The sequence below is a fragment of the Pagrus major genome, chromosome 11, assembly GCF_040436345.1.
Source record: "Pagrus major chromosome 11, Pma_NU_1.0".
Lineage (NCBI taxonomy): Eukaryota > Metazoa > Chordata > Actinopteri > Spariformes > Sparidae > Pagrus > Pagrus major.
In genome coordinates, this window is record NC_133225.1 from 8464057 (window position 1) to 8536145 (window position 72089).

Here is a 72089-nt window from a genome sequence, read left to right on the forward strand (position 1 = left end):
TATCTGTCTGTCTACCTACGTACCTGCCTGCCTGCCCGAACGCTCCACTTTTGCTGAGCATGACCAGAGTCTTCCACAAGGCAAGGTGTATATATTGCTAACGCTATTAGCGGGCTAGTGGCACAAAAATGTCAGAGAAAGAGCAGCCAAAATCTTTTCTGTACAAACATTCTAGCTTGGCAGCGGTGAGTACTAATAACAGCCATGTAAATTGTTTGCATTATTATAATATCAAGTGATTTCTTACATGTGAGTGAGACATGATATGTATGGATATGGTGAGCGATGGCAATGATGTGCTGCACTCACAGTACACAGCCCCTGAGCCTGCTCTTAAGCAACCACCTAACTGAGCTGCTAACCGAGTAGCACAAAGCACTCAACCTCTGAGCTAAAGAACAGATCTGCAGCTGCAGCAACAGCCCCTTTCAACGGCTAACATTATTGCAAAGCACACGGCCCCTAAGTCAAGCTACAGTTTGTTAGTAGAAAAGCCCGTACCTACGGCAGTAATGTACTGTTGGGTAGCCTTTCCGGACTGAGGTATGTTTATGACAGCTATTTTGCTTTTGTTTACATGATTGTGGCATTCATCATTTGACAGAGTTATTATTTATTAGACGAAAAAAGCTACGACAGCTCATTGAATGTAGCAAACATATTAAAGGAACAAATATTAAAGAGCATTAGATTTTTTCATAGATCAGAGAATCATTTTGCTGCTCCACTGTGGTATCGGGAAGAGATGGTTTTCGACGCTATAAATAGGTAATGACAATGATAGATATATTTTTAATTTCGCACAGTTTCTTTCATCCTGACAAAATCCCTGATGTAGTCGATGCTTTCACACTCTTACTCCATCAGTGCAGCTCAGAATAATATAAGGTGACTTTGTGATGATAATTGGAAATAAAAGGCATCGACTACTTTTCTTCTCCTCCCCACTTTGGCAGCAGAAAGAGTTCTGACAATACTTTTAACTATTTTATGTGCATCACATATTCATCATAGATTACTCATCATCAGACAAAAGAACAAAATTGTTCACTCTTTACCAAAGACATATATAATAATTCCCACATTTGTTCAAAGCTTTAGCCTTACTTTTAATACAATTATTTGTCAGGTTTCTACAGCTTCTTAGTCTGTTCAATTATGTGATTAGATTGTATAAATTTTACCTCGTCCAATATCACTTTTTCCTTTTGCTTTAACCAAATTGTCTCATGTGCTTCACTGCTTCATCTCTTTTCCAATTAAGTACTTCATTCATGTTTCTGATTCTGCTGCTTGCATCTTTCACATGAACGTGCTCATAGCTGGATCACTGAACTTGTGTTTGTGCTACATCTGTCACTGCAGGTGTGTGGATCTTGTTTGGGGCACTAACATAAAGATTTAGCTTAAGTCAAATCTTTGATAAACAATACCATCTTCTTTACATACCATTTGGCTTCAGATGCAAACGTAGAGAGATGTAAACAAGGCGATGCTGAAATTTTCTAAGTGGGTTTGCATTTGACACATAGCACCATAGGGTGTGTTAATGTGACCAAATAAGGTCACATTAGTAAAATCTACATATTAATTGGCTCTAACATGTAAATGTCAAGCATGATTATCACAGAATAGATCAGTACATAGAAACAGGAGAGAAGAGAGATGAGGGAGAGACATTAAAGCCAAATGAGGTTGCATTAATGGAACACTACAGTATTTAACTTTCTGCAGAAAGTTTGTTGTTTCTGCAGAAAGTTTCTCTCTTCTCACCCTCCTCTACAGTGGCCACTTAAATGCAAAGGCTGGCTCGAGAGCCAGTGTTTGGTTTGTCCATTTCCGGTGATTATGAAAACATCACTATGAATACTTAATCCATTTCTGCCAACATTATCATTCAATTTCTGTCCCTAAATCCCCCTAAAACCTACACACTGGACCTTTAATTGTGTCAGTCACAAGTTTCATATCCGCAGTGTGGCTCACTTAATCATCTGCGCTTCTCAGTGAAATTACTGCAGGGATTGAGTGGATAAAATTACATGGCAGCAGGCTCAGGCATCTTATGAAATCTGTGCTACTGCCCGCCCAGACAGGCCTGGGCACTAGTAATGAATAAAATCATGAAATGTGAAAACAAATCCTGAGGCTTCTAAGCTATAATTTACTCTTTCTAACACAGTCTCTTTGGGATCTGTTTGACTGTGTTCTTGGTGTTATGTGAGGTGGTAGTTTCTGTGTTAAAGCTAATGGCTCTGAGCAAGAACAAATGTGGGCCTTGGGTCCTAATCCCCACTGCTAACAGAAGAGCTGTCTCCAAATATTGAATATATTTAGCTTTTTACTTGCAACATCTCTGCCCCTAAAGGCTCTCTGTTTCTCCCTCTCTTCTGTGTTGAGTGAGTGAATGGTAATAATTACTCTGGCCATGTGTGAGCTGTTTGCTTTTGCAGTGCAGTATCTGTACTTCTCTTTTTCGAGCAGGATGATAGTACTATAGTGGCTGAGAGAAATGCCTTCAGTGTTATGATTCTTAAAGGTCAAGTTGATTATTCTGAAACTAGAAACTGCAAGCTATGCCAATGTATCTGGTGTTAAGGTGGCGGAGAGTGAGGCATTTTTAAATGTATGCATACACCACAAATTCCCTTTAAGCAGACTGTAAGGTTTTCTCTTTAATCTCACAAACAATCCGCAGTATCATCTGTATTCAGTGTATTCTGTAATCCCCATTAGGTAGAAGCAGGCAGAATGCAGCTGACGATGCCTTCTTCACTGAGTTTCTTGTCTTATATACTCACTGTGCAAACGTTTACATGGCTGATTAACTAAAACATAATCAAGTCTAGTGGCGGAAACGTGCAATTATGTTATAGTGGATCTCATTTCAGCCAATCAGCCTCTGATTTCTAGAGACGCCCTCTGAGGGTCACGCTGTAATATACTGCATCCTTCAAATGAGGCAGCTACTGACAGGGGACAATATGCCAGTGGTTCCCAAACATGTTTTAATGATGGTACCTCTTCATAGTGATTTTCATGGCACTCTCCGATGCCACTTAGAAGAAGGAAGAGTGAATAAAAATTAAATGAGCTAATAGGTCTCTTGATCATACTTGATCAAGAGATGTCGTTTGATCATACTTTTATTATGCATTTGACAGTGTTTCCCTGCAGATGAGGCATTTGAGTGCGGGCCAGCTAGCTTCCTCACTCAGTGGAAAGTTGTGAGCCAACATAGCTTTTGCTGTGAGACATTTACACTGACAGATATTTAAAATGCATGCTCTGACAGTCACTTTTTCTGACCGCTGTGCAGCTGAAAACCTGTGCCAAATGAGCATATTGTTGGTTACTATGACAACTGATCTTTTGTCACCAGTCTTATTTTACTGCTTACTTTATGTGGTAAAACATTATTATTAATTTACAATAAAATGTTTGGAATTAATCTTGGGGTGCTCTTGGACACCCCATAGTTCAGCAGCTCCCACTTTGTGAATCACTGCACAATAGATCGAATCACTGAACAGTCACTTCTGGGTAGACAGCTGGCTGTTGATTTTCATTGTGGTGATATGTCAAATCGGCAAACTTCCTTATTTTTGTTGTCACTTTCAGCCCTATCTGTAAGGTTTAAAGATAGTTAAACACGGTCGTCCAACATATCTGACGTTTCTCTTGTGCTTATTTTATGTACTGTGTTGCTTTGCTTGAGTCTTTGTTGAACCAAATCTACCCAACAGTGACATCTCGCCGCCAGTTGGACAAACTGCTATTTTTGGGTAAACTCAAGCTGTCATTTTCTTAGTCTGTTGCCCAACAAGAACATTAGGTCTCCAACTTAATGTTAGTGAAAGTGTTATACGTTATTATAGAAAAACATCAAACACGTATTTTAGATTAATGGGATGCATATATATGATAAAATAAAACTGAATTGTATGTAAGTTATGTTCTATAGTCTTTAGTTGAAAACTCATAGTGTATATTCCAATCATCATTTGACATCGGTTATTAGTTTCTTCTCTATGATTAAATGTGTAGGTGTAGCTGAATCAGCATATATCCACTGTCACTGTGCCCTTTGCATGAATATGTTTTAGCATGTGAGTTTCCAGAGGTCATAGGAGAAGAGAGAAGTTGTAAAGTAATGATCAGTCCTGTGGTCTCGCAGGACTGCAAGTCCTACAGTGAAAAATAGACTTTTTCAGTTTTGAGGATACTGCAGCAAGGCTGCTTGGCTTTAATGTAAAGGGCATGCTTTGGCACTAGTGTTTGGCTCTTTGTTACTCCAAGTCTTGGCCAGAGGGGAAGCTGTAAGGGCTCAGGCAGGCAAGCAGCAGGCACTGTGGTTAAGGTTTTGGTCCCTTGAGTTCTGACTTATCTCTGTCCCAGTTGAGAAGAGGGAGAAAGGCCACCAGTCTCATTCCTGTGGGCCATAAGCTCTTTTTCCCTTTGTATTATTTCCAAGAGAAGAAGACTCAAGTCTCATCAATAGTCAATTGGAAAAAATACACTGCATACTTGTATGGTATTTTTCAGTAGGGAGAAGCACATGAGGCCCAGGGACACCACAGAGCGAGGGCACAAACACCCAACCTTTGTAAGATTCAATGGAAGAGAAGAAGAATGGCAAGGAGAGAGGAGACACAGAGACAAAAGAGGAGAGCCAAAATCCTCATGCAGGTCTAACAGTGACACACACTCACACACATACACATACACATTCTCCTAATGAAAAAAGAATGAAAGATGACAGATTTCTAACGTGATTGTCATCTATGTCCTCAACAGCAGCAGGAGTAAGAGTAATGGTGGTGAGGACAGAGACAGTCAGAGTAGACACAAAAACAAAAAGGCCAAAAGGAACAGGAAGGACAAGGGGACCAGCAAGGTGTCCTCTGCTGAGCAGGAGAGGAAATTAAAATGTGACTAACTTTCAGTCTGACAGTCTATTTAATGAGAAGAACTGCCCTGTGGCATCTTACTGTACTTGAAATGTGAATTTAATTAATATTTTACTAGAGACAGATAATTTGATGTATATATTGCATACAAAATGTTTATGTTGCATAAGCTTTTAGTGTTGTTGAGGCTTTTAAGTATGAGTTTTCTCACAGCTCTCTTTTTCAAATGACTTTATTGATCATTTAACCAAATGTACCATCAGATATACTACACAGGCCGAAGCGTGACAGACAGAACCACAGCAGACGGTCCCCAGACCGTCCACTGATACACAGAAACCAAGTCAGTTTTTTTCTTAAAAGTAAGAAAATTAGTAAGGCCTCCACAATGTCACCTAATTAAATATTTTTTAACATGTTATGAACACACTGATCCTTTTTTTTTCATATATTTTTATTGCCAGTGGTTTGATAATTTAGCCATAGCTTTTGAAATAAAAAGAAAACAAAACCTCAACACAGACTACTACTTGGCAACGTGTCCTCAGGTCAACGGATGAAGATGACAACCACTGTCAGTACAAACAGAATGAAGCCTATATTTGAAGGCCATACCACAAACGAACAAAAGAAACGTATTACAAGTGCTTGGATCAGTACTTTTTTAGACACCCAACATTTACAGTAAAGAAATGTGAGTCCAACTTAACGCATACCCTAATATATAACTACTGGAATTGGCAACGTGTTGTGTCTCCTCTCGATCCACCCACCCCACTCACTGGGTGCTGTGCCGGAGAATGACCATGTCCTCTAAACCAATGAAGCCCACCATTCTAGTTAGAAGTGGCTCAGTCCTGCGTCCTCCCAGTTCAGCATTCTTAGAGGGGCAAGTCAACCCTCTGGTAACACTCCAGTCTCATGTTTGTCCTTCTCCAAACTCCTGGCAAAGTCTCAGCTGTCCATCAGAAGTGAGATATCCATAACAGCTACAGCACTATACTAAGCTTCTCCCACACAGCAAGCTTAGGGTGGTCAGCCAGTCTAAAGCTCTGCCTTCCACATTCCTTGGTCAGTGCTGCTGAAGCAGCGCTGGATGGCTTGGAGCACTGCTACAGCAGGCTGCCCGGCCAGGAGACGATGGTCAGGGTGATTCTGCCTCGGAGCTCCTTCAGAAGGCGCACCAAGGCTGTGTGGGTCATCCCCCATGTGCTCTTCCCGTTCACCTCGAGCAAGATGTCCCCACACCTGCACAGAACGAGAAGGCAATCAAAAAAACGTTCGATCGATATCAATAAAACATTTTGTTCACGGGCAGTATTAAGTGATGTGCTGAATACCTTATCCTGCCATCGTTGTAGGCCGGCGTCCCCTCCACGATGGAGCGGATAAAAAAGGATTGATTGCAGTTGACCTCCTCCTGACCTCCCACGATACTGAAGCCCAGGCTGCCCGAAGTGCTCCGCCGCAGGACAATGTCTTTGCAGCAGTAGAGATGCCTACATGAGCCAAGAGAGAGATTAAAAACACTAATCTCTCAACTGCATCTTTTAATTATATATACTGTATATCCATTCTTAGCTGGATTGCTGAAACCAGCCACGTGCTGAAGACAAAGGCTCTTTGAAAGACGATGTGATTTATTTCTCCCAGGAGATGTGAAAGAATAAAAATAGTTGGACCTCTATATCAGTCTCATAAAGATAGCCCAGGGCTGAGTGAAAATGATATTAAAATCTTTTTGGATGCACCACTGGTGTAGACATTTCCATGGTGACTCAGAACTGCTTTCTGACTCCTAATCAATTCACTGTTTGTGGAGAAACGAATTTTTATTTCACTTTTAAGTAGCAGCGGCAGCAGTTGTTTATTGCTGTCAGCGCACCGTTGTCTCCCTGGCAGTGCATTGTAGTAAGATAAATTCACATGTTACGCTCTGAGGAAAAGTTTTCCATTCTCACAAGTTCAGCTGATATAATAGCGGTGAATATTAAAGCTGAAAAGTTAGTTTGAAAGTATAATGAGCTCTTTCTCTCCAGCTGGCTCTGTCAAAATTGCAGTTGGCACCAGCTGGCAGAGGTCACAAGGCCCAGTGTGGTGGGGGATGTGAATTATACTGGAGTGGAGAAAGTATAAAAATGTATATATAGTGAAAACCGAGACATCAACGGGTGCTCACCTGGGTAGCTGCAGCCATGACACCCACAGTGGGGAGTAGTCGTCATTGGGCAGTGGGCTCTTGGTGCTGTCTGTGGGTGAGGGTGTGAGACAGGGCGGCAACGCGCACTCCTGCATGCTTTCCTCCGGGGGACGCATCTCCAAGACCTTTAGCACGACGGGAGAGGAGGTGTTCTTCAAGTTGGCAACAGCTTCGCCTCGTGTCACCCCCGTCAAGTCCACCCCGTTCACGTTTAGCAAGATGTCACCTGCAGGGAAGGAAGTGGACAGCACAGCTCATCCTCTGCCCACGGTTGTTGCCCTGTTGAACGCTTTTCAAAAGACCTCGCAGAACAGGGACTTATCATCTGCCTGTTTAATATTCAGCAACCTTCCCGCTACAACACAAAAGCAGGAAACCAAGTGCCACCTGTGCTCTAAAAGGCTTCCTAGTGATGAAAGTGGTACAAAGAAAAACAGACGGCACGGTCTAGCTTGCTAGTAAGCTCTGCGTGGATATGCAAATGCACAAGAATGGTCTATTCCAATACACAAACATGTCTCATAACTGCACAAACATAGACAGCTGCTGCTGCTATGTCCCATATGAGTACAGTAATGTGCATCTTGAGCCATGCACAGGACAAACACACTCAATTTACTTGGGTTTTTATGAACTTTCTATGCTCCATCGCGGCATTTCTCCAATTCCTCTCACAAACAGATCCTCAGGCAGGAAGGAATGAACATAATGACAGACTTAATATGTTCATGTTGTAAGATACTGGAATCAGCACTTGCAAAAAACTCTCCCTCCCCTGACTTCAACTGCATTTTAGGCTACAACCTGCTGCTGTTACATCCAGCTATTTGTGTGCAGCTCCATGTTTTGCTCTATTTCAGAGCTGACTGACTTCATATAACGAAATAATTACGTACTCCACAAATTCTTCTCTGGAACACAAAAAGTCCTTAGTGCTGCTATGCTAATGTTTGTTTGTGTTTTTGTCTAAGTGTGTCAAAGCCAATTTGCGGAGCGCTGAACCACAGCAGAGCTTTTCTGCTGGATGAATGAACTTCATAATGAAACATGAGTCTTAAGTGTTCATCAATCACTCAGTCTGTTATATACAAAGTATTCATCATCAAAGCCAAATCCATGACAGTCTACGTGACACAATGTGAGCTCCAGCAGGCGACAACCTCGCCAAACAAACACTCCATCCACTAAATGAAAAATTATTTGCACAGAAGCACTGAACATGACATTCCTTGTAATAAAACTTGGGAGTAATAGTCTGATAATTATAAGATTGAGCATGCAGGTGTGTAATGAAATGAGACATCAAAGAGTTCATTAGTATTTCATTATTACCTTTGCGAATGGAGCCCTCCTGTCCCACCACTCCGTCAGAGTCCACGTTTGTGACATAAATGGGGAGGTCCCACCCTCGGCTGGACATGCCGCCCGCCACCGTCATACCCAGGGAGTCGTATGGCTCCTTCGTCAGAGTGACCGTCTTCTCGTAGCATGCAGGCTTCTGACAAGAGTCCTTCACAGGCGATAAAAGACAGAGAGAAAGAAGTTTCAGTGGAGTGTAGATTAATAATGGAAAAGCAACAGGGCTGTTTTTAGCCCCAACACCATGTTCTAATTTATGTTTATGGGAAAAACATGCAGGATATTCATAATTGAAGTTGTCACTGGGTGTCTTTGTGTATCCACATTCTTATAAACACAATAACTCAAAAAACGAACATGATATGAACTTAATTGTTGCACCAAGGGCACCTTCTATAGACTACATAATCTAATTGGGTTTTGAAGCTGCACATTTGCATATTAATAAGGACTGTTGTCTCTGGGAGCAGCGATAGACTCTTAATGATGGGAGAGTTCATATGAATACCATCCATGTTGTGCTATGGGAACAAGAGCCAAGTGACATAGACATAGTTGCTAATTAATGAATGACCTCATTAGCATAACTGGTCATGTATAATATATGGCGGTTATTAATATAGGACATCAAGCAGCTCGAACGCCTCTTCATTTCGCGTGCATGCTGGACACAGAGAGACTGATTTATTCATAGACGTCGTGATGCGCAATTTGGTTTTTGGTGAGCTGTGAGGCTGTGTGTGGGATGAAGTGCGTGAGGTTTTATTTATGGCGAGTGTGTCTGTGTGTCAGATGGGGGAGAGCGAGGGAGAGTGGAGTAGTAATGAATAACACATGGACACATTGAGGTTGATGGGATGGAGCCTGTGCTGCTTCACTAATGTGCTGCATTCACACATTTCTGCTGCGCTCACAGGAGGAGATCACTCGTGGTCACATGTCTGACCCCGGGGCACGGCACTGACTATGGCTGTGTGAGCACACTCACTCCCTACATACACAACACACTGTAGGTTGAGTAAATTGTTTACTGTACACTGCTGTGTGATGTACTGCGTTTGTAAACATACATGCATAATACACCTTCATGAAGAAGAATGAGTGTACAGAGAAGACAGCTTGTCCCTGAGCTGCCCGGCTAACTGAGCTAACTAGCTATGGTCAGCTGCAGCTAGCAGCAGTCCCCACCATTTGTTTTGAGTGTAAATTTGAAAGGTGGCCAGTTGTTACATATTGCACCTTTAACACATTATATCTTTCTAGTGTATACTGTATAAAACTAGAGTGTGAAGGACAAGTTGTGTTTTTTTCTGGGCTTATTTGTTGCCTGTGCACAGTGACTTTAGTTATTTAGTCAGACTTAGAGGTGCTGGTAGGATTTCTTGCCTTCAGACAGAGAGAGAGAAGGACACAGTTTTCCCTGGCCCCTAGTCTCTATGCTGAGCTAAACTAATTGGCTGCTGCCTGTACCGTCGATATTTACTTTACAGTAGAGTTATCAATCTACTAATCTAACTTTCTGCAAGAAAGTGAATAATTAATATTCCCAAAGTGTCGACCTATTTTTTTAAAAGGTTATTTAGCCCAAATCATGTGTGGTTTAAAAGGTGGTACGATGCATTTTTTAAGGAAAATAATCTACAGAGGCCTGCTTCGCTGACTGCTTTCAAACCCAATTTGAAATCCTACATTTTCCGCTTCAAACTGTGACACTAAAAAAAAATTACTCTGTTAATCAAAAAATAAGTACAAACTGTCAAATGGATCATTGTTAGAATAATAGATATCACAAGGTTCATTAAGGATCTGGGAGAACTCTTTTAGGGAAGGATGGGGGAAGATATCCTGAGGGGTGAGCTGCTGTTTTTTGTAAAGTGCAAAAAAAAGGCTGATGTGGATGCAGCAGCACTTCTCTGAGTGGTGAAGAGAGCCTGATGTACTTCTGAAATGACATGCTCAGCTTTGATGGGAGAATAATACCTCCACGGATCATTTGCACCTGAAAGGGAATATTTATCATGGGAAGGGGAGACGGGGGAACAAAGATCCTCTCCGTGTATTGGTACTGTTCTTGTCTCGTGTGTGTGTGTGTGTGTGTGTGTGCTGCTCACCAGGAGTGTTTGCTCTATATCCACAGGGGAATATGGTGGGGGGCCGTCCATGCCCCACGGGGCTTCTTGTAAGATGTCTGGGGTCGGTAGGCAGATCTGACGGGACACTATGAAGTGGACACCCTCCTCGCTTGCCTGGAGAACATTCAGAGTAAACACGTAGTTCAGACACGAGTTGCAAATGATACTAAGGCAACAGGCATTTGTAACGAGAGATTGACTCGACTGATATTACTTTCATGCTGGTTAGATTTAAGCTATAGCCAACAGCAAGCTAGCTTAGCTTAGCGGGAGAACAGCAAGCCTGGATTCATTAAATGGTGTCAAAATCTGCCCACCAGCATGTCTAATTATCATTTTATATCTTGTTTGTTTAATCCCTGCAAAATTTATGGAAAAAACAACAATAAGATATCATGCAGCCAGCGAAGACTCTGTAAGTCGGTAAAAAAAAGTTGGGCACATAATCACCTGCAAAAAGGTGAATTGTTTGTACGCTGTGGGTTTTGTGCAGATTAAAAACACAAGATTTAACATGGTAATTAGTGAGCTTTAGATGAGCTGGTAGGTAGATTTTGTTACCTTACCCTAGATAGAGCCTGGCTAGCTGTTTCCAGTCTTTAGGCTAAGGTAAGCTAACCTGCTGCTGGCTAGAGCCCTATGTTCAGTTGATAGATAGCACTCTTTAAGAAGAAAGTAGTAGGAAAACCAGTTAGTCATCGTTTAAAATTCACTGCCACCCAGTAATAATCCATTTAAGTCTCCTCTCTGTGACTCAAACTTCTACTGCTGAATGCGAGTCCAGCTACACTCATTCACACATTTACATGTAAGTGGGTCCAAGGGACACGCAGACTGTCTGGCTGCTTCCCTCTCCCTCCACTCTGTCATTCCTCTGAGAGTTCAAGTGGTCTCTGCAGCACAGAGCTGACTCCTGAATTACCCAGTCCAGCCCATTATTGCCTTAATTGGACTAATTTAATTTCTTCCCTGCCAGTTCTTGATCTCTGACAGAAAGTGCCTGCTCTGAGAGGCCATGTTGTGCTCCACAGAGACCCAGAAGAGCCAGTCAGACTGTGCAGACAGGAACTCCGGGCCCGGAGACCCTGCAGAGTCAGCCGCAAACACACTGCAATTAACCATGATTAACCACAAACACACCACCATTGACTGGCATCAACCAGGAACCAGAGACAGCCGCATGGCTCGGTCCATCAGGGACTAACCACAATTAAATACTATTAACTGCAGTGAGTGCAGACACAACAGCACAGCACAACACAATTAGCCTGAATTACCACAATTATCTTTAATACCTCGGGGACTTGGAGTCAGAACAGAACACTGTTGTTTATGGTGTGTAACAACATGTGGACTCATTTTACCGTCACAACTATGCTAAACCCGCCGTCTTAGTTAAATCAATACTTTAATAGAAAGACCTGCTGACTGACCTGGATAAGCAGAGCTGCGTGTTCCGGTGCTCCATAACGTAGATCGTGCCCGTTGATGGCCAGCACGCGGTCACCAACACACAGCTGTCCATCGCGTGCTGCCAGGCCGCCCTCCAGCAGGTGAAAGATGAAGACTCCATGCTCCTCTGGCCGCCTCACTAGCTTAATGCCCAGCTGTTCCTCTGGAGTGGTTTTATTCAGGACAACATGGATGCTGTCATCCCTCAGGGGATGGTGGGGTAGGCCGTGAGACGGGTGGCCCCCTGCGATGTCGTGGCCGTGCCCATGGGCGTGTGGGTGGCTGTGCGAATGTGAGCGGTAGCGATGGCGCTGTTCTCTGAGCACGGTTAGTCGGAGGAGTTGGCAGGGCTGTTTCAGGGTCGCCACGGCGTAGCAGTGGGGTACGTTGCTGATGTCAATGCCGTTTACCTGAAGGGGCAGAGATGCAGTTTAAAGATAGGACTTCTGCATCATGGTCATGGTCATACGAAGGACACTCAAGCAAGAAGTCAAGAAACTCAAGTCCAGTCTCCTCTGTATAGCACTTAGATATACAACTTTGTTTGCTTTTAACTGATTTGTGAAACTAATTCCGACTGTGATACCTTCAGGATCATGTCTCCAGGCAGCAAGCGTCCATCCCGAGCAATGACGCCCTCTCTGTAGATATCCTGGATGAGGATGCGAACCAGGGGGGTCTCATTGCCGCCGACAATGCTGATGGCCAGCGGTTCTGAGGGATCCGCCCGTGTGATCTTAATACTGGTAAGTTCACCATCAGGGATCAGGTGATGCAGCTGAGGAAGAGCCAGCACTAAGGGAGAAGGTACAGAAGAGAAAAGGGCTGAGCTTAGCTCTGAATTTTATTGTACAACAAGAAAAATTGACAAAAAGCCAAAAAAAACAGAATAGGAAGTGGGAGGAAGAGAGACGCATGGAGGGAGAAAGAGTGGAGGACCGTGGTGGAGAGGTTCAGCAGTGGAACCAGCTGTCTCTACTCCCTCAGGTTACTAAAACAAACTTGTACAAGCCAAGAGGGAAAATTGACTTGGCTGATCATCCTGCTCGATGTTTGTATCATTAGTCACTTACATCTGTAGAAAGTATGCTTGGGAAAACCCTCGATTTCTAATTTCCACAAGGTTATTACATGGGCGGGGATGCAAGTACAGTTATACGTGCACGTTGATGTTAACTCAAAACGAAAGAAGTGAACGAAATCTGCCCAAGCTTTGCCCAAGAAATTTTTAATATGCATTTGTAGCACATTCTCAACCTGTTTTTACCTCTCAGACTCAACCAGTATACAGGATTCTGCCATAGCAATATGTTCTTCTCAATAGTAATGCATTCATCCTCATTCAACATTTATGAAAGATGTGTACTTGCTAGTTTTATTTCATTCACTCCCCCTCATGCCCAGTTGTGAATTACACTCCACAGCAGAATGACACATCCTGAACCGGACCTTGTGGAGGTGGGTGTGGATCTTCTGTGACTATTTTGGCCAACAGCCCTCGGCCAATAAATAACAGAGAAGATGTACTCCTCGCCGTATTTCTTTTTCTTGCTTTATGAGAAATGTCTCTCTCCTTATACCTCAATGGGCCGTCTCCCTCTGTGTCTCTGGCTCCGTAGCCTCAGTCGTTCGTTCTACTCGCGCTGCACTTTCTCCGTTCCAAAGTCAATATTTTGTCGTTATCGCAGCAGATTGCTTCCAGGGTGGAGACCACATTAACGCAGGGACCTGCGGCTATTATGTAACCCTTCCTCCTCTCCATCACGCTCTTTCAGCCTCTGTCTTTGTTCATCTCGTCATTTCTCTCTTTTTGTCATCCATCCATGTGGACATTCCTCTGCCTTTATTTATTATCTCTGTTGTATTTTCTGTATCCTCTCCTCCCTCCATTTGTTCTGTATGGATCTATCTCTACTTCAGGCTTCCATCCTCTCCTTCTATCTTTGTCTCTCCAGCGGCAGGCAATGAATATTTAATCTATTCTCTCAGCCTCCTTGGTGATGGCCTCAGAGAATAATCTAGTCCCTGATCATTCGTCATCCTTCTTTCTTACGCAATACCACATCCATTCTCCTCTTCCCATCACGCCGCAGTTCTGCTTCAACATAATGCTCTCTTATGGTTAACTGTATTTCCTCCACTTAAATAGCGCAAATGTTGGGCAGTGGATTTTACATTAAATACCTCTGGAACGCATTTTCTTTATGACATAACGTGCTGTGTCACTGCCATGTCAAGAACACTGCTCTCTCTGGAGACTACTCCATCAAGTTGGTGCAAACCTGTTGACCCTGGCTGTGTTGGGAGGGAGAAGGAGAGGAGGAGGGGATGCACGAGGAGATGAAGAGGGAGAGGAGGTGGAGAAGGGAGGGAGGACGTCTCCCCTGACCTCCCCTATTCCACCCCTGTCCAAAGTGCCTCAGGCTACCGCTCTTCCCTCCTGATCTGTCTCTAGTGATGCACCGGCGGACTTATGCAATCTGCAGCTGAATTATTAAAGAAACATATGCTACTGTTACACTGTGGGCTCTCAGCCGTGTCACCCTCCTCGTACAGCTGAGGGAACAACGCAGATACACACATTTGGAAGCACGCCCTCTCTCTGGAACCCTCTTCAGGGAATCACAAAGTGCAAATGCAGCAGTGACATAATACAATCAAGACACAACACAGAAAGCACAAAACAAGCACAAAAATATCCACGTCACAGGAGCCAAGCCAAGACACGCAAGACCTGATCCATACCTTCCTGTGGCACATTGGAATTCCTGGCGTTGTCTCTCTCCTCGGACGTCTCATTGCTCACCGCGTTGCCACTCTTGGTCCTCCTAAGGACACTGAATGCCCGGTTCAACCTCCTGAAGGAACGGCTCCTCACTGAAGAACGGTCAAAGTTTCTGACTGCAGAGGAGACAGGGGGAGAAAGAGAGGCACTTTATAGATTAGCTCACCCTCAACATGCCCGGACATGTCTGAATCTGCCTCCTCACAGCCAATCAAATGCCTTCTCCTGTCTTGTAGTGAATGTTTGAGATCTGTGTTGGTGTGTTGCCATAGGTAATAGCGAGAAGACGAAATACCTGTGATCCAGGAGGTCCAGTTTGAACAATAAACTATAATATTCAAGGATTACCAGATGCCAAAACAGTGCACAGTGATTTATGATAGTCAGCTACAACTGTGGTAAGTTTGCAGTAATCAGTCCCCCCTTCATCTTGATTATAGTGAGATAGAGTAGAATTATGTGCTTTTTATTGACCAGTGAAGGGTATTGCTGAATGAAATTTAATTGTATTAAAGGTTTTCTTTAGAGTTTTTGATCTCTAGTAGCGTTTTAGTGTGTAATAGTGCACAGGGGTTATGTGCATGTGCGATGGGTTTCCAGATGTGACTCCAATATTGAAATTCAGGGTATCTTGTCAATAACAAGCACCAATACCTCAACATTTGGAACTCATTCTATGAAAGTTAAATGAGTCAGCAACTTAATACATTTTGCTGTAAATGCTGAAAACACTTAATTTCATAATGAAAAAGAAACTGCATCTAAGGCGGATTGGTCATGTCAGCGTCTCACGTAGCAAGACCTCCACAGCGCCATGTCACTGCTGGCGGAAAGTTAAGTCATGGCTGATGCCTGATGTGCCTTATAAGGTCAGTATCTGTAATACCGTTGCAGTGTACTGGAGACACTGGATGTAAACATAACTCTGTTTAGGAGAAAACACAGTGCACCATCAAGGCAAAACTTGAGCCAGGCAGCCTTTTTTTGAGCCCTGTGTACTGGGACACCTGCTGTGTTGCTGCAGTGGTCTCACTGAGAGGAATAGAGAGACTGTGTTTTTGCCTCTAGTCCTTTTTCTTCTGAGGTGTATTTGTTGAGCTACTTCCAACACGCTCAAACATTGTGTCTTTTATTTGCGGATGGATGAAAGCTTTCAACTTGTGACTCTTTAATTAATAAACTCAATCTGTGCTGAGTATAGTAACAGGGTTGCATAACTGCAGCAGTGATGTAACACACCCTGGACTTGACGACATCCAAAACGGACCCTCCCAGAGAGACCGTTGTCTAGTACTTTGCTTTTCTTGGAAGTAGAAGGAGACAGACACGTTGGTTGGAGGCTGCAGTGGAGAGGCAGCAGCCCCAGCCTGGCTGCACAGAGCACGGGGCAGCAAGCCTCTGCAGCGCCCCTCCCTCCCTCCCTCCCTCTGCGGGCTCGGGGAGATGCGAGGGCTCCTGACAGCCACATTATTCTTTAAAAGCACCAGCCGCTTCTGGAGCTGACAGCTTGTTCAGCAGTAGTGGCGCTCGTGGTGGTGGTGGGCGCTCAGCCGGCCAGGCTGAAAGTGCTGGTGCAGCGTCATTTGGTGTCCCCACTGCATGTGTGGGGGTGGGGGGTGGGGGGCAGAGAGGAACACTCGTGACTGCTTCCTGGTTTCACAGGTGGGAGAAATGGAGTGAGAGGGGTGTTCATGTCACTGGGTATTAACACAAACTTTCATCAGCTATATTTAACCCAGCTCTCCTTCTATTTCTCCTTGACTGCATAATGTAACTGCCCTCTCACTCTCAAAGAGAGATTTTATGGATTGCTGAAAAAAAACAAGCCAGTGGTGCTAATTGGCTAATAGGATTTCTATCAGAGACCGTTAGGGAGAACAAAGACTGTATTCGAGGTTGAACGAGCGCCCTGGTTATAAGTCCGAAGGTGTAAATGTATGTTTGAACATAGGTCGCTGGCATCCGGTTTTGACTGGGAGACTATGTAACTGTGGAACTGGAAGGCTCTCTACTCTGTATTGATTTTCAATCTGTCATTCTGGCAAACACTCCCTCCAGCTCCCCGTCTCTGGTCGGGTAACATCAGGGTAACGTCATGCAGGACTGAACATGACCACACATGAACACAAACATCCGTTCGCCCACTCACACTCACTCTTCTTGGAGCTGCTGCGGGCGGCCAGGCTGGTTGTGCTGCCTGACTGACTGTTGGGGTCCTCCATGCTGGGGTCGAAGGCGGGGTTGACCAGACCGGGCTCGTCCGACAGAAGGGCCACGGCGGCTGAGGTGGGGCCGTCATTGGGCAGCGTGGCGATGGTGAGTTCTGACGTGCTGTCGGTGCATTCTCCCTCCTGTGAGCGCCGCTTCCTGTCCGCTGAGAGCCCATAGTGAGAGGCTCCTTTACACCTGCACACAGGGGTATAAAGGTCAATCTCAAACTCACATTACACAGTCAGCATGGTGCGATTAATACTGGACATGTTGATGAAATGATGACTGATGATTTCACAAAGGTTGTTCAGATTCTGTTATTCTCTCTTATTATCACAGTAAAGTGAAAGTCAACAAATTCATGTTAACGTCTGACGGAAAGGTCACATTCTCAAGACTAATGCGAGCAGATTTCAGCATCTCCGCCAGCCTGAGGCTTTCTGCACACTGACCTCTATGGGACTGCCTCACACAAAGACTTCTTATCTGACCTCGGCACTCAAACAGCACTTCTATGAGATACCACACAGCCTGTGCAATAAGCCACAACAAAATGAATATATTTCCTGGTGCTCTCACTTAAAATTATGCGGCACCTCTCGGAGAATGTACCAGAAATGTCATATTTACTCTCACAATGAAGAAAAAAATCTTGTTGCCTGCACACCGTCAGTGACGGTATCTGTAATCACATGTGGGATGGGTTTTCTCTGTGGGTGTGAGTTTTGGCATCCCTGACAGATGATTGAGTACAAATGTAAGAAGACACCCGTAAGAGAGCAGAGAGGGCGGGTAACTGACACAACATTTGAATATAAAACAGAGATCGTCTCCATGTTGTTTTTATAAAAAACAAAGCTAATTCTCAAGTTCCAGATGTCTCTTCCCTGTCAACAACCACGACACATTCACAGTCTCTCTCTCTCACACACACAGAGAGATACACACATGTACACACTTCTGCACTTATTATGCTGCATGCCATAAAAGGCTTTTCACACTGACATTATTAAATTGGGAATGTTTGTGTGTGAATTAAAGATATCCCTACAGAGTTGGGTGTTGTATTGTTGGAGAATTTTCCTCCATCTGTAAGCCATAAAGGCTCTAATCTGACGCTTCATCAGAGGCAGGAATAACACTGGCTTGTCTCTCCGGCTGTCTCTGCGGAGCCATCAGCACAAACATTAACTGGGTTTTAATGAGCTGGATCAAACCCAGGCTCCACTTCAACAGTAGCTCAGAAAACGAGGAGCGGCATCGTTCTCCTGTGCGGGTACTGCTGGATCTAACATGCGGGATGTTAAGCCATGAATGAAAGGTTAAGGAAAAGCAAATGGTGGCCATGATTGCAGAGACACAGTAGAAACAAGATTACATGCTGGTGAGCCATTTGAGCCCAGAGAGGCCACTGCCCCCCTCGGGGCACCACATCAGTAGAAGCAGCATTTTGTCTCAATAACACAGCTGTCAGAGTGGGTCGTGCACTCTGTCCATATTTCACAGGGAAAATCATTTCAACCTGAAGTGGGTTCTATATCTTACTTGTATCCATGGGACTCACTGTTAGATACAGCATTACACAGAGCTGAAGTACCTATTGATCTCACTCTGAGCTCTGACATAACACTACAGTACAGTGCATGTGTCTCTGCATGTGTGCATATCGATATACCTGTGTGTGGGTAGTGCCACTGGCAGTTATCCCTGTTCATTCAGTTAGTAAATTGAATGCTATCAAGCATGTCCGCACAGCAACATAGCACTTAACTGAGTGAAGTGGTTGAACAGAGCAATATTTCAATCAGCGGCAGAGGAGAAGGCAGTGCTGCACTCTTGAGGGGGCAGAAGCTTTCCTCGTGTCACTCACGATCAATTAGAAGAATTAAAGTTGTGTGCAGCTCGAAACACCACTGGTACTCGCATAACTGTCTTCAGGACAGGAAAGGTAGCTCCTCAAACAAATACCTTTGTGCCTGAGTACAGAAAGGCAAATGTGTACATGTAGCGCTCAGCGATTTGATGAATTGCCGAGAAATTTGCTACAGATATTAAAGTTCCCTGTAGGCTACATTTTAACTTTGCTGTTCCTTTGCCGTTTCATTTAACACCATCTAAATTTTCATTTGTTCACTTCTTTGGTTTGTGACCAAATACCCACTACTTTGTGTTTAGTTAATTATAAACGCTAGTATGCTAATGTGCTAAACAAAAGTGGTGAACATGGTAAACATACACCCTGAAAATCATTAGCATTGTTAACATGCTGACGTTAGCACTGAGCTCAAACCACCATTGTGCCGAGGTGCAGCCGCACAAACTCGCTAGCCTGGCTGTAGACTCTGTCCTGAGAAAATTTCACCACACTCCGACTTACACATAAACAAACTAACTGAAAAACATTACAGATTCCAGCTTTAATTGTCCTTACTGTTACACAAATTAGAGCTGCTGTGACCATTCCTGTGCAACATTGTCCTCATTAAGTTTAATTCCTCCCAGCTGCTGTTAATATCTTCATCTATATATAGATTCACTGCCTTCCAAAGTCTTGTGTAGCAGCACTGACTTCAGACGCTTGACTGAACAATTGCTTCCTTTTGATTTACACACATGCACACACACACACACACAAACACACACACACTTTTGATAGGCTCGTATAGGACGTCTGGTCCAAGCTGACTGTATGGAATTGAAGTCGTAGACAACATTCCCCTGTTTCAGCGCGGCTAGTGGAAAATGGGAAACCACAGTCAGTCAGTGGAGATGGCCGAATACCTTTGAATACAGGTTCATTCAGTTACATAAATCTTACAGACCACCCAAATCTTTGCAAAATGTCTGTCCAAGTAGTAATGAATGCACGCTACACATAAACTTTGAGAACGGGAGATCTTAAGGGGTTCATTTCTAGTGCATGCATATATAGTCTGTGATTCTCAGACACAGAGGATACAAACCAAAGAAAAATATATTTAGAGCTGTCACCAGGAACAACAGATACAAGTTGTAGTGTCTGATGAGTCCCAGAAACATAGAAGCCATTATTACAGAGAGTCTGAGACAGCAGCCTTTGTTTAGAGTGCTATTGGTTTATTACAGGCTTTGTCTCCCGTTAATTAAAATCTCCTTCCTCCAGGGCATAAGTTGCCTTAAAAGCGTAGCCATATCTCAGCTGCCTAGACTTTGAATGTCTGACTTTTAATGTTAAGGCCGCCGTCTGTGCTGTCTGAGGTTAAAGGCAGGGACGCATGACAGAAACTCCTTGTAACTCTCACCGGGGTGGTCCCGGAGTTTCAGAGCCGAGCTAAGCGGGCCAATTAAGTGTGAGGTGCTGTGCATCGAGGGAGGTATGCCTGCAAAGATCTCTTCACTTTTCATCCTTATTTTTCTCTCTTCTTTTCTTCCTCATGTAAACAAACATCCTTTATGTATGAAAATGATGAGTGCTCACGCAGAGCTACCCTTTTTCTCATCATTTTTCAGGGGGATGATCACTGAGCTTAGAGGATGCTCATTAGCGCTGCAGTATCCGTGTCTCGGTCAGCACAGCCTCAGTTATCACATCATCTCTCTAAACCCCGGGATCTCTGGTGAGATAAGGAGCGAAGACACCAAAACATTCTCAGCACTCTCACCCTCCCGTCCTCCCTTATCCTCCTCCACCTCCTACTCCCTTTTTTTTCTCCTTCCGCCCTCTCCGTTATCAATTACCCATGATGCTTTCGGTGGCACTGTGGTCGTGCTGAAGCGCCCTGGCTGTGACACAAACAGCCCCGTTCTTGTGATGTGAAATAAACACCAGCTCACAACTCATCAAAGCCTGTGAGATTCTCCAATCCTCTTTAGGGGTGAGTGGATTATCCTTCCTAACCCAAATACTCTCTCCGCTCCCTGACTGCCACGGACAATCGTGTTGGGCCACACGGCGCATGCAGCGCAAATTACCTCCGCTGAGGTGACAATTCCAGGTCAGACAGTCAGATACACAAACTGGGATGTGTCTCAGTGCATATGTTGACATGCTGCCGACACCTAATCATGCAGCTGACTTATTAGTTTATTCATAAACTCGTCCTGCGTGTGTTGAGCTGCCCTGCGTTTGACCCACAAGTTTGACAAACTTTGCTAAGTTGAGCTCTATCTCTTCTTCTTGCCTCCATATTAGTCTGAAAACAGCAACAGGCAGTTGTTCCTGACGACTTCTGACTCTGACACTGCACCCAACTTTGTGACGCTCTTGAAAATTCACCTGACATGTAAGAACCCAAGAGAAAAGGAAAGAATCTCCTGTCGCTCTGTGAGCCCGGAGGTAGCCCGCGGGTTTTTCTCACCGAGGAATGTGAGGAATACAGCAAGTGTGTAAATGTGAAATATATGGGGGAATGTGAGAGAAGCTTAAGAGTGACAGCATGTGTGTGTTGGGTTTATTTTTGGAGCGCTAATGAATACGGGAATGCACATAAGCTGTTTGCACAATATTTAGCGACTGCTTAGTCCTACTGATTAGTTTAGAGCACAAAACATCACTGAGCTGCACCGCTAACTGAGCTAACAAGCTAACAGTAGCTACAGTCATGGATGTATAACAGAATACAGTTAGCAGCAGTTAGCAGTTACTCTGGTGATATTCTGCCCCTATATGTGTTGGGAGTATTAATTCAAGGTGACTAATTCTTACGTAGGCACCTTTAATAAAGGCAAACATTGCTTAGAAACCATCTTTAAAATCCAGAAATGTTTCATGGATTTTTATGTAATAAGGATTTCTGCTTTGCTCAACATCTATTGCAGCTGATTCAGGGATGAGACTCTTGAGAGCAAACTCTGTCCAAAACAGCTGCTGGCTAAGACTCATCAAGGAGTACCTCGCCTCAGACCAGACTGAGCAGGAAAAACATGCAAAGCTCTGGGAAGCACCTGTAACACACACGCGCACAAAGTAGCCAAACAAGAATGTGAAGGGGTGCTGGTCATTAATAGAATTTATGTTGCTAAAGGCTTGACTTGAACATTTTTCCTTGATTAAGAATAGGATATCAATTACTTGTTTATCAAACATCAGGCCAGGCACCAAACACATAAAGTAAAGTTTGATTGGGGGGTGGATAGACAGAATGATAGATAGATACATAGAGGGAGGGAGAGAGGAGAGAGAGACGTAAAGACAGACAGAGTAATCCAGTTAATGATGAACTAGAGGAGTGTTAATCAGAGGATGCGCTGGTGTGTTGATTGGATCCGCCTGTTGTGAGGGGTAATCCCATCTGCTGCGCGAGGAGGGGGTGAGATCGCAGCTAGAGGGGACGGATGCCACTGTGGGAGGAAATTTTCAGCTAAGCTCGTGCCCAAAGACGGATCTGCTAAATCGAAGTGGGAGGCGAGGTTTTAGCTGGGTGCGACTTCTTGCACCCTTTGAAGACGACTGCAGACAAAAACCAAGAGTGAATGTGTACAGCGGCCCACACAGCACATAAATCCCGTCTTTGTGTTTCAACTTTCCTTTGTGCGTCTTCCTGCACGCCGAGCGGTGGCTCAGCAGGTTTGGCATGCTGGATTCATCCGTTGTGCAGAGCCCTGCCCGAGTCAGCCTGTTAGAAATGGCCCAAACTCTTTAGTCATGCCTTTTCAGCCGATCAATACGTGCGATCATCAGTCGAGTCCTGACCTCATGATCGGGCTGGGAGGACGTTTATGCAGCATTCATTGTGTCAGTATCTGGTTTCAACCAAGAGGTCGATCTCACTCTTTGTCAGCAGAGCAGAAGAAGAAGAGCACAGTAAGGACTGCCACAGATTTATTCTCTGCGCTCTGGCTGAGTTGGATAATACACCTCACGTATGTCCACCTCAACAGTGACTGACATATTGTATACATTTCTGTGCACACAACTCTTACTGTAACTCCCTCCACACTACAGTACATGATCATAGAGAATCCCCACCATGCTGTTGTCCCACATTGCTCTTGGTACCTTTTGGCCTATATTTCTCAGTCTGTGCCACAACAGCTTTTGGCAGTGCCCTGTTTTCTCTACCTCCACGTGCCATGGTACAACTGGCTGAAACAGGGCCAGCAGCGATCAGCCCGACCCGGAGCCCTGGCACTCAGTGGGGCACCGTTCACGTGAGAGATTAACTCTCCACTGCTCTCCTCTCTGACAGTCACACTCTGCCGGCTCAGGTCGCTCATATGGAACCCCTCCTACAGATTAGCCGGCCGCAGACAAGAGACCAGAGCAAATAACGCATGTTTAACACGTCAAGCCTCAAAGATCCTAAACACCGATCAGACTGTGAGGCAGAGGTTAACTGACACCTATTTTCACAATACACACATCTTCAGTGACATGGCTAGGAAAGTAGGGCGCTCGTTGTAAATGATTCAGCACAGATTTGAAAGTGCACTGCACTGCGGAAACCAAAATAGTGTACATTTAGGTTTAGTAAACTTAATCCCAAGCTTTAAAGGAGCAGTATGTAGTTTTGGGAAAGACATTTTAATCAGAAGAGAAAGATCTTCATTGACTGATTTCTTTTTATTTTTTATGCCTAATCAAACTTAATAAACAAACTCTTGGTTTCCATGACGAAGGACAACACAATTTCATTCTGTTTTACTTTGTTTATATGTGGCGGACCCTGCCACCTTTCTAGCTTTGTACAGTGTTCTGGAGACCTTATTTTCCTCTGAGAACAGCTTGTTTATTCAGTTACGGAAAAATAAATATTTCTGAGTTGTATTATTACCTCATTAATATTGTAAGTATTACAGTTTTGCATTTGAATTTTGTCTCCAAACTACACAGTGCCCCTTTAAACCCTCTCTGACACTAATACCTGTTCACCTTGGTGCTGCTGTGCTGTATTTTTGCATGAACAGAGGCACATCTGACAGGAAGGCCTCTGTTAGAATAAACAAGTTGACCTGCTACTCACTTTGTTCATGAATAAATGAATACATACATAATTCATCTCTTCTTTTGTGACTGTGCATGCACACATGAAGTGTGCGCAGTTCAATTATACATGGTCAAATATGTGTTTTGGTGTGCAGATTTTCACGCATATTTGTTTTGTGTAATATGAGATTTATCCATTTGTCTGTTTGTTTTTACAACTTTGGTGTGTCCTCTACATGTGTCCTCTCCTCTCATGTTTTTTTTGTGTATGCAGAGCACACGGCTCAACACTGTTGTAGCTTGTAGACTTTGTCCACCCATGCATATAAATGCTCTCGTGATGGATTCACTGAACGTGCTTCATGTTGTAAACCTCACGCAGAGAAATAATTAAGATGACTTAATGTTATCTCTTTTTAGAGAGCTGTGCAAGTTCATATGATTTCTATCTCTCAGCCACTCTCCCCCTGGCCTTCTTTGTATTTTTGGCCTATACACAGACAGGGAGAGCGTTCTCACTACAGATCAGGGATTAATATTTAATCCAAACAAACGTCTAATTAGCAAAGCCTGACGCACACTCCAAGGCGAAGAGGGCACGGCGTGGTGCGCTTGCCTTTGACTCGAGATGGACCCGGCATAAACAAAAACCACTCGCATTGCTCAGAACTAGTGAATGTGTGGCGGCCGGGCAGCTAATCCTGTTAGAAAGCGTCCATGCTGAAGATGTCCGGAACACTGGGAAGTGCGCGCGGCTCCTGGTGATCAAACACCTCCGAGATGAGGGCTGAAAGGACGGAAGCTAAGCTAATCATAGTGTTTAAGACATCTCAGCACAGGCCCAGAAATGAACATAGATTAATCATTAATGCTCTACAGCACTGCACTGTGATTATCAGGGGAGGCCATGTGGGCTGGGGGAGGGAACAGGCAAGGTCTAATGTGTGTGTGTGTGTGTGTGCGTTTGTGTATGTGCGTGTGTGTGTGAGAGAGAGAGGAAGAAAAGAATCACATCTAGGTGCTCCCCTGTGTGTGTCAGTGCTGCTTTTTTATTGGCTGCTGCTGACAGAGTCAAACGGCAGTAACCACATTAAGCATTTCATCACAGAGAAACATTTACTCTCCGCCTGCATTGTTTGCCTCATCCACAGCCCCAATATAACCCGTATACAAGCCTGTGCGCGCATGTTTATGCGTGAGTAAGACTGACAGCCACTCTCATTTTTCCCACACGATGTAAAGTCGCCGTGGTAATCAGGTAAATTGAAAGAAATCAGAGAAGAAAGAGGGGTGGAGAGAGGGAGCGAGGCAGAGACGGTGGTCACACAGGAGGCGCTGGAGCCTGCTCCTGTCAACAGCGTGGATAAAGACAAATGGTGTGCCACTGCTCTCCAGCCAGGCAGAAAAACACCACGTCCGCGTTTGTCTGCTCCTGCTTTCTCTCTCTTGTCATGTCATAATCAGCAAAAAAGCTGTCACAGGCACAGCAACAGATTCAGACACTCACTGTCAATATGTCTCACTTGGCTGTTCGAGGGAAATCTGATTATTGTTTTTAGAAATGACCCACATACCATCACCATGGCAGCCGTATGTATGGCCAGATGGAAGGCAGGCACAGGAAGTGACCTTATACCCTCCTGTCTTCTCTCATCTCCCCTCTCCTCTCTGTTCCCTGAACTGCTCATCCACTTCATTTCCATCCTTCTCCTCCTCCCATTCTTTCCTGTATATAATCACATGTAAGGATTTCGTCTCTTCCTCCAACTCTCCTGCTCACATCTCCCCTCTCCTCTCCTCTTTGGCATCCATCGCCGGCCAACATGGGCTCGTGGTGTCTGCAGGAGCTAAAGCCCCACTCAGTGGAGAGAGCATACAATGAAATGAGGGGATTTGCGAGGCGCTCCATTGTTCCATGTATTCATGCAGCATAATGGGACATTTCCGTCAGGCTGGAGAGAGGAGCGGTAGCCCAGCTCTGGGATCAGAGAGCCTTGGCTTCACACGGTGCTGCTCAACATTAACTCCCACACAAAGAGAGTCTGAGGGCCAATACAGAGCAGAGAACACGTTCAGCGAGAGAGGAGCCAAGAAGAGGAGAGTGTGACGTTTCTGCTCAGTCAGACAACAAATGTGAGAATCAGTTGTTCATTCAAGTCCAAAAATGCCAAACATTCGCTGGTTCAAGCTTCAAAAATGTCTGTCTCTGTTTCGTCTCAATGTGAACTGAATCTGTCTGGGTTTTGGACTGTTGGTCAAAACAAAACAAGCAATATAAAGGACCTCCGTGACATCTTTTAAATAAAACAATTCAAATGAATTGCCAAAAACTGCTAATAGATCAGTCGATAACGAGAATAAGCCTGCTGATGTTGACACACCTGATGAGACGTTTTCTTTCCGTGGTGTCAAAATTCAACAACAACAGCCAACGTGCTGCCCACCTGTGTGTTTACAATGATATAACTACTGATTAAATATTCATTTAAACAGGTGTGCTTTACATTATGTCTTATTTTATGTTCTCGTTAAATAGATTAAAGATAATGTGTACCTACAGTAGATGTAAACTAACTGTATATTGAACAGATGTGATGCGAGAGTAGCCAGCTATGAATTTTTAATGCTGAGGTGAGAGTCTGTTCCACAAACAAACACACCATAACAACAGCGATCCATATGGTCAGCAGGAAGTCGCGCACACACGGCACACACAGCACACACAGCACACACAGCTTACAACTGTAAGCAAACACGCGGCTGACATTTTTCTCAGATCAATACAGCGTTCACAGACACACTAACACATGCCACTGATGTGTGTGTGAGAGAGAGAGAGCATGCTGCAGTGCTGTAGCATCCACACTGTCCTGGACAGCACACAGCCCTACCTGCTGGCTCTACTGCATCCCAGTGCAACAGCAACCAGTGACCAAGGCATAAGAAATCAATTCTACGATCATAAAGGCACACTTGAACTCTTGGAGTGATGATGAAAAAAAATGTAAACATCAGAAGTTACACACACACATGCATGTACGCAAACACAAATGGCTGGTAAAAGTGACAATAACACATGAGCAGCTGCATGGACTGTTGATGGAGAGGAGCGATGGGGGTGATGTTGATGAAAAGGATGCAGGAGGAGGCTGAGTGTTGTACTCACAGCTCAGAATAGAGGATGTGCAGGTTGCCCAAATTGTCTGTGTAGTTGGCCGGGCTGAGCCAGGGCAGGACCAGGAGCAACAGAGCCTTCATGGTCAACGCTCGGCTCTTTCTCCTCTCTTTTCCCCCCTCTTCCTCTCTCCTCTCTGCGCTGAAGCTCTCTCCTCTTCTTCTATTCCTCCCTCCTCCCCCTCCTCCTCCTCCACCTCCAATCCTCCGAACCTGGCCGTGCTGACCCCCCACCCACCCCCTCGCCTGCCTTCCTTTTCCAGAGGCGCTTTCGGTATCAGAATTAATCCTCCACTTCCTACCTTTTTCAGCCTCTTTTCTTTCTTCCCCCCTCAGCTTCTCTACCTCTGTGTTTGTCTGTGTGAGCCGGGGCAGTTTCTTCCTGTGCCTCAGGCTGGCTGCCTGGTCATCTCAGCTGCAGAGGCAAGCGGGCCAGTTGCCAGAGGTTGAAGACGGAGCGGAGGAGGAGGAAGAAGCAGCAGCAGCAGCAGGAGCAGGTGCAGAGGAGAAGTCCCGTTGTGGCACAGGAGGAAGAGGAGAAAGTGCAAGAAGAAGAGGAAGGAGACCCATGCAAAGGTGGCACATTTGGAATACAATTTGAGATGTGCAGCCCCTTAATCTGCTCTGGGCACTGGCGAGTTGTAAGAGGATTTGCGCTCGTATGCGTGTGTGTGCATGTCTGTCTGTGTCCCTCGGTGTGTGTGCGTGCGTGCGCGTGTGTATGTCAGAGAGAACGGCGCAGGCTGTGACTTATACTGCAGCAGAAACCACTGAGGGGGGGAGATGGAGCAGACCAAACAAAGACAGGAGGAGGGGGGGAAGGTACCTGGTGCTGCTCTGATTGGCTCTGCCCTCTTAACACGCGTACACACACACACACACACACACACGTACAACCTCTGCATTCACCTCCCCCCACCCTCCCCCCCAGCCTGCACATATGTTGGTCTGTGAAGGGGAGGATGGAGAGGAGAGGAAGGGATTGTGTCGCCTCCAAACCCTCACCCCTCCTCTCCAACGATGGACCGCTCCCTGTGCAGCAGATTGGTCTGATCGCTCAAAAGAATCTGCCTACATGTGTGGAAAAGAAAAAAAAAAAAAAAAAAGACAGAGCGTGACCAAAACACACCGGCCAATCAATATTCTCAGCGGTGATGGGAGCTTGTTATTGTGAGTGACATGAAAGAGAAAAAATAAGAAGATCTGGAATAGATCCATCCAGAGTGCACATTTCATTCATTCACTCATTCATTCATACAATCGTTCCATTTCTGAATATACAAAAAAAAAGGGAAAGATAAAGCAGGAAATACACAATAACAAAGGTTAACCCTGTCTGTCATCACCACCTGTTCTGATAGGTCGTGCAGGGACCTTGGGAGGCACTTACAGCCTGGAAGTGACTGGGGGGGGGGGGGGGGGGGGGGGTGTTTGTTGATGGACTGTGCTGCTGGTTTTGAGATCCATTTAAAGGTTGTTGGAGGTGTGTTTTTCTCTCCCCTAGCATCCCTTTCTTTTTTCTTTCATCCCTCCTCTGTTCTCACTCTGTCTCCTTCTGTAGTAAACACACAGCAAGAGGGAGAGAAGCTACTTTGAATGTGAAATACGGCAGCGTTTATAATCTATTTTCATCCCAACCTGTCAAATCTCACCCTCAATCCCTTTCCAGTGTTATTTATTCAGCTCTTTTATTCTAGGCGGAGTCGAGTTTATTTATAAAGCTCAAATGTTATGTGACCTTTCCTGTCATCTTTACCTTTACCTTTCCTGTATCCTTTTGCTTGTTTTCCTGCTCTTATCCGATTTTCATAGCGCTGAGCTGTCTGCTACCCTCTAGGAAGACACTTAACTGGTGTAAATACCCTGTCTGAATGAATATTTCATGGATGGAGGTATAATGTGGTTACAGGCTGAATTTGTGTGTGCGCGCATCTGTTTGTGTGTGTGTGTGCGTGTTAATGCATGCATGCGTGCATACGGAGTATAAGTTTTCCTGTGGTATTTGAACAGTGCGCACGGCAACAAGACCACAGGGCACGCAGGAAATGGAAATGTAATTGGATTGTGACAGGATGCAGTTTGTGAACAGAAACCAGTCTGCCCCACAGGAGTCGTTTCATACACTCGCACATTAACTCACACCACACAACAACACCATCATAACATGCACATATACACATACTCTCCCCCCATTATTCCTTTTCATTGGCAAGCAGACAATTTTTCATACTGATGTCAAGATAAAGTGGGTGTGTTCAAAGATACAGTATATTTTGGGTTTGAAATTAGAATTATAAACCAAAGAACATCTCTGTATGTACATGTTATATTGAGTATTGCCTATTGATGCTTCGGAAATCACCAGATGGCACGAGAAACGATAAATATAGTGGCTATCCAGTGTCCGTGAGCGTTAACAGTATGCTACAGCTGTCTGTTCTCTTTTTTTTAGAGCTTGTAGGAAATAAATGATGTGAGAACACGGCCTGTCACACCTTAAACGGGCGGTCTCATCTCTGTTTTCTACTACTGAGGAATGTATGTTAGCGGAAACCTTACAAAGTTGAGGGATAAGTTGCGTTGTTATTAGCTACTTTATCAATTCCGTTGCTACAGACAATTAAAGGTGGAGCTTAAAATGCATGAATTTTAGTAAAAACATTCAGAAATTAACCAAAATTATCAACAGAATATGAAGATATAACAGTTTTTGACATTATTTCTAAGACATTTATGTACTGGGATATTTACTAAAGTTAGCATGCTTACTAGCTAGCCCCGTGCCTGAAAACCCCTTTTTATCCCAGTGGGCCAAAGCTCCTGTGCTAACATGCAGCAAATGAGCAAATGCAAACACCAACACTCCCTGGCTAGCTGCAAGGCTAACTGAGCTAACAAGCTAACAGTAGCTGTACAGTCATGGAACAGAATACAGTTAGTGACAGCAGTTACTGGTAGGCTATTGAAAGTAACTATTGCTGACAGGAAACGTAACTTTTTTTTGTAGTTCGAAACACACTTCTTAATGCCATTAATTAAGTTTAGCTTGATAGTTGGTCCTGCTGCACACAGAGCAACTAAGCCCTTACTTTCATGTTTTTGCTAACATTAAGCTATCTTTGTTTGTTACTGCTATCCAAGGCCACTTCTGGAAGGTGTCCTCCCGGTATGATTTGTTACAAAAACTCCAAGAAGAGCTTAAACAAGCACCCAGCAGCCAGGGAGAATGTGGATTGCAAAACAGGTAAGCTTACCCACCTGGTACCATGGCTAAATTTGTACCATGTGGCCTTGTGTTTTTCTCTTTCACGGTCTTTGTCTTTATCTCTCAAGGTCGCTTGCAAAAGTAACAAAACAAAACAATATTAACCGCCAGAAATTCTCCCTTCTTTTCCAAACGTTCACACAAGCTTTGAAGGATTCCTCTGTGGGCTTTGTAAGCCAAAGCCAAAACATTTTTCCCCCAAAAAAGAAGAAGAAGAAAAAAGAAAAGAAACAACACGCTCAAGGCAGATCATCAGTAAAACATACACATGGAACTCAGGGTAAATTATCCTGACTAATACAAAATATATGAGAGTGAGAGACATTCAGAGCAGAGCAAACCTGCTTTAAGCATTACCTGCGGTACAAGTACATGCAGCTACATGCACTGCAACTGGCAAAAAACAAGAAAATACCTGAGCGGGTGGGCAGGCCCTTCCTGCCTGAATTCTCAGCAAGCCCATACAGGATAAATAACAAAAGCAGCAGGAGATTATGCCACAGATCGAATGATTAAGATTTCACTCTTGATTGCACTGGTTGTGTCCAGAATGATAATTTATCCAACCAAAGGCCAATAAAGGTCATGAATGATTAGATGAGTATGAAATCAGCTCCGACCAGATGGCATGGCTGTCTCAGTCATTATGGCTCCTGACCCACTGCCAGGTTCTGGGGCAGAATGGCCAGAGACGGTGTACCCTCCCATCGTGGGCGCAAAAACCCACAGACATATATGGTCAGGGAAGAGTGATGTTACATTACACTCAGGTCTTGAAACATATATCAGTGTCTCGATACAGAGGAGATGTTTTGTTCTTGTTTATCTTATTGTCTTTATTCCCGTGATACCTGTTTTTAGACTTCCATTATGTTTAGGCTTGAAAAATCTATCTCAACCAGCAAGCACAGCCCAGTTATGTCTGGGATAAACAAAACTAAATAAAACATAGATTCTGCCACAGAAAGCAATTTAGAATTGCATGCACCTGAAAAAATGTGGATATGAGCTTTCATTTTCAGTCTATTGACTGTGACATAATGTACCAACAAGGAAATATAACGCAGCTACATCCACACAAGACATAAAGGGAGTTTGAGTGGTTTGATATGCTATGGCCTTTACAGTCACCCAACAAGTCTAATTCTTCCAAAAGATAATAAATTACAAAATTAATTCTGTGTGTCGTTCCTCCTCCTTGTGTCTGTCCAACCTCACTTAGCAGCATAAAACCATTTTCTGATCTGACACCACTCTGGTTGCAGTTTAATTAAGATAAGGCACAAAAATGATTTGGTTAGGCTGAAGGAAAGATCACGGCTCGGGGTAAAATTACTACTCTGTTATGGTCTCTGGGGTCATGGTTGAAATAATAACCACTTGGTTGTTTTTAGGGGACGTTTGTAGCCATGGTTATAAGAAACCAATGCTGACTTTAAATGAGAAATGGGAATTGATTCCTTGTGACCCGTGTAAAAGTCTGACATTTGGTTGAACTTAGTCTTGCATAGCCGGACTTATCTCCACAGTGCAGTGCCAGGGCTGGAGAATAGTCTGGTGAAACCTATTAGCATTCTGCTCTAGGGGGGGAAAATCACTCTTTTTCTGGGTGACTTAATAAAACTTACGAAGAAAGCAGATAACGTTGCTGAGAGAGAGAAATAGAAGAGCATTGTAAGCCGGTGTGCATGCATCAAGGTGGATCATTAAAGCAACACTTTGTAATGTAGGCAAACTTTTTAAGTGGTTCTACAGAAAGATAGTTGATGTTTGAGACTCATTCTCTGGTCATTTTGGTGGTTCATGGTGGCCGAACCAACATCTAATTAAAACAACAGAGTTTTTTCATTTAGTTTCCACACAAGTGGACGTTTTATAACTCAAGAAACACTTGGCCAACAAGAACAACCAGCTTTCTTCAACAACAACAAAAAAAACTGTTCAGCAAAAGACACATTTACTCCACTGTTTAAACTCCAATCACCGGACCATTGTAGAGAAAACAGGATAGCAATGTTGAAGTGGGTCTTTCAATGAATCTTTTCATCCTCGCCCACTATGTGTGAAGTCGTCCCCCTGGACGTGGCCTCTCACCTCCACAGATAACACCTTATAACTATGGGAGGGCAGCTGAATCCTTCTGGGAGTCGGCCTCAGCGCTCCACACCTCATTATGTGATTCAAACTACATGATGGAAAAGACTGAGAGACCATGGAGCGGTGTGGAGGAAAAGATAGAGGAAAGGATGGAGTAGAAAAGACGGTTTTAAAAGGAGAAGGAGAAAGAGAGGGAATGGGTGTATGTGTAGGCGGAGGGAAAGGAGCAGAGGAAAAAAGGGCATAACTTTATAAGAGTTTATACAGTTTTATACAACTTGAAGTGCAAATGAATGGGACACACTCTGCTGCTCGTGTGTGATGTGTGGCGAGATGCACTAATTATCCCAGAGGCCTTTGGGCTAGGGGAGTGTTAATGAGCATTAATGAAAACACACCCAGACTGAGAGAAACCAAAGTACTGTCTTTTAATGATATAAACAGAGGAGCTGGGCCGAGTTTAGATGAAAGCCTGGTTGGAGGAGGATCTCTTCCCTTTGGAGACGGAGCTGTGGGTTAATGACGATGGGCAGAGGAGGGTGGGAAACTTAGAGTGTCTGTTTACTGCAGGTCATTGAAGTTTTTACCACATAGCAAGGTTACACAGGAGAGAACGGAAGCTGCTCAAGTGCTCGCTGATGTGTTTAATAATAGCACTGATTATATCTTGTTTACTTTAATATAAAATACACAGTAAACGGCCTGTAGATGCTTCGAGACACAAACAAAACTGTGCTTCTTCCATCCTACCTGCTCTTGATGTGGTCTTCCAGTTCACCGCGGGGCAGTGTTTCAGTGCAATGGTCAGTGAAGGGGCAGGCCACAGTCAGCTTGTCCAGCAGCTTGTGCACCAGCAGGCTGGGCTTCCTGCAGCTCTGCAGCATTAGCGGCGTGCGGCACACGGGGCAGAAGTCGCTCTCCAGCAGGAAGCTGGTGAGACACTCCTGGCAGTAGGTGTGTCCGCAGGGCGTGTCCAGGGGCCTGATGAGCGCCTGCAGGCAGATGTGACAGACCAGGTCGTCGTCCACCTCGTCTTTGTAAAGGTACTCGTGGTTCTCCTCCAGCTGGTGACTGTGGCCACATGAGGCGCACAGGTCAGGAGGCGGAGACAGCAGTCCATAGTCTGAGGGGGAGAGAGGCGGAGCCGATGCTTCGGCCATCACGGCGGGGAGTTCAGAGTGTACGCTCTCCTCCTGGAAACTCATTGAGAGGGCAGGCCTCGGGATGTGTGTTTAATCCGGTGAGGAGGTCATTAGCAGCAGAGACCTGTGGGGAACAGTGTGAGTAGAGGGAGTATAGTGTGAGAAAAGCAGCAGAAATAGGCAGAAGTAATAAGATCCTTTTAATCGAGTAAAATGACCAACACAACAGTGTTCATTACAGGAAAAATGTACCTAAAGGTATATGTTAATGAAATGTGTTGATGAAGGCTCTCAGTCATCCAGGTCATGGTAAATCTAAGTGCTGTATCGTAGGCAACTGAAACAAGTCCAGTTGCCTACGATACAGCGCTTAGATTTACACTGTTGTGTCCAAGATGCCTATGTACTATATTGCAGGGATATCCACTGCTAAGAAGCCAAGGACGGGCTGTCTCTTCTTGTAATAAGTCCGTCTGTCCCAAGGGGCGATAGTGAGTCACTATAGCCTCTCAAGCTGTCCCTTCATGTAATAATACCTCCTGGGCTGAGGGACGATAGTGAGTCACTGTAGCGTCTAGTGTGCCGCAGGAGAGGATGAAGAAGTCGAGCCGGCCAGAGGTACAACCATGGAGAAGTTAACATTCTCATTAAGTTACTCAGTAAACACATAGTGTAGATGCAGAAGCTTCAGAAAAACAACTTTTATCATCATCTCAAACGAAAAGAAACGATGTAAAAAGAAGCTAAACAGGAGTACATTTTGTCGAGGCTTTCTAACACTGGAGACAGCCGTGGATAAGGTTAAGAGCTGAACTCGCAACGTTTCTTTAGACCGGTAAGTAAAATATAACGTTGTTTGAAACACAAACTGAAACAGTCAGCGTGATGTGACTGTTCTCTAGGTACAGTGGCGTTGCTAAAGCTGAGCTAAGTGGACTGTAAACGTACTGTACACACAAACGCTTCACATGAAGATCATAAGATAGCAGTCTTATTATGACCAGCTGTGTTCTTGCTCCGCTGTCAGTTATTAGTTGGCTTTATTTATAACAGCTGTCTGTAAATTGCGACTGTATGGACCCAGTAGTAGACCCAATATCGTCTTCAATTCATTATATTGTAATGACTTGGCATTATGGTTGTGAGACTGTTATGTAACTTCACTATACATTTTTGAGCACATTACAAGGTTTATTTTGCATGGCTTACAGCAGTAATAACACTGTTAGATATTGTGTACAGTCAGTAAATCATGAAATTCTTGCTCCAGGAAAGAACATGGAGCAGCTCCGGCTTCTACCCTCATGAAGAAACAACCAGGGCTGCAGAGCTGGAAGATTCTGCTGTACCAAGCATCGGACCGAGTGACAGTGACAAGTAAGTTCAAAGTTCTGGAGATCAGAAGTACTGACATCATCAGAGTGAAAATGAATTCAATAATAAATCCTGTCTGTAATGTTAAGATTAAAGATCTTACTAATCATATCTTACATGTACAGAGGGCTTTACAAAAAACATTCAGAACACTACAGAGTTCACACTGTATATATCTGAGCCTGATCACATCACTGTTTAATAAACACAGTCCTAACATGTTCTAATAAAAACAATGTGTCTGAACTAAACTAAACTGGCCCGGCACAACTTTGTCTTTATAGGAGCAGAATTCCAGTCCAGCCACCCCCAGTGATTAATTACCACCCTGCCCTTTATTTTCATCTGCGGCTGGTCTCATCAACAAACCCCCAGAGGATGTCTGTCTCATCATTATCATACATTACATCAGCTGACATCTTTGACCATCACCCCATGACTCATATTCTGTATACTGTGAACTTTCGCACATCCCATGATGAAGAGGTTTGCACAAAACTGTACAGCGTTATGGGTTTAAAACATGTGTTCTATATTTATACTCATGACTGCTGAAGTCATTAGCCTTCATATTTTATGCACCAGACACTAAGGCAAATTCCTTCCTCTAAAAAAGTACCAGCATTTTAGTTTCCACTATTGCACTATATTTTATATTTTTTGTAAATTTTGTAAATTTGGTCATAAATAGCAAAACATGAAGGCATTTTGTTTTGATAGTAACTGAAATTTACTCAAATGTAGGTTGCAGTGGTTGTTTAGTATGCCCGCTTCCACAGATCTGTTTGTTACACCAATAGAATGACTTTGAATCAGAATTTAGTATCAATGTATACCTGCAAAAGTTTTATTTAGCACTTATTGCTTAACAAAAGAATGCAACTGAGCAATGGTGAATATATGGGTACATAAATATATAAATAGTAGTAATTATTTCGGTCTTTCCAATTTTAACAACGTGCAATAATGGATTTGCACAGAAACAAATGAAATATAGAAAGATAAATGGCAAAAAGGGTTTGAACTAAACCTTGAGAAACGGGGAAATACTGCCCCCTATTCGTTTGATGCAGATGGCTGGAAATTACAAATAGCTCCTTTAAAAACATCATGACTGTGAATTAATAATTTTAAAATGTTTGTCAGGGACAAAATGATTGTTTTGTTTATGTCTGTGTCTTCTAGGCTTGTGAGCCAATAGTAGAGCGCAGTTGGTATCACGTGGTATCAGTGTATCGTCAGCATCAACAGTCTTGGTAGTTTTTGGAAAAAAACTGCTGAATGTTATCCGTAACACCTTCAAGTAACTGAACAAATGTCTCTTTTTAACATGTATTAACCATGTACATGTTAATAACAGCGCTAACTAGTATAAGTAATTGGTTGTTGGGACGTTAATTGACATCTATGTCATGAAATTCACAGCGTAGCCATTTCAGTTAGTTATTTGTAGTTACTTAATACTTATTTTTACAGTAAGTGTAAGTTCATGTTTATTACTATATCAACTAAATAAATACCTTAGTTACAAGTAAATAATTACTAGGTACATAAGTTAAATGTAAAATAACTGTTTTAACTGCATTAAATGTTAATTAAATTTACCATTATTGTAAAGTGTTACCAACTGTTCTTGAGTAGGCTACAGTACTTGTGTCAGTCTACTCAGGTACCTTCCACAACTGAAGGCAGACAGCAGTCAGAGTTGTCATGTCAAGTAAACAGTGTGTGAAATTATTCATAAGCTGTGTTGCTGGATCAGAAGATGATTTCTTTCTCTTTCACACACACATGAACAACAGCAGCAGAGGGTGTGTGCGACAGTCCCCCCAACTGTCCTTTGCTCAGTTTGTTTGATTTTCTGTGCTGGCACAGAGACGGGATATTGAATAGTGAGACTTCTTCTCTGGGTGCAGGAACATCAATACCACTCATCTCAGCAGCAACTGTAGACACAGATAGACACGGATAACGCTGCAACACTCACTCGCTGCACTGCATGACAAACACACATCATTGTTAATTCACTTTTTCTCACTGCTGGACAGGTTTATATTGTGCTCGACGCTGCGAGCGTGCCAGCGCACACGTCATATCCAAAACAGGCAGGCTCCTCGAGCACATGGACACTAACAGATGGGCTCAGTCAGAAACACGTCACCTTGGCAACAGCCATCGTGTTGGCCCACCACTAGCTTTATTTCTGGACCCACCGTTGGGTCTTGGCTGCTTAATGAGACACTAGATCTTGTTAAAAAAAAATACCAACAACAACTTGTGTTTGGAGTCGACAAAATAGTGCTCAGTGCCATTCTGGTGTGCTAAATAGTTTAAATAATCAGAACAGTAGACTTTGATGTGCAACCCAATGTGCTAATGCAGACAAATATGAAATACAAGTACATACAAATCTGATAAGTAACCACCAAGCTGTCAAAACAAACAGGCCCTCTGCATTTCTTTGCACATAAACAGTATGACGACAGCTCAGGGCAAGTTCTGACAGCCATTAAAGCTCAGTGTCTTTGGTGTTTCTGTGAGAGGGGTAAGGCTAATAAGAAGAGGCTGAGCAGCCTTAACACAGATGAACTTTCCCACTGAGAGCTCGCGGTAACATGGTTGATTCATCACATGCTGTGGCACCTGCTGCGTCTGAGGTCATGCCTGATCTGTGGAGCAGAGCACTTTCATCGCTACGCAGGAAAAAGCGAGAGACAGAGATGGAGAGAGAGAGCGAGAACAACGACCTGCCAGCGGGAGCTGAAAATTAAAAAAAGTGATTCAGAAAATGAAAGATGAAGGGGCTTTCATATTTGCCCCCTACTCCTGAGCCGAACAAGATATCATGATCTCCTTTACGTTTGAACTCTCCTGGGAAACTTTGCTATCAAAAGAGAAGCAATAACTTCACACTGACAATAAGAATATAGTGAATGGATGAGAATGAACTCCTATTTAGTCTGAAACAAAATGGATGACACCTTCAGCGCACAGATTCACAATGTACAGCATGACTGAAACCCATTAGCCATGTTTGGAATGAAGATCACACAATAATAATACTTTTCCCGCACACAAATACATGTACCTACATGCAGAGACATGGAGGTGGATACATGCCTGCCTCTACACCCACTCATACATTAGGGCACAGTGACAGGACACACCTGTGCCTGAGGAGCATCAGCTCTCTCAGGCTCCTTCCTGATTCCTCAAGTGACAAGATCATTAACTGTACAAAACCTGGACGCAGTATCTGTGACGTCACCTATAAGTTTCTGAAGAGCCATTCTGAAGCTCAATGGGGTGGCTCCAGCTATCTTCAGGCTAGTTTGACAGCTAATGGCTAGCTGTCAAGCAAAGTGCTGAGACCAAAACATCGCTTTTGGAGCCAGCCTCAAGTGAAGGACTTTGAAGCACTACACAGTGCTGGCACTTCGGCATCGGCTTCATTTTTACATGTCACACATTTTAAGAGACAAAAACAGAGAGCTGATAGGCTGAACCTTAACTACATAGTTGTATAATTATTAACCACAACTGCAATCCAACATCCAGACAAGCATGCTGCTTTCAGTCCACATTTCACTTTCGACCTCAAAGCGAAAGAAAAAGCTGTGTTTGGATTGTAATTCAACACAGAGGTTAAAGTGTTTTCTAGCCTTTGAACCAAAGTCATGTCAAGCTTTGGCTCAATCGGCTATCCCATTTCAACGATTGAGAGCTGGGAGAGTTGTTTGTTTAAGATAGCCTCCACCTTCATCCTGACTCATTGCTAGTTTTATGCAAATAGAGCAGTTGATTCACTCTCGGGTAACTCTCCTGCGATCTGAAATGACTTGACGAGTTAATAATGATACAAGGCCGTGCCGAGTCAGCTGCTTTTCCTAACGATTGAGTGTGAAAAAACAACTCAGTGACAGGGTAACTGTGTCTGTGTCAGCAGCATTCTCGCTGTCCACACTTGAACTAGCGTGTTGCTATGTACATATCCACTCCTTATAGCCAACATCGAGAGAGATCAAACCATATCTGTATCAATCACAACAAACACACCCTCGGAGCTAAAGGCACAGTCAGCCAAATAGGACAAAGTGTGTGAGCATAGCTGGATGAAATGTAACACAGCTTTCTTACCGTCATCTGTGCTGTACTGAAATTCATGTATGTGTGTATTCTTACTGACACACCTGGTCGTTTGAGTTGTGGCGGGTGTGGTCTCATGTTATCAGGACCACAAATTGCTCTGTGATTCATGTCAGAAAGAAGCTCAATCACAGGGCCCACACACTCACTGACACAAGTACAGCACAGAGTGGGAGTGCTGAACAACAAGTTGCTCATACCAGTCCTTCGTCAAATCCTGAAAAAAATCCAAATCTGAATTGCGTGCTGATACCAGACCGCTGTTCCAAGCAGCTCGGTAAACATGGACGCACAAATGAACATGAAGCAGCCTGAAGTACAAAGAGTGTGTCAAACACAGGCTCCAGCACAGGCTGTTGTGTTCAGACGTGCCCCTGAAAATTCCAGTAAGACATTATCTCTTAACTTTCTGCAGACATCTGCTCCCCAACCATTCACATCATAAAACCAAACAGCGGAAAAAATGACACATCAAGTGTCATTTCTGCAGTTCTACAGAAAAACATGTAACTGAAACTTCTCAACTGTATAACTAGGACGGGTTAGACAAAACACACCCAAGACTCTCATCATGACTCACTTAATCATATCACTACATGTATTGTGGGAATCTCTCTTCTGCACCCGATGAGAGTAATAGTGATCAAGTAGCATAAACAAAGCTAAAACATAAGTCTTTCTGTCTTAAAGGTGCACTATGTAGTTTTGGGGAAGAAATTTTAATCAAAAGAGAAAGATCTAAACAAACTTAATAAACAAGCTCGCTTTGTTTTCATGACTGAATAAACAAACTGACCTTAAAGGACAACACAATTTCATACTGTTTTACTTTGTTTACATTTGGCGGACCCTGGCTTCAGCCAGACAGATTTTCTTACATAACATAACTTAATATGTTTAGCCTTTTTTTCAAATCAAGCACATCTCGTCCCATTTACCATGAACATATGGGATGTGGAGCGACCGAGTGATGTAATTCCTGCACAACTCCTCTACATACAGCTCTTGCGTGTGTATGTTTGTGAATGCAGAGTTAATAGCAATCTCGACGGTGAGTCTGAGCCAGACCTGACACCTCAGTCTGGGAGAACAGCTGCAGGCAGATGTGAGGCTCTGTGAAGTGTCTCTAATACGAGAATGGCTGACTGGATCGGCACAGACTTTACTGAACTCTGACTGAGACGGCGAGATTAGCAGTGGCATACATAGGTAGCAGTAAATCTCCATGTACAGCATAATTATAGACCCATTGTAGCTCTGACAGGCGTGTAAAGTGAAGGTGGAAACACACTCACACCACAGGGATCCAATGCAAATAACAGTAACAGGCACTGAAACAATGTCTTGTAACTATTAACAAAGTCAGAGTTCAGCAAAGACAAGAACTTCTAATAAAAGAAATGTAGTTGGATTAGGGAAAGTTTACTTACATGACTTCCTGAGCAACGTTCACTTTCAGTAGTGCAGTTCACCTGGACAGGTAAAGCCTCGCACAGGGTGTAACATTAAACCACCTAGAGGGGAGGGCAAAGGAGAGTTAAATGACTCAGTGAAGAGGACTTTGTCCCAGTCACGGAGTCGGCCGATTGGCTGCTGGTCCTCGAGTGGAGAAACTTTATCCGACTTGGGGTCTCGGGGGAATTCTGCAACCCAAAGCGGGAAATAGTGCTCCTGTGTGAGCTCAGAACCTGCTCACCTCCAACAGGCCAAGGTGATCAGGAAGTGGCAGAGCAGAGGGGGCGGAGCATGAGAAAAGGTAAATAAGAGTACTGCCCAAACCTGCTCTGGGAGTTTGGGAGTAGCTGGAATTTCCTATAAAGCGGAGTGGACATGGGAAACAGGAGACTGAGGGGGTTGAGAGACATTTTTTAAGAGTGCTGCAGAACCGCTGACAAACATTTTTCTTTCTGTGATGAAATATTAAAATGTCTTGCAAAAGGGCACCAGCAGATTGAGCTACAAGTTCTGACAGGACCTCTTCTATAACACAATAAAAACTTTATAACCCACACAACATTTTATACAGCGACATGATTGATTTCCTGCAGACCATTTGCGTAAACAGAAGGACCGTGCTCTGCTCTTTAAACAGGAAGCCCATAATCTGAGTAAATGACAGCGCGTCTCAGGCTTAGCTAATGCTGCCATGTAAATACTGCGAGTATTTCAAACCTGTGTACAATACAGACTCTATAATACTTTGCTTGTATAGGGTCTATTTTTTTTTGTTGTGGTTTTGCTTCTCTATGACAATAGCTGCTTTTGTTAAGCCGTGCGTGTGACTCCGGCTTTGTACAAAAACGGTTGTTAACCCCGTTTTCAGATGTGGTTTCCCTCTAGGCTTTTCCTACCTCACGCTGCTCTTTAAACCATGAGACTATGAGCCACAGGTGCTCCAGACAAACACAACTGCAGACACAAAATGACGGTTCTTCATGAGTCACTCTGTTACGCGAGCAGGGCTGAATCACGACTTATCCAATATGTGATGAATATTCTCAAAGCACTTACAGCTTTGCCCACTTTGCTAGTCACATATTAACATAGACTGTGATGTACACGACACTTTAATGCATTTTTATCATCTGTGTTCATGCTGCCACAGAATATCAGTGACTTCAGTACAGTGAAAGTAGTACTGTATCTGAAACCCTGGAAAATACATGAAAATGAAATAAAATCCACCATATTTTAGTTTATTACTTGTTAAAGGCAGGTTTAAGTGTATTGTATTTTACATCATCTTTCAAGTCATGCTAACAGTGTGACAATGTGGGTCCATCCTTTAGCATTCCTCTTTGGTTCAGACTGAAATATCTGAAGAATTATTGGATTGCTGTGAAATTTTGTACAAAAAGTCATCTTCCCCTTGGGATTACCTGTAATAACTTTATAGAGCCCTTACCCTTTCATCGAGCACCATCACCAGGTCAAAATTTCAATTTGTTTCATGCTTGGTTTGGTTTTGGACCAAATTACTCAAAGGAAAGACATATTTTTTTTCCTTTCCTTCAGTGTTTTATTTATGTTCTTGTGCATGTAAAGATCTTGAAAGTTTTAAGGTCAAAGTCCGCACCAACAGAAGCTCCTCTCTCCCACAGAAAACACTGCTCCTGAAACGCCTCGTCAGTAGTCCCACCTCTGATTCTGTTTTCAATTTTCAAGTTAAATTACAAACTCAGTGTATTTTCTTTTTAATTGGAACGACAAGGAACTCTTCCCACAGGAAAAAAAAAAGAAATATAAGGAGATTGCACTGGATGGAGGGGGACCAGGAGGGCCATTGAGTTTGCTGAAAAACAGTAGGCAATTGCGGCTGTAATTATTACTGGTGCGGGGGTGAAAAATTACTCACATCCGTGTTCCAGGGGGTTAAAATCACAAACCAAAGCAAGTGATGTTAAAAACCCTACTTCCTTTGGAGAATAATATCTGATCCAAATGGGGCTTTTTGTTGTGATCAAAATGAACAGGAGAGACCTGTTGAGCATGAAGGCAAATTGTTTTATTTGCCTGTGGTTTTCAAATTTTCATTCTTCAAATTCGCATTACACATGCAGCCTGGTTTCAGTCTGAGTTCACATATCACTCACAACCCTCATGCAACAGGTGTGTTTACAGGAACAGAAACTCTTGATTGTGATACTGTGATTCTGATACTACTTGTGATGTAGAGAGTTAAAGGTATTTATGTCTGATGAGAAACAGTAATATACTACAGCAGGATGTGCCACTTCGTAGGAAATGCCCATGAAATAGCTCTTTTACCGAATGATATGGTGTGTTTTGCTACAGTGATTCAAAGATTCTGAGTTTCATGAACTCTTAAGTTTTCTTTGAAGTGCTGAGTTGAACCTGCATCCTGTTTCATTTTCTGCTGAGTCCTCAGCTCCCTGCTGCTGGAGTTTATCTAAACACTGTGATGCAGGTGAAACCAATCTCCTCCTGCCTCTCTAGGACACCTTCTCTCCTCTGTCTTAGCCCTTTCTCTCTCTCTCTCTCTCACACACACACACACACTGAAGACACTCTTCTGCTGCCTTCATCTCTTCCCGGCTTAGCCGTGCTTCACATTCCTCTGACACACTTTCCTCTAAGTCCCCGGCAGTGACTTGAATTCAGATGGCAGATGAGGACGTAAAAGAACTGGCTGATACAAAGACATCGAACATTTCCCTTTTAACTCAAATTTTGAAATACCCTTCATCAGCTTCTCTTTCTAACAGTTCTCATGTGGCAGTGAAAGGTCGCCCGTCTCTCTTCCTTCCACACAGCATCCATATTTCATGGCACCAATGCAAATGCTCTTCGTAGCTTGAATATAGAAGAGGGGAGCAGGGGACAGAAGGTCATCAAATAGAAGCAACCGAGCCGGCTCCACCATCACCACGGAGATGGCCTCCTCCATGTCCTTCTCATGTGATCTGTGAACACTGACTGTGTGTGGGTGCAGGTGTGAGTGTGTGCAGATGCATGTGCTCTGGTGTTGTGAGCATAAATTTAGGGGGTCAAACCGAGAAAAGGGCAAGGTTTGTCAAACAAAAGAAAGACTTGCTCAGCCTTTTCAGCCTTCGTCTGTTTAAAAAGGGGCAACAATTTAGCCCCAACGAGCCTTCAACTGATGTATTTAGATAAAAAAGCTACCTTGAGACATCTCTGCGCTCAAAAATTATATTGAACTAGAGTATAACTACATTTATAATATATTTATGGCCCTCTATCTCCACTAAGCCCTTATGGTTGCTGTATTTCATTTATTAATTCTACCCTGCAGTTCTGTTTGAAAGTATGAAAATGATTTGCAATGCTGTGTTAGTCTGAATGTATGATACCAAACGAGTGAATGTTTCAAGGATTTGTGCAGTCCACATCTAAAGGGAAATTCCAGTATTGGTCAACATGGGTGTTGTTGTCATATTTTTAAAGTTTAACTCCACCAATTTTATACATTAAATAACTACTGCATATTGAAAAAAGTAATATAAAGCCTTTTGTGGCTCCAGAGGAAGCTGCATGCAATCTGATAAATTGCCTCCAGTGGTGTCGCTCAGTGGTTAAGTTGCATTGTGGGTAATGTAGGAAGAAGAATGCGTGGAAATAAGAATGGTTCCATGTTTTCAGCAGTGTTATAGGAGTGCAATGCTAGACCAGTGGAGTGTTTTTCAAAACCTGGCACCTACATTACCCACAATGCACCTTAGCTTCTGAGTGACATATCTGGAAGCAATTTATGAGATTACCTGCAACTTCCTCTGGACCCTCAAAAGTTTTCATACAACTTTTTTCACTTTTTTACGATCTCTGGTGTAGAGATTTGAGAAATGCCGACTGCGGCAGGAGCAGCAATGATCAACATGAGCCTTTCTAAAAAGAAAGAAAAAGTTTACTGTGATCGAGCAGATAAACACCCGGTTGCGTTTACTATAAATCCAATCAAAAAAAAAAAAAAAAAAAAAAAAATCCCCTGGAAATCCCTGTAGCTACTGTAGCAAACTGCATAGCACAGCAGCCACTTCCTAGTTAACTTGCAAGCTGACATACCGGCTTTATTCATGCGTACATGCTGGTTCATTTGGTTGATTATTGTGAGGGTGTGGCTCACTTTCGATATAGCTTGTGTGTTTGTAAGAAGATACAATGATCAGTTCTACAAAGGGCTTTTATTTTAGCAACATGTCCACTATACTCTGGCTCAAACGGAATTATCTTACATCTTGTACAGACATTCATGGTCCCTAGAAGATGAAATTCAATGATCCCCCTACTTTTCCTCTTGCTCCCCCTCAGGTTCAACATTTTTAGTGTCACATACTTTCATTTATGACATTACCATCAGCCTGAGCTATACTTTGTGTTGATTGCTAATTATCTCATATTAGCATGAACAAACCATCACCATGCTAGCATTGCTTTTGTGCACGTTAGCATACTGAAGTTTTTAGTCACACGTTTGGTCAAAACACTGCTTTGTATTCTAAGTACAGCTTCACAACATCACTAGCAGGACTGCAGACTCTTGGTCTTCTTATCGACTGATATACTGTATGACAAACACGGACTCAGCTGTGGCCGGTTGTTATACTGCGGTGCACGCTAACTCTAATAGCTCCATGGATCTTTCTGTGCTTCCTTTAGCTCTGACTCAAAGATAAGTGAGGTGGTTTCTTCCTGGATTTCTCCGTGAACAGATCAATGTTGTTCTTGAGTCACTGTCTTTATATCAAGTTGTGAGTAAAAGATTATAGTGATCAGTGGTGGACAGCAACCGAACACATTTACTCACCTGCCGTACCTGAGTATTTCCGTGTTATGTTTACTTCATGCTTCAGAGGGAAATCTTCTATTTTCTACTCCACTAGATTTATCTGACAGCTTTGGTTATGAGTTACTTTTAAGATGAAAATTTCACACAATGGGTTATATAACAAGCTTTTGAAATAAAAACACACTGTTGGAGAGTATTCTCATTTCTCCAACCTTTTAGGCCTTCGATGTCTTACAGGAAGCAGTTGTATTTGCGGGTCACATATCAGATGTCTATGAGCTGTTAGGGATTTTTTTTCCTCTGAACTTCTTCAATTTAGTACATATTCAAATGATTTGTACTTTACTTCACTGCATTTTGCTAATAATTTTACTCAAGCAGGATTTTTCCTGCAGGACTTTTGCTTGTAATGGGGTATTTTAGATTGTTGTATTGGTACTTAGGTAAAGGATCTGAATGGTTCTTCCACCGCTCATCATGACCAAAATTTATATTGGGCAAAAATATACGAGCATTATCCAGGTTAGAAAAACACCAGATTTTACCTTTACATTAATCTGATGAGACCAGGCCTCTACAACGGCTCTGAGTTCAGACTTTCTTCATCTATGTGACAAGACGTGTCTATTTTTAGATGTAGTTTGTTGGAGAACTTTACCCCAACTGGGCTGGTACAGTAGATAATGCTTTTAGACTTGGTCCCTGTGTAATTATTCAACAACCCGAATGAAGAACACTCGGCACGTCACCCTCTTTGCACTGCAGGCAAATGACGCACATTCATACATCGCCGAAAAAAGAAGCAGTCCTCTCTCCTGCAATCCCATTTCGCCATCCATCTTGTGGTACAGCCTCAGAAAACTTCTGAACTGGCTTCTTCTCTTCTTTCTATTGTACCCCTTCTCATTTTATTCAATCTAAGAAATACAAGCAGTGCCATTTCACCACAGCTGTGTTTTTTTCCCCCTTTTCTCATGAATACATTTTCCAAGTAAAACATTTTCAATTTCTCCTGGTAATCTTCAGCCACCTAATTCAAGGTGGCATCTGAAATACACAAATCTGTCTCAGATCGTTCCCCTGTCTCATATTGTTTCCCTTTGCTCTTTCACTCTCTGCAGTAATAGATTGTGGCTTTCCATCACTCCCAGAGTCGCACATACAAACACTTCGCTTTCACATAGATACGCACAAAAAACGCCACACGTCAGACGGGGGCTTATCCATCCATGACACCTCTGGCCCACTGCCATCCACTCAAACCCCACCCTCCTCCAGCACACTTCAGTCTGGAGCCACACACTGAGACAAAACATCAGAAGGGAAGAGGTTTGCAGCATTTTCGTCTACTCTTTTATTGCAGTCTTATTTGCACAAAAAGGCGGCCATGGTGACAAAGTAGGCCAGTCGATATTCATTTTTCCGGCTCTGCCAAAATATTATGGGGGAATAATGATGTATTCAATAAGTCATTAGTCTGGTGTCAAAAAGAGGGCTCCACTTTTGACATGGAGAAAAACGGGGTGAGGAACATGCATGCCTGATCTGTCAGCCGCTCTATAAGCAGTAATCACTGGTGTGAACATCATCATTCAAAGTGCACGGGCTGGATGGTGTTATTTGTCATGCTATTTGTCAAATGTCACAGTGACTCCGAGCCAGACTGTAACAAAAGAGGGAGACATTTGTACATGTGGGACAAGAGGGACAGATGCTGAGCTGAATGCAGAGCGAGAAGCGAGGGAAATGAAAGAGGGCGGAGAGAGAGGGAGAGAGATAGGAAGCGAGCGGCGTGTCTGGCTCAGTTTTCAGCGTCGTATCGGTGGTCTGAGTCTCGGGGGGGAAGCAGAGCGTTGCTGTTCCAGCAGGTAACAGAGCTCACGCCAGCCAGCAAATGAAGATGAATGCACTTAATCTCTCTGCTGCCAAAACTACACCTTGGCATTGAGACACACACTAAAGGCCCTCAAACACACACACACACACACTAGCCATCAATCTAACGCAGGCTTCACATGCAGCCGAAATGTTTACTTTTTACATTAATTTCAATATTTCTGCCTCTGAGTGAATAAAATTTTGTTTGTCACTGCTCATAAAAGCCTGGACGAGTGACTGTGACTGTGTGTTTGTATGAGTATGTGTGTACTGAAGAGTGTCTATCGAAGGAAAACTAGAGCAGGGCCACAGATGCTTGACAGCGGGACAGTCTCATTATCCCGGTCCAGTGTGAGAGGCTACCAGCGACCCCTGCCAACTCCGTATGTCACTCAGACGTTGCCGTTGGTAACGACAGATTAGCCTGATTGGCTGCGGGTGCTGTGACAGGAGAGAGAGGGCTGATTAAAATGTCTTGTAGTGTGAGAAGTAGCAGAGGGGATATGTGCAATTAAAGGTGCACTACGCAGTTTTGGGGAAGAAAGTTTTACGCAGAAGAGAAAGATCTTCATTGACTGATTCTTTTTAAATTCCTAAACAAACTAAATAAACAAACTCTCTTTGTTTGCATGACTGAATAAACTGAATAAACAAACTGACCTCAAATAACAACACAACTTCATACTGTTTTACTTTGTTTACATTTGGCGGACCCTGGCACCTCTCCAGCTTCAAACAGAGTTCTGGGGTCCTTATTTTCCCCTGAGAACAGCTTGTTTATTAATTTATGGAAAAGACAGAGTTGCATTATTACATAATAAATATTGTATTCGAGTATCGAGTTTGTATTTCTTCTTCCAAAACTACATAGTGCCCCTTTAAATACAACCGGTTTGGATTTGATCCAGAAGCAATAACGTGCAGAAATATGGAGCAGGATTCAAAAGTCCCTTTGATCTTCCAGCGTTTCTTAACAACTGCAGATAAACTGCAAAGATCAGTCGCTCCATTTGCTGAATCCACCATAACCCTTCTCATCTCCCATTCCCCGATGAGTCCTCCATCTCCCAGCAGGACCTCCTTTTCCTCTGTAGAGCTGTGAAAACCTACTCAACCGTCTGAGGATAGATGACAAGTGGAGAGCATCCACAGTCTAATTATCCATGACATTTGCATCAGGATCTGTGTGGAGGCTGCTCCCCCGTATCGCCTTAACGTCTTCTCCTATCAGCGTAACCCTCACCTGAGAAATGTCATTTCATCCCACTTCGTCCATCTTTCATAATGTTAGTGACGGTTATGTAAAAAAGTCGGGGAAGGTTGCAGCATACAGTAAAAAGAGGCCTGTTAGGGCCCGCACTGGTCTTAGTCCAATCGTTTCATAGTATTTTGGAGTGATTAAATTGGGCTTATGATGCAACAGTCCAGATGACCAGGACTTACAAGAATGTGAACAGACGGAGTCATTCATCACAGCCGTAATCCTCTCATCCTTTTATTAGACAGTCAGTCCACTCTGCTGCCATGCAACCGTCAATCCACATGCATGAGCACCTCGCATGGACACAGCACACACAGTCAGTGAGGACAAAAACCAAAAACCTGCATGAAAGGATGGGAGGCATGAGAGGGCCTGTTTCTGTTTAGTGTTTCTGAAAGCAAACATCATTTTGGGAGGACTGTCGAGCGCCGAATGAATTAAGCTTTATAAATATTCACAGATCTCTCCTCCTCTCGCTCTACCCTACTGTGATCGCTTAGCTGTACGTCCAAACAGCCTTAGATCTTTGCGGGCGCTAACTTCCAGAGGGATTCTAGAAAACGTATTAGTACAGTGAAATGCAACATGTTTATTTGTTGGGAGGAAATATTCATGTATTCAGAACGAGACATGAAAACACACTGCACAGAATCACATTTATGTGATCAGTGTGATTGTTCTGTTGACTTTTTGACAGCCATTATTTTTGTCTTTTTGTTGCCATGGAAATCTATTTCTAATTTCATGCCTCTTGTCACAGTACATGCCTGTTGGTGCCACATTGAAACCTGGTGCAGGTTTATTTTCTGACTGTCTGTGAAGCCTCTTGCCACTGCTGCAGTATTTCTGTGCTGTATTGATTTTCACTGTACACGGCTTGTCTCTCCGTGTTGCTATAGTAGAGTCTGATGTGTTGCTCTGGCCATCGTCCTTCCTGCTCCAGTCACAGCAGCTGCTCTGCTCTTAAGCCGGCCACCAGTGGGTAACTCAGTCTTTGATGTGAAGCATCTTGATGGCTCTCATTCAGCCTCGGGGTTGAGCTTTACAGCTTCACATTGACCCGGACAACAGCCATGTCAAAGAAATACTGCAGGAGGAGAGATATCATACCTTTGTTTATAAGAGAGCAGCGCCTATACCTGTATCACTACACTACTGCTGCTCTTACTATAATCCTACAGTATATGAGTAATGCAACAGTAAGAACCACAATTAATTTTTGCAGTGGTCGACTTTTCAGATCCATCATGTAAAGGCTGAAGTGAAATACAAAATTTATAATTACGTTTTCATGCGTGTATAATTGCCTGAAAATAAGAATTCTTGTGTTTTCAATCCCACAGAGGTTGGTACCAGTCCTTCAGAGTTTGCCATGTTGCACCGCCGTGTTTCTACAGTAGCCCTGAATGGACAAACCACTGTTTGGGATGCACAACAGTTATACAGCAGACTGTTGTAGACAGCAATACAGTAGAAAGATAGAAAGGGTATTTTATTGGTAGCAATCTGAAGCCTCATCAATAGATGACACTAAATTCTGGCATTCATTCATTTTGGGAAATATGCTCATTTGCTCTCTTGTTAAGAGATGATGAGAGGATAGGTATAACTATCTTAACTGTTCGACAAATATAAGACCAAAGTGTTAAAAGGACTTAAATATTGTGATTCATTTAAAGTTACGGCCTCCTTGCTAATGTCTTGCTAGTAAGTCCATTATTAACTCTCCTTTTAACTCTTTGACTGTTTTTGGTCTCCACCAACTACTGAAGGAAATATTAGCTTGAATACATTAGCCCCTTAGCTGCTAAAGGCTCCACTATGTTTACCATCCTTGGTACCGCCTGCTGTTTGGTGCTGGACAATAAGCATCCAGAGCTGAGCTTTTTTTTGCTGAAAATAGCAGCTCGATTTGGTCAAAAATGCAATCATGGCAATGAGTATGAACCAAACCATAACCAATAGCTTAAAGACTCTAAGATGCAGAATTGGTTGATAATTATTTTTGCTTTTGCTACTAGGAGTGACTCCTTCCACGTACAAGTAGTCATGTGATTCATTGTTAACGTAGAAACGTTGATTATGGCAGCTTTAACAGCATTTTATTGTTGTAGCTGGTTGAGATGGAGCTAATGCCAGCTACTTTATGTCGTGTTTGGGAATTTAAGCTTGAATTATTTTAACCCATCATCTGTTTTGCGTTTGTGCAAAGTCACTGTTTCCTGTAGCTGTCAAATGAAGGTAGCGGAGTAGAATACACAAGCTCCCTGGAGTTGGACAGTACTCGAGTACATCTTCTTAGTTACATTCCACTAGTTCATTTTTGTGGCTGTAGTTTGTAGATTGGATTCAATTCTGCATTCAAAAATAAGCAATAAATCAACACCACTCTAAAATGACAAAATCACTGGAGGACCTTTAATATTCATACCATGCTCTGATATTGCGTCTTCATGTCCTCCCCCTGTAAATCTCACACACACACAGACCCATCTGAAGATAATCTATAACTTTATTCCTGAATGTTTAATCCATCTTGAGAATCTCGCCCTGTTCTTCTTTAGTAAGACTTTTCTTTCTCGTTCTTTTTCAACAGTATATCTTTGTCTTCTTGTGTGTCCCATACAGCGTGTGCCCTGTTACAAATATCTGCAAGACACACAAGGCAGATACGGTTTTCATAACCTGAGGGTGACATAAGATATTCACTGCCGGAGCTTCTGAGAAAGGCTTAGCAGAAACAGGGTCAGAGTCAGATAAAGAATAACACTGTTTGAATCTTAAGTTATTATGATGCGGGGGAGACGGAGGGAGGAGAGCTGCTGTGTTGAAGTGGAAGCAGGGAGAAAGCCGACATGGCTGATAAAGGAAGGCGGAGATGACGGACACTGGAGGCTTTTAAGTGCGATAGAGGGAGGAGGTGGTCAGATGGACGTGAGGAAAACAAAGCCAGATTAATTGTTTAAAATGACTCTCTTCCACCTGCAGGGAAGGCCAGGAGTGACACTTAGGTCACACTTGGAGCTTTGCCTCTTCCTCTCCTTCCCCTCTTCCCTGTCTCCTCCCTCTCCTGTGCTCTGTCCAACACCAGCTCCTTTCATCCCACTCCTCCTCATCCCTCTACCCCTCTTTCCCTCCCTCCCTCGACCTCCCCTGCGGCTGTCCTGTGACGTCGAGCAGACGTGGAGGTTAGCATCACTGAGAGGATGGAGAGGACGGGGCTTAGAGTGGGAGGGGGCTCGGACATAAATAGAAACTGACCTATCATGTACAAACACAGGCAGTTACCAAACATTAACGCGCCGGCAGACTGAATATAGCCGTCGTAAACGCACACATTTCTGGATTTAGCAAAGGTTACATACTGCATTAACATAATCTCTTTTCTGTGTATTTTTGTAGGGGGATTAAAATAAAATGCCAACTACTGTAGGCCTCACAGAGTAGGATGTCCCTGGTGATTCAGAGAACTCATGTCCCCTCCTCAGATGTTTCTTGCCAGTCCCCCTCTCTCGCTCTGTCTCTTCGACAAGTCGAGGTGTAATCAGACATCTCAGGTTCGCCGAGCGTGACTGTGCTCTGCTTTATCTGCCAACGCTCCTGTGCTGCACGGTGACAGAGCAAGGTTGGTACAGAACAAAGCCATTTAGCCGAACCGCTGGCTGACACGACAAGGGAGGACACACACTCTCACATAGACCCTAATGGATAACTGAAGAGCAGATTCTCATTTCGTTCGTCTTAAACCCACCTGTCTTGAAATTAATTTCAAAGTGGTTTATTTATTTCAGAGGAGGTGAAAGAGTGAATAAAAAAGGGGGTCCTTGGACTGGTGGTAATCCCATTTATGTGACCTCTAATCCCATGGTATAGATGGAATGAGCTGGGAAGCTAGATGCTTATTGACTGTGGCGAGGGCCTATTTTTAAACTGAAATTGTTACATAATTAAGAGCGGATCAATAAGTCAATTGAAGGAGAAAGAGGAACAGTGACATAGCCCACATATAAACATGTTAACAACCCCCAAGGGAGCTTTGTGCATGTACTCTCTTTTCATCACGTTCACCCCCTCCCTCTCTCTCACACACACAGAAATGAAAACAAACATTATGCAGAACTCCCTGCTTATTAGTATTATGCAACGAGCGGCCACAAATGAAGGTTGCGTTAATTTGCAGCTTAATATTCGCCGGCTGCTCATAGCAACACAAGAAGGAGCAGTAAAGTGGCCTCCGACCAATAAAAGGGAGGCAGCGAACTGGTGAGGTAGGAAATTATGTACAGACTGAATTCATTTCAATCTCTTTTGTCATTTTTAATAGAATAAAATAAGCATCTGTGTTTAGTCATTATGCACATTATGCTAAATTATTTTAATGAAAGCAGCTCCAGTTTGTCCTGTGTAGTACTCGGTTTCGCTCATTTGAAAGTGGAGTGTTATCGATGGTGTTATTCCAGTCAAACTGTGACAACAAAACGATTATGTAAGAGTGTTTGTGGCGAAGAGGTAACACATCACACACAGTTGTAGCACAGCATGTGGTTCGTTAGAGGGTTCACACCGTCATGTTTTGCTATTGATCTGTGTTGCACTGCTGTAAGCAAAGCTTTGCTGAGGCTTTATGTATGCTGTAAAAATGGATTTGAGTTCCTGTGAGCCTAATGGCGCAGGCTGGATGTCACTGCGTCAACCGTTCAGCTAATACACGGCATGGATTTTACCATATTTACCTTTGATGAAAAGGTTCAACAATTTCATTTGATACTCTTTGTATATTTGGGAGCAGTTAGCTTAGCCTAACATACATACTGGAGACAGGGGAAACAGTAAGCCTGGCTCTGTCCAGAACTAACAAAATCTGACAGCATGACATGGCAAAATAGTCAACACATTTTGTTTGACCATGATAGGTTCTCTGCGGTGTTGATTCCCAGGAACCTAACCCCTTGATTCCACTGGGCTCGTCTCTGTTAGCTGGTGTGTACGACACGGTTTTGTTCTGTCCTCCATGCAACTGGGAGTGTTTCAGAAGTGGAACGTCATGCCTCCCTGATATTATAGAGTTGTGTTCATTTCGTGTGCTGTAGATCCCAAGTCTGCACCAGGTGGTTTATTTTGAAAACTGATGGGATGCACTATGCCGTTCCGCTATCTAACTTCCTGTCTGGCCCGATCTGCTCTGTGCAGCTTGATGCGGCTGGGGGAAAAACTGTTCACCTGCACCGGTGTAGAGCACTAACATAGAGAAGGTGTGACTGCCAATCTGAACTGTCTGGGTTTGTCCAATATCCAATTGCAGAGTGTCGCACACAAGCCTAGAGCTTTACGTTTTCCAATCAGCTTCATGGGTGAGATTATATTGAATGCCGAGCTGAAACAGCATTCTGATGTAGCCATTTTTATTCCCAAGGTGCGTGAAGACTGAATGGAGGGCAGTGGATATGGCATCTTCTGAGGATCTCTTGGTTCTGAAAGCATACTGGTGAGGGTGCAGGCTGGCAGGGATGTTATCTTTTATGTGCTGCAGAACCAGTTTCTCAAAACACTTCATCAGGATGGGGGTGAGAGCCACAGGGCACGGACTGATATGAGAGTGTTGACAATCCTCTCATCTAACAAACTAATTAAAAGTATATTTTCCGAAATGTCAACCTATTCCTTTAAGATGCAAAAAAATAAATAAATAAGAGCTGATTAAGCACATGTGCACTGACACATGCACAGCTTGCACGTGGTGTTTACACTGTGTAGATATAACAGCTGTATAGTTTTAAAACCTCAGCAAAGACTGAGCTCTCCAGCACAATTTTCTAAGTGTGATCTGAAAATGGCAACATTAACAGCAGCTGCAGTAGAAACTTAATGGATGGAGCTCGGATTAGTTTGCAGACAGCGTACTGTGCATTCAATGCTGGCTCTGCATATTTGATAACTTAAATCCAATCATATACACATTTTAAATGAACCAGCTGCTGATTTTTTGATAACACATGTGATGCAGAATTCTAAATAAATCTCTCTATAACAGTTTGAGTTAAAAATGCAGTTTGGGCTATTTAATGCAGCCATGTCAGAGGCCTGACATGTCTTCAAAGTGATGGAGTTTGGACAGAGTGCTACTGTTACTGCTGCTGGAGTCATCAAGATGCAACTACAGCCAGCACACAGTATTTAGCTCTAATGAGCCTCTGACTTTGAGGCACATCAATGAGGCGCCTCATTCATAATAAAGAGCCTCAGTCCCGCGGGCAGCAGCTAAATGAACTGGGACCGAATGCAGGCAAACAGTTTAGCCTGCTCCCTCAGCTCTGCGAGCATCGACTGTGATAATTAACCACACAGCTAAAAATCCAGAGAGGTATAATCATACTGTAGGTAGCTTAGCAGACACAGAGAGATACACGTGGGCCGGTAACACATGAACATCTGACGCAGTCAAATTAGATTAGCAGATAACAATCTTTTCCATCTCCTGTTTTGACCATGGCCTTTGAGTCAAACTGAGATAGAAAGAGTTACATTATAAAGAAAAATCCAAGCAAAAATCTTCCCTTCCCTTCCTGTTATGCCTGTGAGTAAGAAACGACTGATTGCATCTCACAATCAAGCTGAGGATTCAAGAAACAAGAAAGAATAATTTGACAGAAGACTTGTGGGAGACAAAGTCTGGATTAATCAAACACGCAGCAATTAAAAAAATTATCTTACACAACAGACAACTTCTGTCCAATGCCCTGTGGATCCCGAAATAAATTCAGTGTTTTGTCGCACACTCTCTCCAAATCCTCTGGGAAATGATCAATGGATCAACTCTGCAATTCTAATACCCAGAACAAAGCACACAGGGGGATTAGCAATGTTTATCATCATTATCCTAACAGTCCTGATCCAAATGAAATGAATTCCAGGAACTTGTCTGCGCCTCCCAGAGTTTGAACATGGGCATACGGCACTGACGAGGCCATCACTAACGCCTTCGAAGTAGCCATGATGGATGGCACGCGTACAGGTCAGCGCTGATGCTGATGGATCAGCCTGTGAAGCCAACGATCGGAGTCACAGCCAATGTGACAGAGATGAGGAGACGTATGTGCCAGAGCCTGAGAGGTGCACGACAGAGCATTCATCATGCAGAAGTCACATAGAAATGTGGGTTTTTAATGTTAACTTCATTTTTATTCTGGCTCTGTGTTGTTGTGACGGTCCAATTTTAACCAGAACTCTCTGAAATATGAGATTTCAGTTGCAGGAAACCATCCGGATTAAATGAAGGTCAAATAAGATAATTTAACAAAAGCGTGGCAGCAAAACAGCTATCTAAATTACTCTGCTTGTACACAACTCACCCAATGTACAGTATTACAGACTTCTGCTGGCCTTTAAAGTATACCTCACTGCAAAGACATTACTTACCTCTGCTGAATGCTGGCCTGTTGAGGAGACATTTTACAGCACTCATGACTGGCCAGTGCAGATTGTATTGCTTCAGGGCCGCACTGCAGCCGAATAAACTACCGCCAAAGTCACAAAGTTGCAGAAACAAGCACACAGTGCTCCCATAAATGCAACTGTGTGACCAAGTGGCTTTATCCAAATTGATAACATACAACCAGAACATCATGTCAGTGGCCTTCGCTCCTGTTAACAACAGCTTAAGGGAATAGATTCACAGTAACATTTGTTTATACGGGATTCATTCACAATCATCTAAGGTTTTATATCAAGGACACATCCTTTACTTAGTCCTTAAAAGTTATCATCATTGGGTTACTACTGGAATAAGTTTTTTGTTTTAATGTTTAAAAAAAACATCAGTTTTCTCATACTGTCCAGTGCTGCAGCTCTGTATTCCCCCTCTGTCTGAAACACTCAGTTTTAGCTCCTGTGTCTTTAAGACCCCCCCTCCTGAATCCCTGGTCTGCTCTGATTGGTCAGCTCACACACGCATGAGCCAGCACCACTCACTGTGTCTCCAGTCGGCTATGACCTTCACTTCTACTGTGAAAAGAGGCATAAATTATGCAAATGTCTGACATGGTGGTGTAGTGTGATGTCAAGAAGTCACAGAATTAAAGGCGGGTCTACTGATGAGGTGTTTCAGGAGCAGTGTTTTCTGTGGGAGAAAGGAGCTCTCGTTGGTGCTGACTTTGAGCTTTTGAACTCTCAAAATCTTTTACATGCACAAGAACCTAGATAACACACTGGAGGACAAAACGAAAACGCATAATAGGTGTCCTTTAATATTTCCATGAAAACCCATAGTTGATAGTTATTGGTAACATCATCATTCCATGTATTTTTATTCAGTAATAAGCAGTTTGTTTATTTACAGTAATTTTTATTGTTTGCAGGGATTCAGAATGAAAAAAGCCCTGTGTTGAAACCAGTGCCAGTGAGACCAGTAAAGGTTTACCAGATGTCAAAACACAGTAAAACTTTTGTGGTAACATTTGAGGGGTAAACAGTGGAAATAAAATGTTCAGCAATTTGCACTTGCATGCATTTGATCAGTCAACTCAGCAGCTTTTTTACTGGACATCTCTGTGTTGTTTTGTCAGCTGTAGTGGCAGAGTCCACCATTCCCACGCAGGATTTAAGTTGCCTTCACATGCATGAGAGACTCGCATGAAACAATACATGCATGTGTGTCTCAGTGCTACTGCTGAACTAAACCAAACATTTCTTACCGCTGCTAGTGGCGAAACATGGAATGGCTTTTATTGTGAAGCAGTCACAGAAAGCACATTGTATCTGTCACTGATGTTAGCACTGACTGCTTTCTTTCATCAAACATGCATCTACGAAACAAGACAACAATCATTTTCAAACTTTTTTGACAGTGGATCAGATTTTAATATTCCAGGGGGTGATGGAGCAGGTAGTTACCTCCACAGTGAGCTGTTGAAGAGCTTCACTTTTTTCACTCTCGCCCGCCTGAGCTCTTTACCATGGTGACTAAGAACCTGAAGCACTCGCCAACCATGACTCACTAATTGTCAGCACTGTGGTGTTTGTGAAAATAGGATAAAATTGCTCCATTCAGAGTTCTGGAAATGGCAACCCTGCTGCGGTCGATGTCCAAAAGCACTTACAATTTAATGTTAGTTCAGACTTGTTTCTGGAAAATCTCAGTGAGTAATTCATGAATCAGAGCCGGAACAAGTTTTTGTCTCTGATTGAACAGCACCCCACTGTGATATGTACTGTTGCTGTATTAACAGCTAAACACCTACACAGTCTCTCAGAGCACCTCCTGGCTATGCATGAATGGACACAAAAGTAATGAGTGGCTTTGATGGCAATATTAATCTTAAATACAATACATTAAGTTAGTAGCTGTGGAAAATGGCACCAAACGAGTGTGTGTTGTTGGAGGCTTTGAGTTTGGGATGTATTCTCAGGTGTAACCATGATTGGCGTATTGCAAGAGGATGATATATAATTTAATTTGATTTAACTCAATCGTTTCACTGAATGACAAACACCAAAAATGCAACTGCCAGATAAAAAAGCAATCAAATTACACTTAACACCCTTTAGATTAGATAATGCAGTTTTATGAAGTCTCTGCAGTGGTAAATTGATTGAAGATTGAAAAGAGAAAATAGTTACTTAAACAATCTCAAACAAGAAAATGCAAATATACTCAGATAGCATGTCTCATTATGGTTTTCTCTGCAAAGGGCCGGTGTAACCCATGAGGGGGCCCTGGGGCTAAAATGAGCCGTGGGCACCAATTCAGGCCCACCTGCACTCTGAAAGTTAGTTTAGTGATAATTTAATTAAATGTGAATTTATTTAAGGATTTTCAGTGTTCACGTAACATGAGCTGCAGTAGTAAACGTATTAAAACTGGATTTTAACACAGTGACTATCTAAAGCCATGCCAGCAACTTTGGCAGATAGATAAAAGTAAAGATCCAAAATGAGTTTTTACTCTTAAGTAGTCCGAGTGAGGTAAATGCTTTATCATCAGTGGCTAGAGGCTGGTGTCAGAATCAAGGTCTTCGGTCATCTGTATTGAAGTGTTACATCATGTTGTAAGCATGGAAGTGTTCAGAGGTGTGTGTGGCAGTATAACAGTATCTTTGTATGAGGACGGTGTTCGCAGAAATGTCATCATGTGAAGTCACTTGTGAGATTTTATATCATATTGTGTGCACAAAGATGTGAAAATGAATCAAATCATTGCTGTACGGTCATTGTCATCAGTGTTCAGCATCTTAGTTCAGAGTATTAGCGTATATTAGTATTAACGATTGCTAATTAAGTAAAATTTAGGCTGATGGGAGAGTGTTCATTTTTAAAAGTCAGGGCATCACTGAAGTTATTACAGTTAATCCTGTGGGGATCATGGATGTGTGTACCAAATTTGATTGGTACAATCCACCAATCCAATCATTCCATACATCAGCTGTTGAGCTTTTCCAGTCTGGGCAGGCGCGCCATGCTGATTAAAACAGATCTTACTGTTTCAGTTTGTGCTTTAGTGGAGTAAACTACCAACGAAAATAACAATAAATCAAATTACCACAAAACAAAGGCACAAACAGTGAACCTGAGGCGTTTGGGACTCTAGAGCAGTTGTAAATGTTGTCCATGTGTGACTCCATCTGACTTAATACTTGATCTGAAATAAATGATCACCTCTCTGATTCAAGAATATGAACATGTCTTTGCCAATGAAATCAGTACAGTTTAATTGTATCTCCATTACCCTAATTACTGATGTTACCTTCATCTAACAGCAGGCATTCATCACACAAACACATGTTCATGTATGACCCAGATGCTATGACCCAGTACACTACTGTTCTGGCATTGTAAACCTCCTCTGTCAGGATGATCTACAACTTTGGGGACACAACAACAAAAACCCTGTCCAGAGGCTGAGAGATTCAGGTCAGGTCTGAACAAGGAGGTCTGAATCTGAAACACACTGGCCTCAAACAACAGAAAGACACCATCAGGTTGTGCTCTCCTGAAATAAACCAGTCAAGTCATCCTGACTGCGAAACCTTATTCTTTTTTTTTTTTTTCCCCACAAAATGTACATATCTTCCACATATCACACACCTTGTGATGCCTCACTCACTCATACTCGCATGCACATTCTGTGTATATGACATGTGCACACATGAGCTCCTCCTACTTCCTCCGCTCGACTGCACGAGCGATCCGTTATCCTGTAATTATCATGACATTTAAACTAAAGCGCAAAAGGCCTCTCTCTGCTTTAGTGTAATAAATAACAGTTAAACGTATTACTGTAATAACTGTGGATGGATGAGTTCGCCTCTGTGTGTTTCCTTCCTTCTCTCTTTGCGTCCTCCACACAAACCCTCTCCCAGTGTTTGATTCACTTGATTAACCCTGAGTGGAGGACACTGTGCCTTCACAAGGGGGGTGGTTCAAATAAATATAGACTTATACACTGAGAATGCACAATTACAGTCAGGTCTCTGCGGCCACTTAGGCCGGAAATAGAATGAGCAAGGCAGCAGTGGGAGATTTATGGAGCCCGGAGTCTTCACCTTCCTCCGGGCTGGGAGCATGGAGCAGTTCCCGGACGGAGGGCTCAACGCTGGGATGATGCTCGCTCAGCATCATCAGGAATACCAGACAACAGTGGTTCTTCAGGCTGTAGGCAATAATTACCATGTATATATCATGTATATGGAAATCCTTATTGGGTTGGGTTGCAGAGGGGGATATGCACACTTGTCCCAATAGCTGTATTTTTGCCAAACAAAGTGTGTGCCACTTTACTACCCTTTTAAAGTTAAGTTTCGTTGCCCCTCTGACGCCACAGTATGAATAATTCTATTTCTGTTTATTCGTCTGGCTTTTATCTCAGTGAGACATATGAATCACCCTGGGCTCGTGTCCCCAAGCGAGTGTGTTTTTATCAGCCCGTTGTTCTTACTTTCCCAAAAATTTCTTCCTCTCTCCAGTGGTCTCTAATCTCTCTCATCAGTGTTCTCGCTCCGTTTCTTCCTCCCAGTCGTAGCCATCCCCCCCTAAGTCTGAGCACCGCTGGTAGCAGTAGGTATTTCGGGGCTGTCTCTCCCCTCCTTCTTCAAATGTCATCCTGTCATGTTGTCACGTGGCATTTGGAGCGAGTCCTCCGGGTGGGCCGGGTTGTTTGAAGTATTGATTGAAGTGCCCTCGTCCCCTGAGTGCCATTACGTAACAGAGATGCAAAAATCCACAAAGTCACTGTGAGGGAGGGACAGGGAGAGAGCGTGAAGGGAGATAGAGGAATAGCCGAGAGGGAAGGAGAAAACTGCAAGGGAGCACAAAAGAGATGGACGAAGGAAAATGAGATTGAGGGATTGAGAGTGGAGGCACTGCAGCAGAGGGGTAGAGAAGTGTCAACTGTGGATGAGAGGAAGGAAATATCTGAATCTGCAGCTCGTCCATCAGAAAATGTTAGAAACCTGGACAACTGCAAACGAGGGTCATAGATCACGCAGCTGAAAATGGGCCGGTGAAGGAAGGTATCTCTACTTCATCATTGTTGTTGTGTCTTATCATGGGAGGTTCTTCATATGTTGCACTGAGACACAGAAGTAGAGCAGATTTACTTGCAGAAAGAGATGAGGAAAAAGAAAGTGGGCTATGGTTCTCAGAGGGATAAAAAGCTTTTTATTTACCACAAGTGCAGCAGAGAACAACAGAAAGAATCAATAATTTGACAGTTGAGAGTTTATTGTTTCAAACGAGGTTTAGTGCCGGCTCCACAATCCCCGGCCTCGTCCAAACTTACATGCTGATGGGAAAGTAAAGCTGCTCGTAAGCACGGGAAGACTGATAATGTCTAAGCTTTTCTATAACCAAAAAAGAAAAATTTTGTTTGCACCACTGACATCAGTGAAAGTGGCATTAACTGGATGTTAGGGGAGCTGAGTGTATTCGACTCATGGTTGCAGTGAATGTTGTAAGTAGGTAACAATAACAGCAAGTTGAACATATTTCAGATAGCAAAACCCGATATGGATAATTATTGATTTTCAGTGACCTGTCCCATTTTTACCATTTTCCCCAATTGATGGAGGTTCAGCAGCAGGTGTCAGTGGAGCTGGAATTGCTCCAATGTCTGGTGCTGTGGAGGATACTGGGATCTCCAGGTGGGGCATTTCATCCACCCTGGCCTCAACCTCAATCGAGGTAGGTTCAGGAGGGGGATTTGCTGGAACCACAGGAGAGGTTTTGTCTGCACTGGGTGCTGCCTGCTCCTCAGGTACAGGCAAGTTGAAACCATCCTGGACTGGAGTGGTGACAGGAGGTTCAACAGCTGGTGACAGATGAGCCGGAGCTGAAACAAGTCACAAATCTGTCCAGCTGCAACATCAACAACCTTGCTCAGCAGCACTGTAGCAAAGGTCTTGATTCTGTCTAGAAGAACATGGCGCGGGTGTGTCTGATCTTTGCCATGATAGACAGGACCATGTCATCCCTGATGGAGTGAGAGAAAGTGGCCTGATGTTCCACAGTTGACAGAGCAGAGGATACCCGGTCCAAGACGGCCATAGTAACTCCAACATACATGTAGGAGGATGTCTGCTGGATGAAATGTTCAAGAGGAGGCGTTGAGGAAGAACCTCAATCACCACCTCTTGTGGACAGAATGTTTTGGAGCAAGGAACCTCCTGATGAACCTCCTTGGTTATATAGCACCTTTTTTAAACAAGGTTACAGGTGCTTGCACAATGAAATAAAATACAGTTCTGTACAGATAAAAGACATTTAAAACATCATAATGCAAATACTCAACACCAAAGCGATCACCGACACTAAAGTGATTTATAAGTGGCCAACTATGGTAGCCAAGCTGAGATCCTCGGGCTGTTCCAGAGTATCTGCATCACAAATATGCACACTTCAATGTATCTCCTCTGTGCATCCACAGGCAGACACACATGCAAACACCTACATAAAGTAAATGATATGATAAATATTATTAAATAACATGATGCAAGTCAAATACACCCGTGACATGGAGATAGATTGTAGATGATGAGGATGTCCACCCCCTCTCACCAACAGTGCACACACACACACACACACACACACACACACACACACACACACACACACACACACACACACACACACACACACACACACAGGAAGGATGGTCCTTGTTACACAAGGTCTTCGTTTGACACGCAGGACTCCCCACCATGATGTACGACCCCTCTTCAAAGGTGTCAGAGATGAACGTCGCTGCGAGGACAGACTCAATATGTGACCTTTGAACCAAGTCAGACCCCTGAACTGCAGATTATTCTCCCGGTGCTTCAGGATGGGCATACATGTGTGTGAATGCGTGAGAGTTTGTACAAGTGTGTGCTGATGCCTGTGTCTGTTTCTGGCCTTATTTACCTGCATAAAATGAACAAAAGACACAAACTCTGAATTTCTTGTGCTCCACTGAACATTTTTACATTTTTTTTTTTTTTTGGCATACTTGAGTTCCTAAACATACAGTACTTCTTTGAAAACGACCCAAAAAGCTGAATATAGGCTTGCTTTTTTCCCCCCACTCATGCATGAATCATCCTCCCATATTTCAGATTAGTTTTGTGATTAAAATCTTCCAGTTTCTCCCACTATTTATTTTCCAATATCTGAACACGTAGTCCTGCTTTTGCCTTTGAATAAAAGATTATTCTCCTTACTAACCTTAAAATTTTCATAAAATCAAACCCTATTTTGGTTTATTATGCACAGTCTTCATTACTTTTGTTACTCATTCAATGTTTTTACATCCTGTAATTACCTCCATTCATTTATTCTTCATTCTTTTTTCTTTTCTTTTCTTTTTTGGTAGTGGTGGCTTCAAACCATAGCCTCTAAATGCTGCTAACTGTAGCAGCTCGTATGTTCAGCTAACAGTGCAGCCAGCGATCAAATTAGCTCACTCTGCCCTGTTATATACTAACAGCCCATCACCTCTTGTGGTACAAAATGACCAAGAGATAGCTGGTTAGCATGCGAACTTCAACATATATCTCTGTAACACACTGCTAGACGGACTTGCCATAGCCATACTCAACACACAGTAATAATCAAAACTGTTATTTTTTCATATTCTGTTGATAATTTTAAACCTTGATCTTTAAACTAAAATTCTTACATATTGCACCTTTAAGTCTAACATGTCATGTGACTGTGCTTCACTTTGAGTGTGTTTAAATAGCAAATCCCGAGGTGGCTTTTATTGTGAAGCAGCCACAGGAAACATCATGAGCTTGTCAGCAACCGTTCATTCAAAAGTGCATGTACCAAACAAGGCACGGTCATTTGAGACTGTAATCATGAGGGCTAAAACTTAAAGACAACTCACCGCTTCAGTGTGGACACTTCATTGGTCGTCAACTGAGAGGAAAATCGAATTTTCCGCAGCCTGTACAGTCACTACTCATGTCAGTCTCTTCTCTCTCTCTGTCTGTATCACTCTGCACTCGCACTACTTCATCCAAGGATTTGTCTTATTCTTTTGTCTCCATCTCTGCGTGATATTTCAGTTCTGGCTCCACTTACAGCAAGTCTTTGATTGTTTCTGGTACACTGCAGGTTGAAGAGAAGAAACATCTCTGTCTGTTTGCTCCTCTGTTTTATGCCTGCTCCTTTTACTCATGCTTTTATCTTCACAGTGTAGTGTTGGCCTGTTGTCTCTCCTCCAAACAGAGAACAGACCTTTCTCATAATTAACTCCAGCGATACTCTCCTATCCAGAACCCCTCCTCTGCCAGCCAGCACACAGGAGACCACAGTAACTTGTCTTTCATTTTACGAGACAGTTAGTCGAAATAAAAACAGAATGTGCCTTATCTACCGCAAAGCTAAGCTCACTGTAGGTAAATATCATTTGAGTGAGCTCCTGTGTGATGGCTGCATGACAGGAAGCCATCAATGAGAGTTTGTTAAAGGGCTCTGTAAAAGCCTTTCCACTCTGGCTGTAAAACCGTTTCATCTGCCTTCCTGTCTGACTGTGACTTTCTCTCTGGAGGGAGAACAAAAGGACTGCTTCCATTTATAGGGCTTTTAGAGCAGCCTACTGTCTAATTTTACCTCTGGAAATATCAGCAATTACCTTCATGACGCCCTTCATGATGAAAGGTGGACTACTCTCAGTTTCTGTGGCATTGTGTTAGCAAAGTTGCAATCAAGCCTGCCCTGTGTGTGACACCGGGAGCCACTGATGTGGGCGTTGTCAGCAGTTGATTTTAAAAGGGCAGCATATGTGAATGCCATGCATACCTCCCATTGCTTCTTCTGCATTAGTGTGTCATTAACGAATCATAGTATCACACCTCCATCATGTGAGGACACTACTGTGCTCAGGAGCAGCTGTTTTTCCTCTATGTTGCTGCAGCTGTAAAATCAAAGGCTAGATCCCTGTTACACAGAACCATGTTCCAGAAAATGTCATTTACAAAGTGGTCTGCCTAATAATGCAGTAATCAGCGGTTATTACCAGGTGTAGCTTCTCTCTTTGAACTCCTCTTCATCTCTGCATCATCTTTAAGCCACCTCCTGCTGATCTCAGAGATAGGACGTGTTAGCCAGCTAGCGCTCCCATTTATCAGAGAACACTTATGTAACGCCCCCACCTCCCATATGTATGTGCGCATCTACGCGCTCGTGACGGAGCGGGGTGGAGGAAGGGTGTCGGGGCTGACGCTGGGGGACATTCTCATGAGTGTCAGGACTCACTTTGAAGATTAAGAGGGGAGATATCATCACGGAGACTGGAGCTACCGCAGTGCGACTCGGCAGGAGGAACTCAAGGCCATCAGCTGAATAATCAGCACACACAGAGACGCGCACGTGGCTGTGTGTTCATGACTGAATATTGACAAGTTTTGTCTCGCTTCAATTTTCTAAATCATCGAGAGAGAAGTGAAACAAAAGCAGTATGCAGTCTCTGCTTGTTGCTAAGCAATACCCACCTGACACCTGCAGATTTAAGCTCTCAATCCCTTCAAGTTTCATCCACCTTTTATTCCATCTGGTCCAAACAAAACCCTCAGAACTGCTGCATGAATTATCTAGACGCGCATCCACATAAACACACCAATGCGAGGTCAGCCGGTTGACTCCGCGTGAGGCTGACTGGGCTGACCTCGTGGCTCACGGGGAACCATCCATCACAGCCCATCCTGCCCAAGGTGAGTGTTTGTGATCAGGCGGCCCGCAGAGCCGCTGAGACAGCCAACCGGAGAGAGCCTCAGCGGTGAGGTCAGGGGTCGGAGGTCGCGCCTGTTCCCACAGTAGCAGAGGGGGCTTGTCTCTGCTCACTGTCACCTCATCAACGAACTCATGGCGTTTGACCCCAGTGAACGATTGAGGCCGAGTAATCCCTTCAATAAAAGTAAATTGGAAGAAAGTCTTGTAAACACAATTTTCTAAGCGGATTAATGCCAATTTGAGAATTGCTACAGTGCGTGCCGTGGCAGCTCTAAACCCACATGAATTACTGAAGTCACCAGAAGTGCAAACGTTATTTTTAGTAAGAGGTTGACACTGTTTCAATCTCTGACACCACTGAAATCTAAGTCACTGTAATGACTGAGTGGCTAATTAGTTCCCTAATTGTCCAAATTACCAGAACTCTGTGTTACTGAGCTTTCCTAGAGCAAAGACGGTGGTGTCACTCCAGCAAAACTTCAAACCCTCACAGTCCTCCTGGTCCTGCTCTAACTCTGGACCAGCACCTGGGAATTGTGATGTGAGGGTGATAGAGTCTGACACATGTTTGCAGTGAGTCGGGACCCCAGTTAATGTTTTAAATACTCTAGAGGAGAGAAAGCTGCTGCTGCTGACTGGGGAAAGCAGCAGGAGTCACTGTCTCGTGGGACAGTCTGGAGGGCTAAGCTATAGAAAGTGTCAGAGCCAATGTTGAGGGAAACCAATCTAAAAGACAGAGGCATTAAAGAGGATGGCTTGCTGTAGTGCTCTTTATTTCTGTTCCCCATTTACGCTCCTCCTCTTCCTGTCCTCATCATCACAGCTTAGCAAAAAGAGAGCCAAAGTGTAGTCAGAAAATGGGAGAAAACCTCATACAAAATAATTCTCACATTAGTAATAATGCAAATTAAGAACGATTTGGCCTTGCCACATAGGCCCACTTAAGAGTATGCGTGATGATTCACTCCATATAAGAATAAGTATGGTCAAATTTAAGGTAGTTAATCTAATTTATGTCATTGTTTATTAAATATGTTTTCAGCAGCATTTTAAAAAACCCAATTTCTCATAAGGCTGTCTCTTCAGACAGAACACAAAGTGAATTTCAGAGGTGGCATCTTTGCATTCTTGAAAGACGCAGGTAGATGCTAATTTGCCAGAGGCACATCTGTGCAAGATGTTTCATCTTTCGTGAAAAAATTTGCACCGCCTTACTTACTGTTTGGGACAAATGGTCTAGTGGTGGTGAGATAACATTGTGCTTCACTTTGAACACCACTTTAGACCTTTTGAAGGGCTAAACCTGCATAGTGTAACAACAAAAAACTGAATGTTTTAGCTATTCAATTTCAAAAGTGAAAAAAGATTTTTTTGAACATTGAACATTAACGCTGCTAAAGCTAGCTAGCTAACATTAGGGCAGTACAGTATACTGGGCGTATACTGTAGAAAATATGTACGTAACACCACGTAATAGCAGCCGTATTGTACTATTGGCTCACAAACCTTGTTAGAAGCTGGAACCAACGCTCAGAATTCTTACACAGACATAAACAAAACAATCATTTTGGACCCGACAAACATTTAAAATTATTGATTCACAATCATAATAATGTTTATAAGGAAAATAGATACTTTTATTTTGCACCTTTCTACAAGCTCTGCAGATGTTTTATTTTTGAATAATGATTTGCCTCCATAAAAGCGTTATCAAAAATGTTCTCAATATGAGAATATAACATAATAAAAGTACCTTTCTGTATGCTAAGAAATGCAAATCAATGTTACTGAGGGTTTAAACTGATAGCAAGGACAATAATTACTGCCAATTCATCTTAGAGTATTTGTAGTAAACCCCAGACCAATAAAAGCGCAAAGAAAGAAATGGTTGATGACAGATTGCAGTGACGTACAGAAGCTGGTGAAGTGGTAACATCTGAATTGCAATTCTCCGTTTCCAAAGCCCAATCCACATTGGAAAAAAGGTTTTAATAACGTGTCTGACAACACTAGTCATTTTTTAGTGAATTGTTTTTCTGAATTAAAAGATATGCTCGTCTTCACTAGTGAGTCCCCGCACATCTTTTATTGTATTACAGTGATGTACTGCATTGTATTAGAGTGACCATGAAATCCTATTAAACATTATCAGCATGTGTGTTGCCTCAGTTTCCTTGTCTGCCCGAAAATTGGGTTTTTGAATTGTATTTGGGACATTTTTCTTTTTGGGAACAGAGAATATCTGTTTCTCAGGGTTTGCTGCTGGGTTGTGGTAATCAGAAGCCGGGAAGTTGTAATAAAAAGGAAATTGGAAATCAGCGACGAAGAAAACAAACTAGATAAGAACATTGGCTACAGGGATGTCTGCTGCCTCAGCCACAACAAGCCAGACGCTATTTCAGCGTGGACAACTCATCAAGATGAGTGACAAGTGTTGGGCCAGGGAGGGCACGGCTAACGACACACTCCCTGCATCACCAAAAGAACTTTCCCTTTGTTCATTTTAGTATTTCTTCAGGGTGCATATTTCTTTTTTTTTCTCCTCTCCGTGCTCCTGCTTTCACCTCCTCTTCCACATACAAACTCTCTCTCTGCGTACAAACCGAGGGGAGAGGATCTATCTTTCCCATCAGTTGAGAGAACTCCAGGAGTGTTATTACTTTGAGCCAAGCCATTAAGCCTTTACCCCGGAGCGATCGATGGCAGATGCTGGAGGGGTTGTTTATCTTTTGTCTTCTTATCAGAGCGGCAAGGAGAGGTGGGGAGAGAGGGGTGAGGGAGTGATACAGGAGGAGAAGGAGGCAGACTGACAGGGAGAGAGAGAAAAAAAAAAAAAGGAAGGGAAGGGGAGAACACCTTGTTCCAGTCCAAGCAACAACTTTTACTTATAATTCAGCGTGCAGCCCGTGTGCCGCCTTTTGATTTGCCGAAATTCATGTGAGCCGCTTGACACTTCTGATGTGGGAGATCAGTGATTAGACAAGGTTATGTGAAAGGCTCACAGCCTACAGGGGAATGACTCAGTATGATAATCAGATCATCTGAAAGCCCTGCTTCATATCATTAAGCTCTCCCACTCACCAGGTTAGTCACATTATGCAACACTCAAAGTCTACCTGTATGTGTTTGGTTTCATATTTTATGTGATGCAAAGCCTTCATTAAGGCAGCTCTGCGCTGTTTTTTTTGGCTCTGGATCACATCAGCCGGCTCAAATGCAATCAGAACGATTGCCGGAAGGTGACTTACGAAAAGGCGGGAGGCACACACACACACACACACACACACACATGCACACAGGGGAGAAACTGCTTTTCCAAACTCTGAGATGTGTGAGAAATCCTGATGAAAGCAGTGCGAGTCGCCACTAACGAGGAAGATGGACCGAGCGTGAAGCAGAACGACGAAAAACAGCTGTCTGAGGGAGATGTAACCCTCCCATTCCTTTCTCCCTTTATCTCCGTCTGCGTCTTGTCTCCGTCTCGTAAACACACTCAGACACACACATACACAACCCCCCCCACTTCATCAATACTAACTTCAAAGCCCCCCTTGTGAAAAATGTGTGAATTTATCCTCAGAAATAAAATAAAAACACACTCGAATTGGAATTACAGTGAATCAATCTTCATGATTATCATGATTTTCATCCTGTCTTTACTTCTAAATCCATTTATTCGTCTGCCTCTATCCCCGTCAGTGCAGGTCCTCAATTAATGCTCTTATTCATCCTCTCTCCCTCATCAGACGCTTTCTCTTCTTCTCCTTCCCTCTGCGTCCCTCGCCTCATTTAATTCAGAGCTCACTTCATTATAATTACCCAGATGATTCTGCATACAGGTGTGAGCAAAAATGACTTTCAAATCAGATAATTCCTAACAAGCAAGAGTGTTTTCCTCCGTGTTTGGAGATGGTTTTGTTTACCTGACACAGCAAATCCTCGTCTGGTGCACTCATATAAACCTTATAAACGACTGTATATGGAACCATAATTCTTGTTATTGGAGGATTTTTGATAGAAGATTTGTGGCATATCAGAGACTCAGTGATACATTCTGGTTTCCACGGGAGGTGGGGATCACGTTGTGTTTACCTGGCATGAACAGAGCTGGTGTGTGCCTGTTGAAAGAGCCCATTGATAGGCCCGAAGCCTGGGCATTTCCTGCTGAGCGGCTGCTGACAGTGCTAACAGTGCTCTGGGGAGCTGCCTGTCAACAGCTTCCACTCTCCATAAACCAGCAGCTTTAGTATCAACAGCTTTTGGAGGTGAACAGAGGTCGGTGTGAAGGTGAGGTGGGACCAGTGTCCTTCTACTGGAGCGAGAATTTTTCCACTCTGTAGTTTGAGTACAGGTCTCCATGAGTCGGGTGTCAGCGCCTAATGACAGTCTTGAAAATACCTGGATTTTGGATTTTATTCCAGCATGTGTTGAATTGTAGACTCATGCTTATGTCAGGGTCCCTTACCAAAGGGAAAGTAAGAAGCTACTTTCTGTTTTGTGAATTAAATGGACTCCTGCCAGCCAATCAAAAACAAATATCCAAGCACTAAAAGTAAGGCGAAGACGGGGATGGAAAATAAATGTATCATCCGTAAACGCATAATCTGGCCAAAGTGCGGCATGTATTCACTGAGCTAATTAACAGCGTGCATAATTAATTTGCAGCCTCAATCACCATTCATTAGGCTGTTTGTGTCCTCAACTACCTGTGAGGCAAGGATGACTCTACTGATCAATAAAAATATCTATTAGGGTGGGATCAGAGAAACTTAAACTCATGGAGCCACCTCATATTTTTTAATAGACCCAGTCTGGTGGCACGGCAGGGGTCCAGTGCAGGGGGTCCAACCATAGGGACGAAAGATAAAGTAACTGCAGCCATGATATGTCTCCAGAGTTGTAAAATCCTGTCTCGGAGTATTAAAAAAACCTCTCTTTTTTGTGTCTGAGAAGCCTTCAATCTGTCACTCAACCTAGACTTCCTGGGTTGTATCTCATGTCACACCAGTACCCAAAGCAACGTGCCCCCACCGAAATAGATCCTTCTCCTCATGTCGTGTCAGGATCCTAACTGAATGATGACTCATTATTTCCAGTGGGATGATTGGTCAGTAGTACCTGTTGACAAAATCAGCGACAGGCTTATTGGACCTCTGCCATCACGTAGTTTACATTGTGACATGGTTGCAGTTGCAGTTTATGTATAGGCAACATAACTACTTGGCTAGGTTTAGGAAAAGATCATGGTTTGGGTTAAAATACGTATGTTTGAAAGTGACGCACATAAAATAACTCAATGTTGATGTTTGGTTTCACATGGGAATCAGAACAAATTCTGCCTTTGTTCGACCCATCCTTCCCTCCCATCTTCCTTTCTTGACGTTTCTTAGACTACATCACCTGACTTCCTCCTTTGCTCCCTTCGTAATTACTACTGCCACTAGAGGTGCCACTTCATAATGAACATGAATATGGGTCATTTGGAGCTGCTCGATCTGCCAAACTAAAGAACTGTTTATCTGGTGAGGCTACCCTGTCAACATGCATTTGTTACCATAGTGACCTACCTCGTTAAAGTGAGCCAGATTTATGGTACCGGAAAACCAGAGTTAAACCAAAGACAGCTGCCTAACTAACTAATTTTGTCATACTGGCACCTAAAGACTATTTTCAGACAACTGACACACTGTCATTTGATTTCTTCCCATTTCCATGATTTTGTGGTGGATCACCTAAATGCTCCATCAAACAGTCAGCCTATTTCTCCGCGGACATTGTCACAGTCTGAAAAGTGCACATGTAAATAGTCAAATGAATAATGGATGAATTCCATTTAGCTGCTTCAGTGTCAGGGTCCTGGCATCGTTCATTCTGGCTCACTGTCACACTTCCATATCTCACTTAGACACTTGAATAGAACATATCCATGGTTAATGATATTCGCAACACCTGCTTTTTATGACAAGCCAAAATATATGCTGTGAAAAAGGATTATGGGAAACTAACAGATGCAAAGAATTTGCTGGCTGCGTCCTCTGAATTCAGACAAAATGAGGCTGCATCTCTTCTCCTCCGAAATGCGACTGCCACATTATGATGTTTTCCATCTTTAAACTTCTGGAGATTCGGTCCCTGAGTTGTGACCCAGCCTGTGTCTGTGTGCTCTGTGTTATTTTTCAGACTCAGTCATGCCATACTTGCCCAGTAGGCATTGTCAGAAGTTCCCTGCCTCTGTTAAATCACCTGACTGCTCTTGTGATCAGCCACCTGCCTGCACAGCTGCTGCTCGTTTGCTCATTAGCTCCCCAGGATATATAGGGGGCAGTTAGCAT

The 72089-nt window shown here is 43.3% G+C and overlaps 1 protein-coding gene across 1 annotated transcript; it reads right to left on the reverse strand.

Moving 5' to 3' along the window:
- Nucleotides 1–5198: 5198 nt before the first annotated feature.
- lnx1 (ligand of numb-protein X 1) lies at nucleotides 5199–33649 on the reverse strand. The gene is made up of 10 exons (XM_073476849.1): nucleotides 33240–33649; nucleotides 16994–17244; nucleotides 14799–14954; nucleotides 12640–12848; nucleotides 12035–12463; nucleotides 10581–10715; nucleotides 8443–8620; nucleotides 7090–7336; nucleotides 6251–6409; nucleotides 5199–6158 (listed from the first exon to the last, which is right to left on the reverse strand). The coding sequence occupies exons 1-10, from the start codon at nucleotides 33647–33649 to the stop codon at nucleotides 6023–6025; spliced, it is 2310 nt and encodes a 769-aa protein (XP_073332950.1). The 3' UTR covers nucleotides 5199–6022.
- Nucleotides 33650–72089: the final 38440 nt, after the last annotated feature.

Excerpts from the sequence above, each read along its gene's own strand:
- lnx1 (XM_073476849.1), bottom strand. The coding sequence starts at position 33,649 with ATGGCCGAAGCATCGGCTCCGCCTCTCTCCCCCTCAGACTATGGACTG. Across the intron at positions 17,245-33,239 it reads GAAGACCACATCAAGAGCAG|GTGTAAAGGAGCCTCTCACT; the intron begins GTAGGATGGAAG and ends CCCTGTGTGCAG. Across the intron at positions 6,159-6,250 it reads TACAACGATGGCAGGATAAG|GTGTGGGGACATCTTGCTCG; the intron begins GTATTCAGCACA and ends CGTTCTGTGCAG.